Genomic DNA, 71362 nt, shown 5'->3' with positions numbered 1-71362 from the left:
TAGTTTATATTATTGCACGGAAGAAGTCAAAATTGATGAAAGAAATGAAAGAAAGAATTATTGAAGAAGAAAGGAAATAAAAAAAAGGGTTAATATCACGGTTCAGCCTAAAGTTTTCCGACAATTCGAGTTACAGCCCTATCTTTTTTTTCGCCGCGTCACAGCCCGAAACGCCCATTTGGTGCGCCGCCGCAGCCCGGGCGTGACGTGGACTCGACGTGGCTGCCAGGTGGAATTCTGGCGGCGTCCACGTAAGCGAAATCTACCTGGCAGACACGTGGAGTCCACGTCATAACGCGATTTGAAGAAAGTGAGAAATAGGAACGATTAGTCACCTAGGAGTGAGTCACCCGGGAGAGAGCGCAGAAGGGTGGTGAAGGAGAAGGAGACAGTGGAGAAGGAGGAAGAAAGGGCGTCGGGGAGAAGGGGCTTTCGCGCTGATCAAGGACTTTGGCCACAACGGCGACCACGCCCTTTCTTCCTCCTTCTCGCCGTCGCCCTCGCCCTCCTCAATCGGCTGAAGCAGCCACTCGACTCTGTCGCGCCAACGGTCCTCACCTGCAACACCGTCATCAACGCCTGCGCCCGGGCCACGGAGGTGCCTTGGGAGAAAGAGGAGATGGGCAAGCTAAACTCATGCTCTTTCATACCCATTTGCCCATTTGCGCTTGCTGTTCTAGGGTTCTTCGAACAGGAGGATGTGGGCAGAGAAGATGTTCTACGGACGTGCCTGGTTATGTTGGGAGCAGTTGTTCTTGCTGTGGCTTTCTTGACCTTCTCTGTCAAGAAGATGATCGCCACTTATATCTTCGGTATCCTTGGAATCTCTGGGATTATGCTTCCGGATTGGGTGTATTTCGATCGTGATTACTCTCAGTGGCTGACTCCCATGCCTGCTGATAGCCACAGTGGCACCGTCGGCGCATTCGACCAGAGCTCCAGGTTTGATTGATCTTCAATTTGGGAAGTATGATATCGCAATCTAAATAGCGCAATCTATCTCAATTTCAATCTATCTTAATTCTACTAAATTTAACTTCCCAAGTGGAATGTAAATTTTTAACTACCTTGAATTTTGTGATAAAAATCTGAGAAAGTATTCCTTCCCAGGTTGTTATCAATCAGATTGGAGAGGCCCTCTCATCTGCAACTGAGGTTCTTGAATCCTTAGCTTTCCGAGTCTTATGTCTATGCCAAAGGGTTTCTTTTTCACCAGATAAATCTCATCATTTACTGGGAAGCAGCAATTGGAAATTTAGTAGGCCCGTGTATAATTTTTCACCAGGTTGAAGGAATGTAGAGTGTTGATTCTGATCTTGCTGAGGTGGTCTGTGAAGAACGAGCACTTACTGAAGAGTGCGAAGAGCTCTTGGCTCTAACGCAGGCACTGCAGGTAAGTGAGTTATCCATTAGTCAATAATTTATTTTTTTGTAATATGAACGTTATTCTTAATAAGACATTTTTTTGTTCATTCATAAGTACCAATTTCTGTTAGAAAATAATTATATTTGCTTTTGTTAATCAGTTCAGCCGACTTCCCATTCCACGAGAATCTTGGCGTGGGAGATGATCTTCCACCTTAAATTTTTTTCATAATTTAATGTCAAATTTATAGAATTGTAGGTGTCTCTAAATATAAGAAATCTGTAAATTGTTAACTTTAAATTTTCTTTTGCAGATGCGTTCAAACAAATAGAATGTCTGAGAAAACTGATATTTACAGTTTTGGGGTCGTTCTGCTTGAGCTCGTTACTGGAAGGCCAGCAATTGATGTGGACAGAACCCACATTACTCAGAGAGCTCAAACAAAACTGGAACAGGGAGATGTATGCAGTATTGTGGACCCAAGAATATAAGGCGAATATGTATCCCCATGACAGGCCGTCCATAACTGATGTTGTTGTGCAACTGAAGGAATTTAAAATTGTATCCCCACTTTCACATGCTGACTTCTGGTTATTGCACTTAATGTTTAGTTTGGTTTATCATTTTGGTTAATGAATTAATTGAGCAGGCCTGAGGAAATTAAGAAAATTACATTATAATGCTGATCTAGTGCCTAATGAAATTGTCTTCTAAATGTTTGAAATTATGCCACCTGAGGAAGCAAACACATACAAATTTCATGACGTTTTTAACAGGAATTATTGATACACATCTATGTCGATAAAACCATTCACATTAAAAGCAACATCATAAACAGTGGTTTGAAATGTTTTGACAAATCATTACGACCACCTGGATCATACGTCTTCCGCCTGTATATGTACCTTCCATTTTCATCCTCATCATCGGTATCATTGGGGGTTAACATGTCACCCTCGGAATCATCATACTCGCTATGATATCCAGCAACAAATGTTTGTTGTTGGACATGTTCGTTTCTAAGCCTGTGGCCGTCTACCAATTCCTCATCCCATTCGTCACTCGAATATTCGTCGGGGGCACTTAAGTACACTTCACTTTCCTCCTCTTCCCTACCTATATCATATTCAGAGTCATCATCGCTATCATAACCAGAACCAAACACTTTACACTCGTCATCAGCCCTGTATAAGAGATAGATGGAAAACAGTAATTGATCATGCATGCAAAATACTTAAATTACCAAGGAGATCTTACATTTTTCTACGACAAACAGATATCTGAAATTACATTGGAAATAATAAAAAATACAATATTTAAGTACAAAGGGAAAAATAAAGATAATAAAAACTTACATTACTTAAAGCCAAGCGTCCACCGTCAAAGAATAGAAGAACGCCTAAAAACTCAAAAAAAAAAGGATGTTCGCATTGAGCCGAGGAGTTAAGTCAATTAGAATTCCAAAACGTATGGGTTAAAAAGGAATTTTGCATCAAGGTAGATATGTACAAAGATAGAGAGCTACGTAGCTAGACAGAAAGACTGTAGATATGTACATTGATAGGTAAGAAATCATGTAGAAAAAACACATTAATAAACTGACATAAAGAATGAGATATACAGTCCACAGATATCCTCTGCGGTTTAAAAAAACCAGCAGGTCACCACACGAGGAAACAGTCCACAGATAGAAAGATGGTTATATCTAACAAATTATAAGATCATTTAAAATCCACCTATCCCAACTAAAGATCATTTAAAATCGACCTATCACAAAATGAACACGCGGATGAATGACTCAAACCATTCAATGTTAATCCATCGTCATTAAATTTTCATAAAATCTCAGCAACATGGGCCAAAAATTGCTGGCAATAACAAGAAATAGACAGTAAGATAGCTTCTACAGCCCAGGCAATGAATGTTTAAGGCAACTTTCAAAAGCCAGTACTGTCAATCGACGCGCAATAAGATACATTCTTAGAAAATATACATGAAAAATCTGAGAAAAAACGAGGAGATGAACGATGACTCAGCAAATGAATATGCAGATGAATTAGTCGAACCATTCAATGCTTACTCATCATCATTAAATTTGCAAAACATTTCATCAATATGGGCCAGAAATTAGCGGTGATAAAAAAAAATAGCCAAGAGAATTTTAGGACAATTTTCACACGCAAGAACTGTCGACCGACACGCAGCAAAATACATTCGTCGAAAATAAACATGAAAAATCTGAGAAAAAACTAGGAGATGACCCATGATTAAGTGAATGAACACGCGGAAGAATGACTCAAACCATTCAATGCTAATCCATTGTCATTAAATTTTCATTAGATTTCACCAATTTGGCCCACAAATTGGCGGCGATATCAAGAAATAGACGATAGGATAGCTTCAAACTCTGTTGAATAGATGTTCGCTCTGGTTTTATACGACTTTCCTCAGATAAATATCACCTTGAGGAATTTCACATTACAGAGTTTGTGTTAAAAAAAAATCAATGTTACATAGGTATATCTTAGACCTCTAATTAGCAGATCAGTGGGCCTGAATGGCTACGAAAATTGTTTTAGTTGAAGTGGCCTCTGATACGAACCTAGGTGTTCTATTCGGGAGAGAAAGGAAGAAGAGAAAACTGGCTCAATGTATTTGGGAATAGGAATATGCAGGTGGAATGTGCATAAAATGGTAAGACTGAAATGTATTTCCTCAAACTAAATGCCCTATAGATCGCCCAAGTGACGCAGCAAAAAGGAACGATCTGCCTGATTAGAACCTTAGTAGGGACATAGAGCCAAGAACCCTACCTCGTGGAACGCCCGTAGACAAGAAGAAGCTCGCAACGAGCTCTCCTCTCCTCTCCAACGAAGCTCACGTAAAATGGAAGCCCCTTCTCCCCGACGCCCTTTCTTCCTCCTTCTCCACCGTCTCCTTCTCCTTCACCACCCTTCTGCGCTCTCTCCCGGGTGACTCATTCCCAGGCGACGAATCGTTCCTATTTCTCACTTTCTTCAAATCGCGTTATGACGTGGACTCCACGTGTCTGCCAGGTGGATTCTGCTTACGTGGACGCCGCCAAAATTCCACTTGGCAGCCACGTCGAGTCCACGTCACGCCCGGGCTGCGGCGGCTGACCAAATGGGCGTTTCGGGCTGTGACGCAGCGAAAAAAAAGATAGGGCTGTAACTCGAATTTTTGGAAAACTTTAGGCTGAACCGTGATATTAACCCTAAAAAAAATGGTTTTATTGGGCCAGTCGGGGCCAACCAGGCACACATCAGCTGCCCAAGCCAGCCGCAGGCTAGAAAGCACAAGGCTCAAGCCAGCCCACAGTCGGCAAGGGCAGCGCCCAGCAGGCAAGCCCAGTCGACCACAAGAAAACGAGGCCCATTAAGGCCTGTAGAGAGGAACGAGATCGTGCACGCAATGGGGGTAATTGATTTTATACAATATTTGATCAATGTTGAGCTTTATGTAGCATTGTTCTTTTTAAATAACTCCAATATGGAATTTAGAATTTGACTCTTTTTTTTACTCGCATCGGGTCAGGCCAATGAGCAAGATTGTGATTGCGGCCCGACGGGCCGCGATCTTAAGAAAACAAGATCAAATTGAGACTGGGCATCAAGCCAAATCAGCCCGAATCTATTTTTATTTGTTTTTCAAGTCCTCTGCTTTGGTGGCGAGGATGACGTGGATCATGGGTCCCTTGGCGAGCGAATCAGAAGAAAATAAAGGCTGACGTGGGCGGCTGATAGGCGCTGACGTTGGCGGCTGATAGGGAGCTGACGAGGCAGGAGTGGGGATACACTGAACTTATCCGGGCCCACGCCTGCGATTTAATCATAGCCATTGGACCTAGATGAGCCCCATCAAATGGTTAGAGACAGTTCAGTCCAACTCTGCCCCTGGCTGTCGCCGCCAATGGCTAGGCGGCGGTTCTTGGCTGGCGGGGGGGACCGTGAGGCCATCCAATGGCCTGGGAGGACCCCCAGGGGCCTCCGCCTCCATTTGATGGAGGACCATCCAGTCGATCACGGCCCAATCCGTCGTGATGTAACACGACATGCTCGGGACGTCGTGTCGCACCACGGGGGTAGCTACGATGAACGGAATGCGAAGTAAAAGAAGTGCAAGCTATCTCAAAGGGGAAATTGAACGAGAAAACATAACGGTCACCGAAACAGGACACGAGGCAGGGGGCGACACGGGGATATCGAACCTTGCACAGGCTCCCAATGACCTGAGGGACTAGCTTGAAAACGGACAACGTGGGAGACGCATCACCGTCTGGTGGCGTCTGTACCGTCAACGATAACTAACTAATCCTTTACCATCAAAGATTATTCTATCACGACATGGTGGCTATTCCTATGTAGTAGTCACATATTCTCACAAGGCGAACGAGCAGCTGTAGACCAGCACTGAGGGGAGTGATAATACTGAAATAATATAGGGGATACGAAACGGAAAGAAGTAACCTGTGTAGGGATGGCCAATTTCTAATGATAAGGTGGGGCCATTCGGTCGTTCGGGAAGAATGCATGTCCAGGAGTATCGGCGTCCACCGTCAAGATGGTTCTAGGATGACGGTCAAGACCACCCTGTTCTTCCACGCAGGAGAAGGATAGTGCGGCCCACCCCCAAAAACCTTTGAGTCACAAATAGAGGGGAATTCCGCTACTGTGGTGCGTTCACACCAGTTGACCACCAACAGGGTATGGCGGGAGGATAGTCTGTGTTACAGGTTGCATGTTGAAGGATCCACGTCCCGGGTCGCAGGCAGTAGGGTGAAGCCAGTAGAGTCATGGTCCCTAGAAGGTTGATCCCACGTCTCTGCGCCGTGGTATCCGGCCCCTCCATAACTCAGGAGGGGGGGAAGCTTCCGGGGTGGGGAGGGGGGGGGGGTTGCGCTGAAACGGCGACAAAACCCCGGAGTGAGGGACCAGTAAGTGTCCGTCTTCAACTGGTTATCCCGTAAACGGCAGGGTCATATCCGTTGGCACGATGTTGCCGGTGTCGGTGAAGAGTACCCACAGTTCAGCCGAGTTGGTAAGGCCGAACACAGCGGGTGAGGGTCTTGAATGGGTTGACATGGGAGAGGAACAAGGAACGAACCACTTGGGTGCAACAACACTCCGTAGCGGATTCAGTAGGGGGGTTGGGGAAGATGGTGAAGCGCGGGAAGCGGTCGCTCCACTTGTGTCAACCAGTCCTTTCCTCGACAAGAACTTGAACACTGGAAGAAGAAGGGAAGGGAAGCCAGACTAAACAAAAAAAAAAACATCACGATTCTTTCTTTCTTCAAAATAGCAGGTCTGACCAAAATGAAGCCCCCCCCCCCCTTTCCTTTTATAGTGAAAGAGGGAAACAGGGGGGGTGGTGTCAAGAGGGCCCTAATGGGCTCCTTTAGGGGAGAGAGCTTAGTGGGCTCCTCCCCCTCTAAAGGGACCTTCAAGGGGAAAGAAGTCCTGCTGGGCTTTTCCCTCCCTCAAAGGTGTACAAAAACTAGCTAAAAGGAAGGACACAAACTCCATGGGGGAAAGGCTGTACACACGCAGGTGTGGCCTTCCCCGCAGTCTAGGATGACAAAATACAATAAACGAAGTGAAATGGACCCTGTAAAACTGTGAGGGGTCTCCGTAAGGTAGTAAAACAACATGAGCGAGAGAAAACACCATGACACGGACGTGGTTTTCAAACCTGGTAGTGAAAGCTCTGGTTCTGCACATCGGCTCGGTCTTCGCAACGGGTTGCGTTTGACTTCATGGTCCTCCATTAACCTTCTTCTACTATTTCTAAGAGTGTCCGCCAGCTCATCATCGACCCAATATTGTCAGGAGTCAAGCTGGAATCCTGCCACCACCTGGCCAGTTCGTTTGATCGAAACTAACGATAAGAGGATCGTGCATCTTCTGCGCCTTCGCCTATTGGAAATCCGAAGGTCCCCTGGCCATATCCAAACTCTGGAGTATCAAACTAATTTTAGGTGTGGAGTCGGGAGTCTGATCAAACGAACCGATACCTGTGTTACGTCTACATTCCTCCGGGACACGTTGTGGATCATTAAAATTCTTACGACGTCAAACACAGGTTCATATGTTCCCCTTTGTTTCCATAATTATTTTCTTCAGTGCTCATATTAAGACTGCTACGCTGCCAAGAGGGAATCTTACGTGAATTTTAGGATTAGCCACCGTATCCGAAATAGGACTTTTCTTTGCCAGTATTGGGATTATTTGATTACGTTAAAGGTGTGGATGCTCTTGGACGAGTACGTCCCCACTCGTCATCTTTCGATCTGTTCACATCGGTTATTGGGAACTTGAAATTGTGAAAAAACCCATCTCGTGTTGTATAGCTGGTCTGCGTCACAAGTCATTCGACAATCTTCGTATTTCTCGTTAATATTTTCTCAAATCCTATTAATTCACGCCATTTCATTGCATTTAGAGTCTATCTTCCAAACGTAACACGAAGAGCCAATTCTGATTGCCGTGTTACACCACCATGGACGGCATGGGAGGTCCCTTCCAGGTCATTAAAGGGGGCCTGAAGGCCCCCATTTCAACCATTTTTTTACCATAATTCAGAGCAACGGCAGGGATCCCATTTGGCGGCGGCGAGAGCAGGAGGAGGGGCGTGACAACCCTCCGAGTTTTCTCGAAGCTCCAGAAGGTGCTGAAGAAGTCTAGAGCAGCTTGGTTCGCACCCCAATGGAGGAGAAGAACGAGGGAAATTCTAAACCGAAGCTCGGCGGCGGCGTTCGGAGCTGCCACTCTCGTCTTCGAATCAGGGCGATTCAGGTATGTTCATGGATATCCAAGGTTGATTTGTATATTTTATTTCATGTGGATACTTTGCTATTAAGTAAATAATGCACATCTCCCTTACTTTTTTATCTCCTTTCGGGTGTTTGGTGAAACACCTCTCGGGTATTCGACTTAATCACCCTTCACTTCATTAAATTGACTAGATAAAAAACATATAAAAAATATAAATCGTATAAAAACCTCTAAAACTACATATATCAATCCTGTGATAAATATCTTACCTATATAAGTAGTATTCTATAATTCTAGCCTATCCTATAGTTATATAAATACTTCTTAACTACTATTATTACCCCTTTAACCCATCTTAATATCTCTCTATATTTATCTGTACTCTTACTTAGTATGTTATAGTTAGATGATTATTTAATACTATCCCCTTATATATATTCTTAATATATATACAAATACTTCTCTAGCTTACTTAACTACCCTTAATTAAATATAGCTATACCTAGCTATCTAGCTTACCTTCATTCTTCTTCTCCCTACTTTTAATAAAGTAATTACTTATATTAGGTAACCCTCTACTTCTTCTTTACTCTTATCAAACTACTTACTCTTACTAAATATACATCTATCTTTCCACTAACTATATGCATATCGTCCTTAAATATAGAATCTAGTATCTTACTTCTTTATTATTATTGGTATTTATAAAATATAGATACCGATAATATCAGATATTCTCCCTTCTATAATTATCTCATTACACTAATATTTCCTCTGTTTACTAATTACTTATTCCTTCTTATATTTACTATCTCCATTATTTTTACTCCTTTTAACTAACAACTCCACTATCGAATTCATCCCTAAAGGCATATCCCTGTGGATACGACCTTACCCACACTATAGATTTGAGTAAGTTTATATATTTTATCAAATTTATTTGATTGTAGGCAAATTAAAAAAAACAACAACCAAGTATTACTACGCAAATTGCCTCCGTCAAGTAAGTCAACATTCATCTCCCCAGAGTCAAAGGGGGAGGGGGGGCCACTGGTTCCGGGTAGCTGACATGAACCTTCTGTGGGGGGAGGTTGTAGCAAATGGAGAGGTCTTCGAAGATGGTCTTGAGCTCGACGACAAGGTCGGAGCGGCGGAGGTTCTTCTCAGGAATGTTCTGGAAGTTCATGGTGTGGTTCACGTAAAGGGCGAGGTTCAGCCGGTTGACGTTCACTATTTCCTTCACCACCAGGCTGTGGTTTGACCGCCACTGCTGTGGCTTGCTCTCAATGTACCTGAAATAATCTCGCATTTTAATAAGATCATCGAAAAAAATTATGGATGATTCGTAGAAAAATGTTGGATGAATGTGAAGAATTATTTTGAGATGATTTAGCGGAAATGCCCGATGATAGTGGAGAAAATTCTCGAAGCTTGTGTAGAATTTTGATACGATGGCGGAGAATAGTTGTAGACTTGTGGATGATGATAGTAAAAACTGTAACTGATTCACGGCGAGATTTTTTTAGATGATACTGTGGAACGTTTCAAATGGAGAAAATTCAAAATGATTCCTAGAGAAATAATAGATGAAGATGGAGAAATTTATAAACAAAACGTGTGGAAATTTTAATACGATGAAAGTATAGCAAATTGTAGCAATGTTGAGAACTGTTAGACGATAATGGAAAAAATTGTAGAGCAATATAAGATGGTAAATTTTTTCCTGAAAGAATATCATTATTTGCCATACGATTTGTAGGGACATTATTTTATGATTCATCGTCAAAACTAAGTTCACGGGAAAATTCAATATGATTTGCAGACAAACTTTCGATGATTTTAAGAATTTGCTATAGACTTTAGACAATGACGAAAACACCCATCTAGGGCTTGGGAAATGCAAAAAAAGACGTTTGATGAAAATAGAGAAAATAAAAGGGTGTCGAGAAAATAATAGCAGGGTTATAGAGAAATCATATTATGATGCGTCGTGAAAACTAAGATCACGGGAAAATTCAATATTTGCAGATAAACTTTCGATGATTTTAAGAATTGGCTATAGATTTTAAACAAATGACGAAAACACCCATAAAGGGGTTGGGCATGGCAAAAAAGACGTTCGATGGAAATAGAGAAAATAGAAGGTTGTCGAGAAAATTATAGCAGGGTTGGATAAAAATGGAGAATTGTTTGAAGATTATTATAACAAGACCAATGACAAAAATACCCTCAACAGTATTGATGGAATATACTTATAAGATTAAGGAAAAAATTGCAGATGACTCGAATCTAAATTTTTAGAGATGATGAAGGTTTTCGGGGGGTTTTGGGAGAGCAGACTTACGATTTGATCCGGGATTTGAGGGCGGCGATGGTCTCGAGCGAGGTGGAGAAATCGATGGAAAACTCGACCGTGTCGGACATGTCCGGGCTGCGGAAGAAGTTGCTGATTGGCTTGGCGGCGAGCACCGAGTTGGGGTAGTAAATCTTCTCGTTGTCGTACCTCAAGAACACCGTCGTCAGGATGTTCATCTCCTCCACGATCATCTGCCCATCAGCGCACCAATCCAACGGCTCAGCGTCAACATCGACGAAATCTTACGATCAGGATCGGGCCACGATCGCCGACCTGGACGCCGTCGATCACGCAGCGGTCCCCGACGTCGAATGGGTGCATCACGAAGACGAAGATGATGGACTCGAAGGTGGTCTTGCAGGCGTTGCCGAAGACGAACACCACGAGCAGGAGCTGGGACGAGATGAACACGAAGATCTTGGTCGTGGCGAAGCCCATCAGCAGCAGAGAGATCATCACTATGATGACGAGAACGATGACGGAGATGAGCTTGTGGAGCTGCTTCACCGCCGTCTTCGTGTCGTTTAGGGAGTGCGCGAGCGATTTCCGATCGACGTACGCCTTCAACTGCAAGATCGACGATGGAGGTGAAGATCATCGCTGATAAATCCATTCCCCGAGCTCATGAATCCTACCACCCAATTTCTGAATGCCGATTTCTTGATCTTCCCCGTCTCATAGACGCCCTCGAACTGCGGAAGAACAAGCTCGGTCTCCTCCTTGGTCAAGAATCTGAGCAGATCCTCCTCTTCGATCACTCTGATAGAGATAGATTAGAGAAGAATTGAAGCGAGGAAGAAGACGAGGGGTCGATCGGAACCTGGCGCCGGGCTTGGCGACGTTGAAGAAGATCCTGCGAGCCGCGGACTTCGCCTCCCACTCGTCGGTTATCTCCTTCCCACCTCCAGCGAGCTCCTCGTTGGCCGTCTCGTCGATCAACTTGGACAAGGTGAGATAGCCCGACCCAGTGACAGCATTCACCAATCCCTTCATCGTCCATGGAGTCACCTTCTCCGGGCTAAGCTTGTGAAGCTTGGAAACGTCGATTGCCCCCTTCTCCTTGTTCTTCCCCTTCACCGCTTTCACAAACCTCAGCCACCTCGATTTCTTCTCCGCGACGCCGGCGTTGTTCAAATTCTCCGCCGGAGGGCCGGAGAGGGCCTGGAGAACGTACTGGTGGAAGATCGAGTCTTGAATCCGGTCGAAGAAGGTGTTGACGTGGAAGGAGGCGGCGAGGAGCTTCACCATCAGAGTCTTCACGAGCCAGATCACGGAGCCGACGAGAAGAGAGACGATAGCGCGGGAGACGAAGTCGAGGATCTTCACCGTGCTGCCTGATCTGCGAACGCTGCGGAAGACAAGGGACCAGGAGGCGAGGACCAGGGCCAGCCAGACACAGATCCTGAAGCTGTTCTTGATGCCGTAGACGAAGTAGAGGACCTTCTTCTTGAGGAGGAAGTTGCGCTCGACGAGGAAGACGATGACGAGGACGAGCCAGCCGGTGAGCAGCCGCCCGCAGCAGACCGCGATCACCATCACGCACCATTTCCAGATCTCCAGGCCCCAAAATCCAACGCCCTGGAGCTTGCGAATGCTCAAGCTCGTCGCTAGAAGCGCCGCTGCCGCCACAAGAACAAGCCACTCAAGAGGAACGCTGATCCCGCACCGCCGCTTCCTCTTCTTCCCTACTCTGTCGGATCTCTCAGCTCTGTAGATCTCCTCGTCCGTCTCTTCGTCGTCTTCATCGGAGGAGCTGGAGTGGGAAGGCGAACCAGCGGCTACCGGCTGGATCGATTCTTCGGGAGGAAGACGAGGGGGCGGGAGCTCCTCGAATCGCGATTTCGGCTTGGAGATTGTTGATCGATTCAAGGAACGGCGCCGGAGAAGAGAGGCCGCTGGGAGAGGCGGCTTGTCGGAGCGCTGGCTAGGGTTTGGGAGATCCGCCATTGAAGGCGAAGAGCGAGGAGAATCGCTGTTCTTCTGCTTCACCTTCTCGCCATTAATCACCAGCACGAGCTCCTCCTTGCCCTTTGCAGCCTCCATCTCCCTCTTCTTCTTCTTATTCAGTTTCTTCCAGTTTTGAGTAGAGATAGTGGCGAACAGTGAAGAGCTCCACTAAGGTTTATATAGGTTCAGAGGAGGTCTGGTCACCTCCCATATTCGCGAATCGCGCCAAATTGCCTTTTTTGAAAAAGTTACCGGCGCGGAAAGAATAACTACCGACTCTGTCATCGCCACGTGGCAAATATCGGAGTACTAGAAATTTCATATATGGAAGGGTAAAAACGTCAGATAATATTCGAAATTATAAAATATATATAGTGTAGAATAATCGTTGAATTCTGCATATTTCGTCTCATCTGGACCGTTCATTCCTTCTGATTGGCGCAGATGATCGGATGCAGATGATCCCCCTTTTTAAATCCTGTTCATCTTCCCGCCAAGCTCTTGTCATTTCGTTGTCTGTTTGTTGCAACCTGTAGTCTCCATGATCCTCTGAATCTTGAGGTGAGTCTGATTCTCGCGCAAGAACCGATTTGCATGTCTCTAAGGTATTCCGTCATGATCGTATCGGCTTGCTTCGTTTCTGACTTGTCTGCATGTTAAATCTTGATTTTGGTGTTCTTGCGGTCATGAACATTCAAATTGTCTGATGGAGTGCCACTTCTGATTAGAATTCTCTTGATGTGTGCTTATTTCTCTGTTTCAGGTGTAATGTACGCGGTGGAACTTTCGCGATGGAACAAAATTGGAGCGGGATTTTTAATCGAGATTTCCGTGCTGAATGGAATGCGTTGGAGAATGGCGATCACTGTTCCTCACCACTGAAACGGACTGGAGATTCTGTCGTCTACAAGCTTGTTCGAGTATGTTGCCTTTTCTTTATTGAACCGGTATTTTCAATTATTATTCGGTGGAAGATAATTATATTGTCTGTTGTTTCAAAATAACAGGGAATTTGTCTGACATAGAAGAACCGATAATCTGGAATATCTTTAAGATCTTTCTGTATGAAGGGGAAAAACTCAGTTAACTCGGTTCATCTGTTTTGCTTGATCTCTACGATTTTATACAAGATCTGTTGAAGAAAGTAGAGATCGTGAACTTTCTTGAGAACGCGGAATTTCAATGCTATAGTTGCTTTGTTATTGATTGATATTAATTCTTTTGATCTTTACATCCTCTGTACTGCTCGGAATACCGATTAGATTTCAACGAGGTAGTTTTCCAAAACTATCATCGGCCAAGATTTCCTCTAAAGGGAACACTAATTTTAACTAACTGCAGAAACATTACTCAAGATACATAGAGAGAACCTCTAGATCTACGTCGACGCTATCTAACTCATCATTCCTGTGAAACAAATCGTTTATCGTCCATTTTGTTATGTTTTGATTATCGTCCACTGTAGGTTGAGTCTGATGGTACGCTAGTTCCTGCGACCGATGATGACGTCATGGAAGTTGAGCATATGCTCCAAGACGCCGGAAAAGATGCGCCGTTCATAGAATGCAAGGCCAAAACCCAAGACTACATGGCCGACCCTGGTTTATTCTTCCCTGGGAAGTCAGACATTCATCGCTTAGATGGTAAATTTTCTGGCTCTTTAATACATTTTAATCACCATTAATCAAACTTGGACTGTCGTCTTAATTAAAATGCAGTCTCGTCGAAGACTCAGGAAAAGAAATGGTAATACTGATGCCGTACTTCGATTTCTGTCAGATTCGGCGTTTTAATGATTTGACTTTTGTATCCACCATCGGGACGTTTGGGTATTTCAATTGCAGTTAAGCCTATGCTTTTAAAAAATTAAAATCGGGCATAGTTCCACAATTTTCCACAAAATTCTGTTTCAAAAGAGTTTGAACTCTAAAAAAAACATCAAGATTTCGATTGGAAAATCAATTCAATGAATTTAAGATTCATAAAAATGTATCTAGCTACCCACCAAACGCTTTGGAATAATGGGGCTTACCGTATGCGCTCTTAATTTTTCATGAAGTTTATTCCTCAATCCACGATTTGTTCTCGTAACAGAATCACAATTGACGGGGAGCTCAACAGCCAGTTCACAGAAGCGCAATGCACGACTACAGGTCAGCAGTAAACCAATCTCATCAGACCATTCTTCAATAATTATATTTTATAACTTAATGGAAGATGTCGAGGAGAGGAATGGATCTGTCTAGTGATCGAAATGAACGATCGCAAACGAAGGAAATTGTTGAAGATTGAGGGTAGCAATCTACTCTAATTAGTACATGAGCAAGAAAACAGACGAAGATACCCTTGGGAAGTTATAGAATCATATCACTAGACCATTCCCAGAAGCAGGGCTCTGCAATCTGATCAGAGTGGCTAGATCAAGAGCAGACCAACGGTGCAGATACATTTAACGACCTTGATTATAGACTCCGTCCGACTGAGACCAGACCCAGTCTGCCGATCTAATGATGATCGATTAAAATCACAATCGACCAAATCGTTTGATTGATTTGGTCAAACTCATCAGATCGGGCTAAATTATCTCCTCGAATGCCATCTTTTTTCATCTGTACTAAGTTCCTCTGGGCCATTTGGTTGACATATTTCAAACTGTCTGATCGTCTCTTATTTCAAGTATATGAAGCATTTCCCATGTTGTACTCCTATCAGGAAAAGGAGAAACAAGAAGATCAGGCCAACTCAGAGAATTTGAACATCCCAGTAATTGCAAGTTCCTCAGCTAGGCTCCACACAGGAATGCCAGGCTTGGACCAACTAACAATCAGGCAACTCCAGGAAGCCTTCAGAGTGGTCTTTGGGCGGCCGACCTCGGTCAAAGACAAGCGGTGGCTGAGGCAGCGCCTCTCCATCATGGCCCAGAAGGGCAATTCAGGAGAGGCCAACTCGCCTCCGCCACCAGCTGGCCAATCAACACTGGCCTACGACACCAGAGCACGAAACCAAGCCAAGAGACAAAGGAAGCCCACCAGAAGGTTCATTGAGGAGTCAGACAACAAACCCCTGGGAAGAAAATTCCAGTTCTCACCTTGTGGTGGTGCTCTGGTCAGGCGCCGCTGGGCGCCATGGGAGGTCTCCAGGCTCATCGACGGCGTCTCCAAGTACGGGGCAGGGAGATGGTCCCAGATCCGACGGCTCTCCTTCCCCTCCTCCTGCCGCTCCTCCGTCGATCTCAAGGTTCATCCTCTTTGTTTAAGTCATTTTAGGAATTTGGCAACGGTCATATTGATGGATACCCTTTTTACCTTGCAGGACAAATGGCGGAACCTGCTGCGGGCCTCCTGTTTCCGAGAGCGGCCCGGAACCCGGGTGGGGAGATCGTAGACATGCCCATTGGCTATTTTATTTTCAATTCGTCTTCGCCATGACAAAACCAGCCCATTTTCTTTCCAGGCCGAGCCGCTCCCAGCGTGGGTCCTCACACGAGTCAGAGAACTTGCAAGAAGGTGAGTTCTTAAACATTTACCCAGAAATAAAGAAAACAGCTACTGAGTTGGGAGCCTCTGCACATCAACCAACTGGTAGAGATCTCCCCGTCTCTGCTCCCTCGTGGGAATGCTCGACCTGGACCACACATTTTCATTGAAAATTGGAAAATATTGAAGAATCATAATTGAGGATTGGGGGCTGAGATTTGACCTCCTCAGTTCTATCGCAGAGTAGTCGATCTCGGCGACCAGAGTGGTCTCTTCGTGCCCTGCGGTGGCGAGCACCTCACCAAACTGCGGGCCGGCCAAGAAATAATGAAGATTTTAATAGTTTCTTTCTCATTCGCGTTGGAAACAGGGAGAAGATTGGGAGTAGTACTCACGGGTCCGACCAGGGTGGAGTGGCCCCAGGCCACGTATCCACCAGCAGGGTCCCTGGCGGGGGAACATGTTGCCACATACAGCTGAACCAGAAACAAAAACCCGTTTAGTTTCTTTCGTTCAGGTAAGCCTGCCATTCTTTCTTGCTTCTTTTTCCATTCTGTCACAGAAGGGACAATGCACCTGATTATCCACTGCCCTGTGAACACATAAACAACTAAATAAGAAAATTGCTTTTTCCCCAGGATATTTTTTCAATTTAAGGACCTGACCTTGCTCTCTGCAGCAATTCCCAGTGCAACGGGCCTGTCGTCATGTTGAATGCTCCCGGATAGCATAGCAGATGAGCGCCTGACACAGTATAGTAAACTGAAATCAGATGCATGAAAAAGAAAATGAAAAAAATAACTGAAAAGGGAAACGAAGCAGACCTCGTGCTGCATACAGCATCGCTAGTTCTTGAAATCGGATGTCATAGCAGATGCCCAGACCAATCCGCCCAACATCTGCATTCATGGATTTAAGAACGCTACTCGAGGATACCGATTCCATTTAATTTCTGTCATGATTCAATTAGAGCCATCAATACTCCACATCGCAGTCTGAGTCAGCAGTAATGGTCAGATCTCCATCTAGCTTAAACCAGACTTTTCTCCGAAATTTTTTTGTTGCAATTTATTGCTAATATGTTTTCTAATCCATAGGTTTTCATAACTTTTCCTAGCCTATCACCAACCATGCTTCATGTTGAACTCTATCAGACTTTTCCCTGAAAATCAGTTTTCTAAGCCATTCTTGCACTTTTTTTTTACAACAACCATGTACCAGACTGCGGCACGATTCACAATTAATGGTTCCCTCATGAAAGTATTGGTACCCAAATATTTTCAGGGAGCATCTCCAACCTGTGTCAATAATTGTGGGAGTTTCACCGGCTGAAAGTGTCTTGGACTCCTTGAACGTGATCTGCCCCGGAATATCGATGTCAAACAGATGAATCTGGTGGTATGCAAAGACGAAGAAATGCGATCAGATTGGTGGTAGCAAATTAGTCAGACGGATCCGTGGTCAGTCCCGGGGAAATAACTTGAGGTGATAAGATTACCTCACCTTCCTATGCTTTCCTTTGAGCTCGCCATTCGGCCCGAGGACGCAGCAGGTGTTGTAAATCTGATTCCCGGATCGCTCCGGGATGGAGCCGCCGATGACAGTGATGCGCTTGCTTTGAGCGACCTCGGAGAGCATCGCCAATGAAGGAGATGCATCGCCTCCGGCCTCGATGTCCTCCGCATAGATTGGAAAACTTTCAGTTGCATAGGGGCTGTTCCAGATCTCCTGTCACCACCAGTTTTTTCGTAGCAAATGAGAGATTTACTTTTTTGATTATCACAAAATATCTTCTTATATCCACTAGATTTGAAGAAGAAATGGGCCAAGTCAAAGCTTTGGATCATCGATGAAATGAACACAACCAGAGAGTCATAGCTCTGGTTATCCACTGGCTCTCTTCGTTCAGTTCACCAGATCTGATAAATAACGGAACGAAGCTAATGGATTCAACGATAGAGTCATTCAACTCACTGGAAATTACTGGTTCTCTTTGTTTGATCCACCACATCTAAGAAAGATCAGACCGAAACTATGGATTATCGATACAATGGATTCAATCAGAGACTCATGCAAATCACTGATAATTACAAGCTCTGTTCATCGATCCACGGATCTGAGTAAGAATAGACTGAAGCCACGAATGATCAATATAATGGATTCAGTCAGATCTTCGAACAAACAGACCTAGAGAAGCAAAATGAACCAAGGAAGCTGCGGATGGTCGATGAAATAGATTCAATCAAAAGAAACAGATTTGTGATAATTTACTGGCTCTCGTCTAAGATCCACCAGATCCGGAAAATAAAAAGAACAGATCGAAGCTGTGGATGACCGACGCAATGAATTCACTTAGAGATTCAAGTATCTAATCATTTACTGGCTCTCTTCCCAATCGAATATTGGACGAAATATCTAACGAACTCAATCAGAAATTCAGATCTCCGACAATTACCGGCTCTCTTCGTTCGATTCACCACAACTGGAGAAGAAGAAGAACTAATCAAAGCAGAGAATCATCGTACCGGGAGTAGAACGAGACGAGCTCCGTTATCGGCAGCCTCTTCGATGGCCTTGCGAGCGCGCGCGATGTTCTTCTCCTTATCCGCGGTCACCGTCAGCTGGCAGAGCGCGATGCTGAACTGCGCGACTCCAGGGAAGCTCGAATTTTCAAAAATCAAGCAAAGAAATCCAAAAAAATCAACAGATCGGGAGATTATCACCTTGGACACGGGCGGCGGAGGCGTTTCGATCGCAGGAGGAACCCTAGCGAGCTCCGACTTGCGAGAAGCCGCCATTACAGAAGAGGAGATCGCTCGGGAGGAGTTTCGAGAGCGGAGAGAGCCGCGGGAAAGGCGAAGGAGTAGAAGAGATGATGCCGCGGGAGGGGAGAGGAAGGAGACGAGGCCGCTGCTCATCGTCTCGCGATGGCGATGGCGGATAGAGACAGAATATTATAAAATTTCTAATTTATACTATAAATTTCAGGGCGGGAAATCTCCAAAGCCTTTTTAGAGAGCACTAGATATCACCAGACTTCTTTTAAAAAATAACGGTTGTATACATTAAATTGTGAAATGAGATTCCCAATGATTTTTTAGCCTTGGATGTTATGAAAGTTCTGTTTTAATATTTATGTCTACAAAAATTATGTGAGGAAACTAGGACGATTTCAGGCACTGGCGTTTGGGCCTGATTTTGCCCACGATGTACAAATTATGGACATTTTTTGGGAGGAGAAGTCTCATGTCTAGTAAAATTAGGGTTGTAAAATTGTATTATAAACTAATTGATTATTATAATTTGACCATACCTAGTGGTGAGGGGTTCATTTGGTTCATTCAGAAGAATTTGCTGGAACTGAACAATCTGCCATTATAAAACTTGGCTACTATACGGGTTAATACTTGATAATTGTTTTGAGCAAAGTAACATCAATATTAAATTCATGGGTGCTGATTTATGAGAGAGATAAAGAAATACATCATAAAGGGAATCAGCTACTATTCTTGTTTATTTAAATATTTATTCGTTAATACTCTGCCATCTTTCGTACTAAAATTTAGCATTATTTACTACTCATCTCCCTTTCTCCTTCATTCTTTTGTATGAAAATTATAAAAGACAGTGAAAAGATAGAAGGGAGGTAGGGAACAAGAGAGTGCAAGATATATATATATATATCTTGATGGGTATCAATATGACTTGCAGGTCAGAATTATAGAGTTTTAGCTGATATTTTTAGGAATAATGATATCTTAATATTTAACGTCTTTCTAGACATTTTTTTATCCACTGTTTTACTTTTAGAGTCAACTACAAACTGAAAATAGGTCAAGATCTTACTGAAAGAGTGATTTGTTTAGTGAATTACTACATAGCACATAAGAAGACATTTCACTAAGCAAAAGACACTAAATTTCAGATATAAATGAAAATATGATTATTTCAGAAAGAAAAATTAAAATTATGTTCACTTATGTTCCTCGGAAACTGTGGCATTTATTTTTGATTAAATACAACTAAATAGGACGTCACAACGGAGTTCAATCTGTTACATGATTCTTAATCACATTAAATGAATTTTCTTGCCTCCTAGTGAAATCTTAGAAACTATGGCTATTGGATACTAAATTGACAGTTTAGGTGATACTGAATTGAGAAAATTAGGAATTTAAGGATCTTCTAAATACAAGATTTTAAAATTATATCCAATATTACTACAATTCAGCCAATATAATGTATTTATTATGGAACAAGTAGAGTATGCTTACTTGATGGATAGGCTCACTTAGTTGATGTCAAATGTGTATTTCAAATAAGAAGATTAGAAAGTCCTTTATTAAGTGTCCTTCCTCTTAGCTTAGTTGGTGATTAGTAGTTACTTTAATAATTACATAGCCCATTTCACATTGTATGAACTTATTAATTCCCAGCCCTTTCCGGTGAACTTATAAGCTATGTAAAATTCACAATTTATTTTATTGAAATAAGTAATACTCACTAGTAATTCAGTGTAGGAAAAACTGTGAAGAGTAAAAAATTTAATGTTAAATAATATTGTAATACATTCAACAACATTAGTAATTTGAAATACTTAATATCAGAGTTTTTAGATCAAATTAAGATACATATTAATATTTTGGAGTAATTTAGAGTTTAGTTAGTTTTTGTGAGAAACTATTGTCTATATTTTTTATACCTTTTGGAAAAATAAATAATACATTTGTATATTTGACCACTTCAAACCGGAGAAAATACTTAAAAGCCAGTCAATTAGGTCACTCTTAAACAAATATCAATAGAGGCAACACCTAGGTTACCATGCAGGTTATTCCCCTGAAAAAAATTTTGAAAAGAATTTTTAAGATGATCTAGCAGCGATGTTGTGGCTTAGGATAGCCCTAAGACATTACCCATAAATCCACTATTATACATTCACATCATCATTCAAGGCTAGTGCATGAGCCAACTAGGGTTTGTGGCCAACGTATTGTTTTAAATTGTTGTGGAAACCATAAAAAATATATCAAAATCCATTATTTTTAAAATATTCCAGTAATCCATCTCCAAGAAAGTATCAGTGGAACTTAAAATTTTCATTATATAATGATTATGATAACTTAGTTATCATCTTTGTACTATATTGACAAGCTTTAATGTCAGTGTTATGTAATCTTTCACATCAAAAATGGCTTTCCAATTTTTAATGATAGGTGCGACATTAGGAGCAGTGTGAAGAAGCAACTCTGAGTCTGAATCTGAGTTGACTTCGTAACATGACGATGAATAGTAAATTTTTAAAAAAAATTAAAAATTTTAATTCATCAATTTTTATGTGTATAAAAATGTTTAAGGTCGTTTTCATAATATACATTCACAAATCATTCATTATCATCTTACTTATTTAAATGATTTAAATAATTCATATAATCATCTATTTGACATATTTTAATATTCATGTATGAAAATGAAGATTTTAATGCTTTAAAGGAAATTCAAGAATAATATTGGGATTCATTTATAGGATAAAAGACGATCAATTTGATATGACAATTGAAAATCTATGATCAAAATTTTGTAGTGAACGGCACATATCAAATCAAACCTTTCAAACAAAACAAAAGAGATAGTGAAACAATAACCTTGGATGGGTTGAATCCTCCAAAGTTTGGTCCCAAGAATGAATGGTCTCAAGAAGCACAAATGTTTGTTTATTGACATATCCCCACAGTCCTTTGCATGTTATATCTTCTTAAAAACTGTTCTTCTTCTTGATCATTTTTGCTACAGAACTGAGGAGATCTTCTCATAGTGCCAATCACACTGAAAGATGAGGCAGTCGAGAAAAATAGAGAAGGGGGTCCGAAGGAGAAACTAGCATGAGTATTTCTCTGTTCAAAATTTTCATAAAATCCAATACATCTTAAGTATACCACCTAATGTCTAATAAAACATGTGTGTGACCTTCAAAAACCATGTACCGGTCTAGTTTATGAATTCATAATCCAACCAACTGTTTGATGTCTCACCTCATTATTTAATTTTATTTAACACATCTTTTAATTTTATCTAACACATATATCCATTAAACCAAGTTGATAGGTCAATTAACCAATACACGAGGTGTGGTTATCATAACTAACATGCTAATTTTAATAGTTATTCATATATTTTAAACATTTATTTTCATTAAAGTGGTCATAAGTGCGTGTTATTTTAGTTTAAAATAATTATTATGTTCTTAGAACAAACTTATAGTTCTTGTTGATTTTATTGTGTCATAACAAAATCTCATGACATTATTTAAGAAGGATAATAAGTCATTGAATATAATTTTAGATTTACTTAAATTTTATTTAATGGATTATTATATTTTATAATAATCATATAATTTAATCAATTTTATTGTAGTTTTATTGATTTTTACGACCTTAAATCCACAAATGATTAATCTAATAATTTTATAAATCACAATATATTAATAGAATGAATAAAATATTTTAATGCTTTAAAAATGGAATTTATTTGATTATATCTGCTCAGCTACATGTCACAACCCCATTTTGTTTGGATCGCAGTCAATCATTATCATCATTCTATCATCTCTTGTTGCAAAAAAAATATGGTTGGTGTCAACCAATCTTTAGATACAACAAGTAATTAAAATCCATGTTCGAAGGCATTTTTAAGTATTAGTTTATAGCTAAGAAGGTGTGGAACTGATGCCACACGTTGTCAGGGACGTCGTTTGGTTGATACTGAGGACGATGGCTCGGTACCTAGATAGTGATGTCGGATGTTGACGGTGTCATCGTCCGACGGATAGATAACCCTTATTGGGTTTATATAACTACGATGCACTATGAATGTGTCCTACGTGTTGTACGTGCATGCTCCACTCGAGGGAGATGCCGAGCTCTGTGCTCCGAAGGGGTCGCCGGTGACGACGACTGTGGCTTCTCGAACCTCGTCAGAGGGAAGAAGACGTCTACAGCTGAACAAAATCAATCTATAGGGCTCGCACGTAATGGATGGACTCGTCCGTACTGGTAAGACACTTACTTGCGTTCGTAGTTTACGCTCAACCTTCCTTTCTCACCTACCTAGCCCAAGCGCGGTGGATTCAACCAAAAATACAGTGGAATGAGTAAATTAACGAGCAGCGGAGAAACAACATACTTGGTCGGCACATACTTGTTGTGCAGTTTTGGCGGAGAGACGATGTATCTGGCGGTGGCTGAGACAAAAGAGTGCGGATGAGACGACTCGACAGCTGACGATAGTCCGATGCTGGAGCAATATACGAAGAGAGAAGCACGAGGAGGGGAAGGGGGAGTGGCCAAGAACAGTGGCCCACCCGAGCTAACGAGCTTGCCAAACTCACCTCTTGAGACGGGAGCGGTACGTAAGGCACCCAATCACAATGGTGGGTAGGGGTAGCGGCGGAGGACACAGTCACGTAGCCCTCGACAAGGCACCATATGTAGAGGTGGTCGTACAACTGGTGACTTGATCTCCACAAGTACTCCTGACCACCAATGAGGTGCTACGGTCAGTGATCAAATGTTAGCGGGAAGAAATAGGACTGCTGACGATTAACAAGCACCACGGGGTGCTGCCTCGTGGTTGCAGTTGTGAGCGGCCCTTTGGGATCACCCAGGACGATGGATGTGCTGACATGGTTGGGCGTCGGGCAAGTGTTTTTCCTAATGAATTTGTGCTTTAGTTATATATATTTTTTAATATTTTTAGAAGTAGGTTTACTACATATGAAGATAAATAACTAATTAAATAAAAATATAAAACAAAGAAAGTTAAAATATAATTATAATATGTATGATAATATTAGTAGGCAGAAAATACTTTTTTGGTATTTTTTGAAGAGTATTTTGAATCCAAAATAAAATAGGAAATGAAACAGCTGGCGCTCTGGACTTAGTCAAAATTTGGCTAAGTTCGGATGCTAAATGGGGAAAGTGGCTTGGTGGAGGAGAGAGAAAAAAATGGCATGCACTAACTTCACTCTAGAATGAGTTCTAGAATGAATTTTTGAGCATGGTTGGATGCATTGGAACCATCTGAATATTGGCTAGCTGATCCAATACTAAAAAGATAGACAAAAGATGAACAGGTAAGAGTGAAAAAGGAGAAATAAGAAGGTAACCTCTTTGTCACACCCTCCAAGGCCCAAGGGACTTCTTCTCCTTTCCACCAACTTCTTCAGCCCTGGATGCTTCCTACTCAGCCTGGCACTCACTAAGGTGAATGGATCTATGACTCAATTTCACTTAGGCCACCAAACATTACTTTGAATTAAATCACAAGATGAATATTACAATAGGGTGAAGGGGTTTATATAGGGAGAGAGAGCAAATGAGAGCCATTGGATTTTTAATACAATGGATGGCCAGATATTCTTTTCTAGGTCATGATCCACATCCATTATGGTCCTCCAATCAGCATTGAGACCTTTTAAATACCCCAGGGATGTTCAAGACTTCTTTATTTAATTAGCATTAAAGGTGCTATCTTTAAGTCTCCACCCTTGGATGTTTTATGGATTGAATGGCTGGATCTTCTTCTCTGGCTTGGATCCACGTCCAAGGTGTCCTCCAATCAGTATCCAAGCACCTGAAATGGTCATAAATAATCATGACTGGACCTTCCCCTTGCCCTCCTTTCTTTGGCCCGAAGATGCCTTTCATAGTGGGCTTAGTGGAGCTTCCCTAGTAGGCCTTTAGACTAGAGCCAGCTCTCTAGATTTGGGCCTCCTTTCTTGGCCCAGGTTGTGGCTGGGCCTGCTCCTTTGGGCCAAATAGCTTCTTCTTCATTTAATTATCCCCTTTATTCATGAAAGTTTCACCTAATTCCTGCATCTTCCACATAAACTAAGAAGAGAGTGAGATTCATTCCACTTAACTCATTGAGTTAAGTGGGGTTAGTCCCACAAATGACAATAATTAACTCCAAATTAGAAAAAGGTGATTTTATTTCATGATTTTTCACAACTTAACATAAATGTTGATAATATATCTAGATAAAGATAAAGAAGTACATAAATTAGCTAGAATTGCACATATATATTACTATCATTTTGGATTTATTAGTCGGGCGTCTGGGGTTGGTATGAAGGGACGATGCTTCTTGTTGACCGGGTCTGGTAAGCTTCCCGTTAGTGTTGAATTCGGGGAAATTCATGCACAACCGATCAATGTCAAGTAATCACCACCAGGACCTAGAATTTGGGCACCTAGAGATCTGGATCAGTCAGTTATCCACCAAGTTGTGATCCTGCGATTGCCGCAGGCGGAATCCTCCATGAAGTGCCAGAGTGTCGCACCGAAGGGGCAAAATGCCACGCTCCGGAGAGAAACAGCCTGAATCCCGTACGCGCCTTGGGCGACGGTCGTCGCCGTAGATCCCGGTTGTTGTACTGCCCAGAGGCCTTTGTTGACCAAGTTGGACAGCTCCCGACTACTGGCAACCAACGGTGGAGGAGTCCGCGTGCTGAGCGAACTCTGGGGCGTGCGATGTCACTGAGGGGAAAAGGAATTGGGGAGAATTGGATTCTCAACCCACCCGGGAGTGTACAATCTCACGATGGGGCACCCTTTCTTCCTTTCTTGATCTTCTTGCATTTCCCTTTCCTCCTCGTCTTCTCTTCTCCTTTCTTCCTGATCGAGGGTGAGACCAGAAAGGAACAAAAAAAATACTTCAAAAAATTCTTACTGGTCTGAAGTTTGTAGGCCGCCCCCTCTTCCCTTATAAGGGGAAGTCACTTGGGCCCCTAATGGGTCAACAAAGAGAGGGGGGGGGGTTGGTCCATTAAGGGGGAGGGGGCCCTTATATAATGGCTCCCCCATTACAACCAAACAAAATAACATAAAACGACTGACACAGACTCGACGAAATGACTGGATGGGACCGAGAAAAACGTAAACACGGATAGACGGAGGGGACGACAGAAATCAGAACACGATAAAAGTGAGCATAATTTCACCAGGCGGTCGACGAAGATGGTGGATGACGTGGACGACGTCTTTGACGAGTCAAGATGGCATGCGCCATCAATCCTCCTGGGGCCAAAAGAACTCGGCTTTGACGAGTTGGGGTAGCTAACAGCGACAGTTGGGGAAGACCTAGTCGTCATTGGCGTAGCTTGCTATATGTGGTATGCGGGTCGTCTACACCTACCTATAAGAACCTTCACGATACCTCGTCCCTGCATTGTTAATTACCCCATGCAGTATACAATCGAATGACTCGTGCCAATCGAGCGAAATCATCGGGGAAGTGGTCACAGCAAACTCGCTCACATTAAAGGGATTTAGAAAGGCCAGGTTGGAGGGGAGAGAAGGGGCTCAATACAGGGTCAGGCCCACCATGTTAAACGTGGAGCTGGTCCCCAACAAAGGAGGGACTTCGATGACGTAGGTGTGACCGCCTACTCGTTGGAGGGTCGAGAACAGGCCGGCACTACAAGCGTGTAGCGATGTGGCAGACCCGGGAGAATAACTCTCTGGCTGAATTCTCACCATCACTCGGTACCCCACATCGGACACTCGGATTTGGCAATGCAAGTCGGCAGCCTGCTTGTACTTTGCATGCAAATGCGTGGATCTAACATGGCGATGGTGATGCAATGGCAAAACATGCTGGGCAAATGCATGATGATGACTCACTATGGGTGCTAGGGTATGGGGTCTTGGAGGGACATGGCCGTTGGCGATCTCGGGTGGGCTCAACCTGGTGGCGTGGGCCTCCAGGGAGTCAGGCGCGTGCTCGGCGCATGGGGTACGGCAACGGCGGTTGGCCATTACCTCGTGGATGGCACGACGGTCGCAATGCATCTACCGCTGGTTATCCTTGCTTGGGAAGAGTGCGGGGTCCGCACTAGGTCGGGGAATCTCTCTGGTGAAGCTTATATATGGTAAGTTAAATGAATCGCGTTAAATAAGAAGGGAGAGATTGGTTCTTATAGGGATCAGTAGCAAGCGCGTTAAATGGATGTATGGTAAGTTAAATGAATCTTTGCATCTCTATGTTAAGTTGAAGATGATATATTAGGTTTAATCATGCTTTTAGATGGATCAATGGATGGTATTTATGTGCTTTAGGACATGAAGAGATGCATACTTGATAACAAAAATTATTGGGTTAATACCATGAAAGATATATTTTTCTGCATTGGGGTAATCTCATATGTTTGGTATCAACATGAAAATGATTAAATATACTTTTAAAGTGATAATTTGATTCTCATAAGTTTTTGGGCATTTTAAAGGATGTTCCAATACCATATTTTCAAATAAATTATTTTGTTACTTCAAATGTTTTCTTGAAGCCTACGTTCTTCAAGCATTGTAAAAGAGGCAGTACAAGAGAAATAGAAGTGTGATAACTAGTGTTGTGAAGGGCTAGATTATATTTAGGCATAATTCAAAAGGCGATATGAAATAGTACATAATTCAAATGTCTCATATTTTTTACAATCTTAAGGTTCCTCATTTGCAGACGAGTATATTGTGTATATGGCTCTTAACTCTCTTTATGCAAATTTCAATCAGTTAAACTTGTGATCTAACTGTCATATAGGTCCTTGGTCCCTCAATGAGCTCATTTATAATTGTGTACAAGAAGAGAAGATACAATATTAAAGCTCACATGGTTTGAAATTGCTCACCTATCCCATCCAAGATTAAGCTCAAAGACAAACCAAATCCTAATGTCAAGATTAAGATTAAAATTGGCCCGCCTAAAAAGTTGCAACATGAGGATTGAATAAACTTATTTTTGAAGGGTGTTGGAGACTTGGAAGAAATAACAGTATACACTTTTATTTTATTTATTTGAAGATTAACCTAGCTTGAGTTCCATGATACAGATCTTGGGTTGATTTAGGTGCTACTACTCACATAAGTATATCAATCGAGGACTGTGTCAACCTATTTGGTTCTCAGGCCATAATTGAAATTAAACATGATCAATTCATGTAAGGAAAGATTGCAAATGGAATGTTGACAACATCTACAAATTCTATGATAAAAGTGCACATATTATATCTGTGTTTTCTCGGTTCTTGTAACAAAACAGGTTGAAATGTTATTGTGTCTAGCCTCTGCATGTATCCACATAATCCATGGAATTTTAGATACCCTAATTCCCCTTGAAAAACCCCATCATTACTCCTCCATCATCATTACTCCACTGTTTTGATCACGTCGAGAGTGGTGAGGATATAAGGGGAGAAGGGAGAACAAGGGTGTGACACCTGAAAGTATTTGGCCTACGTAAATTTCATTTAGGGGATTTCCTTATTTATAATGTGATTTTTTCCTTAAAACTCCTAAAGTTTAAGCATATATTTGAAAGTATAAAATACTACTTGTGTTTGACCCTCTGTACCCATGTATTAGTCTCTTAAATGACTTCAATCGCCCAATAGCCTTTATATTGGCCTTCCAAATTAGTTATCTATATGATCATATAACTATATATATATATCAATTAGTCATGCACTGTTTGACCCAAATGAAATGTCAGATTTCTAGACCATGGAGGCCAAGCTTCACCTTGTGCTCTAGAATATACACACTAGTGTGTATTGGCTCACTCATGGAACATGTCTATATAGTCACTCATTCAAAAACTTCATGACATTGTGCTCCTTGAGCTGCCAGTTCTTATACCAAGAATAGAAAATCCCCACGTGACCACTAAATCATCTTCTCAAACTTCTTGATTCATCCCAGCCAAGACTGTTTGAAGTACCATGAGGTAGATCTCGTAGGTCATAGTTAAAACACAACCATCCATCTACAATACATATTTAGTTTCTCAGCTCTACACACCACTTGCATAATCATGACATGAATAAAACCAATTTACTATTTGTGATAATAATATTTAGGGATTCATAATAAAAAATTAAATGAACATTTTCTACTAAAGAACACCCATTATCTATGCTTAGTGTCTCCACACTAATGGTTACGAGATTAGCCATACTCATCATATGAGCGAGAATGTACAGCGCTAGTTTATTTCGGTATTTGGATGTCATTCTTGAGTATCCCTTGAATAGGAATACTTAGATCAAATGCATATAAGCTAGTGATCTATGTATTGTGATCTCATCATAATTCACTAAGTTGAATCATGTATTCCTGGAGTTAATGATAAGCATCACACATGCAATAAAATAAATATATTATATTATTCAACATTGAAAGAGATAGGAAATGTATAATTGGAATGTTGGCCACATCTATCTCGATTACAACTATCATAACTAAAATGAAGATAAGAGAGTAACTGATCAAGTGGGTGGTAAAGATATGGAGGTTGAAACTTTTGCTGTCATAAAATTAAATTAAAAATAGTTATAATTTGTAGTTGGATCAGAACTTTATTTTAAATTCCTTTAAATTCAAAAAATACATATTTTTTGATTTGGAGAAATCAAGTTATCAGTCTATATTTCAAGATAAATGTTAGTTTAGAAATTTATTATACATAAGATTTGGATGCTTTGTTTCCCATGATAACACAGATTTGTGTGAAACTGCATGTTCATCATATCGTTCTTTTCATTTAAGATCTTTTGGAAAAAAATAGAGCCAGGAGATGATAATTCATCATCTATATGGCACAAAAAGTTGGGTCACATCTCTCAGAAAGGCTCAAACGCTCATTTCATTAGAAATTATTGACCCGTTACTCCAAAGTCTTTGGCATGTTTTTTAGATGTATACTATGAAAACACAAAACACAAATAGACAAGATTCTTATAAAGATTTGGATGTTTTTGAATTGATACATGACCTAAAACATCTTGGGAAGGTTACAAATGGTTTTAATTTGGAATTATTTTTGATATGGACTCTTGTATCTTATATACTAGAAGTCTCAAGAACATAAGTGTTCTAAAGGATGAAACTGAAGTTGAGAATCAACATGTCAAAATAATTAAAACCATTTGATGCCGGACGTCATCAAGACGTCGTCCGGTCGGCACCGAGGGTAGCGGCTCGGTATCGAATCAGGATCTCAATCAAACGACGACAGGCAGCGTCGTCCGAGAATGCTGATGGGCAGGTATAAATGATGACGATGATGCGTGAAAGCCCTACTATGGTACGTGCGTGCGCCAAAATGCAGTGTTGCCGTTCCAGAGAATGACAGGATCACTTCTGGTGAGGTCAAACGGACCTCCCAAACCTCTCCCGAGAGGGTCGAGGGCGAGTACGTCGCCGAACGGGGATACCCCGCTGATATGCTCACACGCGTCGGGAGAACCCGACTCGTACCGGGCAGGTAAGACTCTCGTATAAATTCATCGTTTTCTCAACCTGTCCCGCTCACCTATATCTAACCCGAGCGCCGCAGGGCGTGGGGAGCGGCACTGGGCAGTGCGGATGGGTAACGCGGCTGCGCGAGGCAGGCCGTCGATGCGTCGGGGCGGATTCGGCTGACGGCGGCGGGTGGAGAGCTGCGGCGAGTCTGCCCGAGCAGGCGGGACCAGTCGACGGCAGAGGAGCTGAGGGGCAACGGCGACGGACGTCGGGGCGGCGGCGTGGCCGACCTGACTGCGGGACCGTCCGGCAGCGACGGGAATGAGCGGCGGCGGCGAGCGGACAGGTGGCGGTGGGAAAACACATCGGCTGTGCTACGGTCGACGGCGATGGAGCTGGACGGCGGGGCTCCGGCAAGGTGAGTCGGCGAGCTGCGGGCGGCCTCTTCTTTCCTCACCTTCTCTCTTTCCTCTTCTCCCTTCTTCTTCTTCTTCTTCTTTCTTCTTCTTCTTCTTTCTTTTTCTTCTTCCTCTTCTCACGAACATGAACAACTCTCTGAATTCTCAAACGTTATAAATTCCAAAGAAAAAATCAAGAGTGTCTTTGGGGGTGCCCTCCCCTCCCTTATATAGGAAGTGTGAAATGGGCCCCCCTTAAACAACAAAGGGAAGAAAGAAAAGAAAAGGGAAGAAAAGAAAGGGGCTTGTAAGGCCCACTAAGGTAGGTGGGAGGGGAAGATATCCTCATATGGGTTCTTCCCCTCGCTACAACGACAAAACGATAAGATGAAAAGCGATGACGAGAAAATAAGAGACAAGTAAAACGATCCAAAGGTGGCGCGTCATCACGCCGTATATCTGAACCCAGGGTTGCGCGTCGATGCTGCAGCTCATCGTGTCGGCTGGACACGTGTCAGTGGCGGGCTCGATGACGGTGCTGGCTCCTTGCGTGACGATTCTACGGTGTCGGACGGTGTTGCGCCATCAATCCTCCCGAGGTGGAAAGGACTCGACTCCGTAGAGTCAGGGTGGATGAACGGCAGCAGTGGAAGTAGATCTGGCCGAAGGCGCTGGAGCTCCTGCTCTGAAATCCAAGTGTCGTCCGCGCAAGTCCGTCCCGCCCAGCGCACCAGGAACCTCCTCAATATCCCCTCACCTGCATGGTCAATTACCTCCTGCAGTACACAATCGATTGCCTCGTGCCTATCGGGTGAAACAATCAGGGGAGTGGTTCTGGCAAACTCACTCACGCTGATGGGGTCTAGAGAGTCTGGGTCTGGGGGGGTGAGAAGGGGCCCGATACGGAGTTAGGTCCGCCACATTGAATGTAGAGCCTATTCCCCAAGTGGGGGGAATCTCGACGATATACGCGTTGTTGCCCACTCTTCGGAGGATCGGGAACGGGCCGACACTATGAGCATGCAGCTTCGTGGCCGTCCCGGGAGAGTACCTCTCCGGCCTAAGTCTAACCATCACTAAGTCTCCCACGTCGAATTCTCTGGGTCGACGATGCAAGTCGGCGGCTTGCTTGTACAATGCATTTTGCTGCGTGATCCTATCATGAATGTGATGATGTAATGCAGAAATATGCTGGGCAAATGCAAGACCGTCTTCGGAAACCCTAACATGCGGATCTATGGGAGCTAGGTCTAATGGTCGACGGGGTGCCTGGCCGCATGCGATCTCAAAGGGGCTCAACCCGGTGGTACGATTCACCGAGGAGTTTTATGCGAACTCGGTGCGCGGTATGATAAGATCACACGATGCGAGATGTTCGCCAACTAGGGAACGGAGGAGGTTGCCCAAACTTCTGTTGACTACCTCCGTCTAACCGTCGGTCTACGGATCGTAGGCAGTCGAAAATTTGAGCTTCGTGCCCAAGAGGCTCCACAATGTCTTCCAGAAGTAGCTTGTGAAGCGTACGTCACGATCGGACAAGATCGAGGATGGCAGGCCGTGGAGGCATACAATCTCCCTAAAGAAGAGCTGGGCGACCTTCACGGCGTCTGATGTCTTCGTGCAAGGCACGAAGTGGGCCATCTTTGAGAACCTATCCACGACTACCATGATGAAGTCGTGGTGCCTCGCGGTGCGAGGCAATCCTAGGACAAAATCCATGCTAACGTCGTCCTAGGGACGCTTGGGCGTCGGTAGCAGGGTATACAACCCGGTGCTCTTCTTGACCTGCATGGGCAACTATGTTGCCGACATCGCGCTTTAGCGAAGGCCAGTAGAACTGGTATTCTATGTCCACAATCATCTTGTCGCGGCCAAAATGGCCACTAAGTCCTCCGCCGTGACACTCCCAAGTGAAGAAGTCACGCTGCGACGTGCGAGGCATGCATAACCTGTTCTTATAGAACAAGTATCCATCCGTGATGACGTAGTCCCTATAATCTTGGGACAGGCCTCGTCGGACCTCGGCGATGATCGAGCTGAAATCGGGGCAGCTGTCGTACCCGTCTCGGACCGTCTCAAAACCTAGGACTGTCACCTTCATGACGTTTAGCACATGGGCTCTCCGGCTAAGGGCGTCGGCGACAACGTTGTCCTTGCCCTTCTTGTGCTTAATGACGAATGTGTAGTCCTGTAGGTACTCGACCCACCTGGTGTGTCGGTCGCTCAATTTCTGCTGCGAGTGCAGATACTTGAGCGCCTCGTGGTCCGAAAAGAGGACGAACTCCGAAGATAGGAGGTAGTGCCGCTAGTGTCGTAGGGCCTGTATGACGGCGTAAAACTCCTTGTCGTATATGGAGTAACGCAGCTTGGCATCATTCAGCTTCTCGCTGAAGAACTAGACGGGGCGACCCTCCTGGCTAAGGATGCCACCAATACCAATGCCCGAGGCATCACATGTGACCTCGAACACCTTCCCAAAATTGGGTAGGCGAAGTACCGGCGCTTGTGTCATCATGAGCTTTATCTACTAGAAAGCTCGCTCCGCTGCCGGTGTCCAAGTGAATGACTCCTCCTTGAGGCAGTCGGTGATGGGAGCCGTGACGGAACTAAAGTTCCGTATGAATTGTCTGTAAAAGGTTGCAAGACCTATGAAACTCCTAGCGTCGTGCATGTTGGCCAGTGTCGACCACGACGTGATGGCTCGGACCTTCTCTGGGTCTGCGACAACGCCTTGAGCGGAGATGATAAATCTGAGGAAGGCAACTTCCGAGTTGAGGAAGCTGCACTTCTTGGGGTGAGCGTATAACTGCTCATGCCGCAGGACAGTGCAAACCTGCCGGAGGTGGTCGAGGTGCTCATATGTCGATCGACTGTAGACGAGAATGTCGTCAAAGTAGACGACTACGAATTTCCCTATGAACGCGCGTAGTACCTCATTCATGAGACGCTGGAAAGTACTAGGCGCGTTGGAGAGGCCGAATGGCATTACTCTCCACTCATATAAACCGTCCTTTATCTTAAAGGCGGTCTTCCATTCATCACCGGGACGAATCCAAACCTGATGGTATCCGCTCCTCAAATCTATCTTGGAGAAGATAGTAGATCCTGCCATCATGTCGAATAAGTCCTGGACTCGGGGAATGGGAAAACGGTACTTGACCGTTATCTTGTTGATGGCACGACTATCGCAGCACATACGCCACGTGCCATCCTTCTTCGGAGCTAAGAGTGCCGAAATCGCACATGGGCTAAGGCTCTCCTGGATAAGGCCCTTCTCCAAGAGCTCCCTAACCTGTCGTAGTAACTCCTCGTACTTCGGCGGCTCCATGCGGTAATGCGGTAAGCTCGGTAGTGACGCGCCGGGTACTAGGTCGATTGCGTGATGTATGTTCCGCATCGGGGGCAATCCACCTGGTAGCTCATCTGGGAAGACATCTCTGAACTCTGATATGAGAGCCTCGACCTCTGGAGAACGAGGTGTAACTGGTGGAATGGTGGGGACGTCGAGGGTGACGGCGAGACACAAGGGCGTGTCGTCACCCTCGCGACCCAGGTCACGGGTAAACAAGGGCCCTCTGGCGACCATTAACCCTACGGGTTTGGTCGCGGCCGGCTTGTTCGCCGGCTTCATGGTATATGGGTACCATGTAACCCGTCATCCCTGGTACATGAACGAACAGGTGTTCGTTCGTCCGGCTAAGGTGACATCGTGGTCATACAACCAAGGACGGCCTAGGATGATGCTCCCCACTTTCATGGGGAGTACGTTGCAGAGGACGTCCTCGGCGTAGGCACTCACCTTCAACGGAACGCGGCATTGACGCTTCACGGGTCGTGAAGAAGCATCAATCCACGAGACGTCGTAGGGAGTGGGGTGCTCAATCGCAGCCAACCCTAGTCTGGTGACCATCGTGTCAGAGATGGCGTTGATGCAACTCCCACTGTCCACGATCAGCTTGCACGCCTTGCCATTGATCTTGACGTACGTATAGAAGATCGAGGTGCGGAGGGCCGCGTCAACGAAGGGTGTTGGCTGTGGTGCAGCCGGAGGGGTCCTAGCGGGGTTGGTAACCCGCGGTGATGGTCGTGCTCTGCTAGTGCCGGGTGTGTCGACAGCGATGTTGGCCAACGGCCGGTTGGACACACGTGGTGCCACAGAGGGGGTCTCTCGTGCCCCGATGATCTGTATGTACCTGATCTGTCCATCGGGCTCCTCATACTCGAGGGCGTACTCCTCGTCTCCGTGGTAGTGATCCTCCTGCGGTGTGTCCGCTCCATCGATGTGATCCGTGTCGACATCTCCGGTGTCGATCAGAAGTGCTGAAGAGGGACATTGATTGGCCTGGTGTCCTCTTCCTTGGCACTTGTAGCACGTCACGTGTGCTTGGCTAACGGCAGTGCTCCGGGTCGGTAAATCTCTAGTGGCAGCCTGAGCTAGTGGGGTGGACCCTACGAAGGTGACAGGGGCGGTTCCTTGCCCCCAGTGGTCGGAGTAACCCGGGTAGTCGCGGGTGGTGTTGTACGTGCGGGAATGGACTGGATGGGTGGGTTCGGGGGCGCGGTGTTCGCGCTAGGTGCCGGGTGTCGTCGGCAGGTGGATCCATATGCTCGACTAAGTGGTAAGCCTCGTCAACTTCGGCTGGTTGGCACTCGAGGACCTTGCTGCGCAAGGCAGGTCGGAGGCCATGGGTGAAGAGTCCAATGATGATCCGTGGGTCCTCCATGAAGCGGCAGCGCATCCGACATTCCTCAAAGGCTTCGATGTACTCCGTCACCACGAGTCGACCCTACTTGAGGTCGAGCCACGAGAGAAAGAGGGACATCTGGTACTGCCGAGGAACGTACTTGCTCCTTAGCTTCTACGCCATTTCCACCCAGGACGTGATGGGTTGTCCTCGTCGCTCGGCAGTGACTCGCTTGTTCTCCCAAAAGATCTTGGCCTGTCCACCAAGTCTCGTCTCCACGTACTTGACACAGAGGTCATCATCCATGCGATACCACCAGAAATACGAGTTCATGTTCGACTCCCAGTCGATGAACTCCTTGGGCTTCCAAGAGCCCTCAAAGACGGCAACGTCGGCGCGCACGCTCCTTTGGATGCGTGCACGGTGCTCCTCACGCCAACGTTCATCGCCGTCCAAGTGCCGCTCGGGCACGGGGTAGTCTCCACGTCGCGGCTCCATGTGGCGACGGGGCGGGATCGGTTCGTAACCGCGGTCATACCAAAGGTGGGGAGGACCATCCCGTGGTGCGCGGTCGATGTACATCGCGTGATGTGGGGGTAGGGGGACATCATCAACCCCATAGTGTCGTGGTGGGGGCAGCCGGAAGTAGTCGTCACGGCGCGTTGGAGGATCAATCATCAGCCTAGGATCGCATAGCTGGACAGGGTCGTGTCGGCAGACCGGATAGTCGTGGTCCACATCGCGATCATACCGACGGACGTAAGGGTTCGAGCGGACCGGTCAGTCCGCGTCATACCCGCGGGCGAGGTCGTCCCGCGGGTGCGGCATATCCCAAGCACGGATATCCTAGGGCTCTCGTGCTGGCTCCCTGATCAGGCACCTCTACGGAGGGACGCCGTCGGAACGGTGGTCAAAACCCTCGTAATCGTCATCGAGGTTGTGGATGAGTCTCCCTTGGGGTCCTTGTCGAGCAGCCCATGACGGGTTGCGAGGTCGCCCTTGGGCGGCCGGACCCACATCAGCCCCGTGCTCGGACGTCCGTTGGTTGGCGAACATGCATTCCATGCGTTCCATCCTAGCAGTCATGGCGCAGAAGTAGGCTCCCTGCTTGTCCGGGGGCTTCTCTCGAAGCGGATTCTGGCGTGGCGCTCCTCCCCGTCCTCGACCCCGTGTGGGGGTCACTCGAGGGGTGTACTTGTCAACGGGAGACTTCCCGTGGGGTCGTCGATCGACGGTCGCCCTATCCTCATAATCACTAGGCGAGGCGTCGTCGAGGAATCGCAGTGAGCCACGTGGAGAGTGTTGCGGCTCGTGGGACGCACTGGGAAGTTCCGGTTGGCCCGATGTACCGGGAGCACCCGTACCGTCGGGTGTGGTCCGCGTGGCCTCGACATGCGGTAGGACGGGGTCGGCTACCGGGGTCGCGGGTTTGGGTCCCGAGAGAGCAGTATCATTGCCTCTCTCGTCGTGCGACGGTTTGGATCGTCGCGGGGAGGTAGAACCTCCGCATTGTGCCATCCGTGAGGATTGCGTCTCTACGGCCATTCTTGGAATTCCTATATGAATGTTCAAAAAGACGATGTAATGCGGATGCAACTAGATGCGGATGCGAAGTCGGAAACGTGCTGTGGGCGACCACAGTCGGGCTCTGATACTAATTTGATGCTGGACGTCGTCAAGACGTCGTCCGGTCAGCACCGAGGGTAGCGGCTCGGTATCGAATCAGGATCTCAATCAAACGACGACAGGCAGCGTCGTCCGAGAATGCTGATGGGCAGGTATAAATGATGACGATGATGCGTGAAAGCCCTACTATGGTACGTGTGTGCACCAAAATGCGGTGTTGCCGTTCCAGAGAATGACGGGATCGCTTCTGGTGAGGTCAAACGGACCTCCCAAACCTCGCCCGAGAGGGTCGAGGGCGGGTACGTCGCCGAACGGGGATACCCCGCTGATATGCTCACACGCGTTGGGAGAACCCGACTCGTACCGGGCAGGTAAGACTCTCGTACAAATTCATCGTTTTCTCAACCTGTCCCGCTCACCTATATCTAACCCGAGCGCGGAGGAGGCAAGTCGAAAGTGCACTGAAGAAAGTAAGAGATGTAAAGAACGGAGGGTTGGGAATACCTTTGTCGCGTTGGCGACAGATATCTCGTATCAATGGAGATCCGGAGAAAATAGCAGGGTCGAGAGCGCCGGCGTGCGCCTGGTGCAGGAGTGGAAGGTGGAATGGTGCGGACGACAATCCGGGGAGGTGATGGGGTACTGGGCGCAGACAGGAACTCCGGCACAGTGCAGGGTGCCGAGGCGCGCGGGCGAGCGCAGCGCGGGGCGAGCACGGCGCGCAGATGGGCACGGCGCGCTGGCCGGCATGGCTCACAGGCAGGCGCCGTGTGCGGGCCGCATGGTGAGCGGGGGAGCTCGGAGTGCAGAGGCACAGCACGCGCGCGGACACGGCATACGGGCAGGCATTTTGTGCAGATGGGCGCGGCAGGCGGCCGCACGGCGCGGGGAACGGCGCTGGGCAGTGCAGATGGGTAACGCGGCTGCGCGAGGCAGGCCGTCGACGCGTCGGGGTGGATTCGGCTGACGGCGGCGGGAGGAGAGCTGCAGCGAGTCTGCCCGAGCAGGCGGGACTAGTCGACGACAGAGGAGCTGAGGGGCAACGGCGACGGACGTCGGGGCGGCGGCGTGGCCAACCTGACTGCGGGACCGTCCGGCGGCGACGGGAATGAGCGGCAGCGGCGAGCGGACAGGTGGCGGTGGGAAAACACATCGGCCGCGCTACGGTCGGTGGCGGTGGAGCTGGACGACGGGGCTCCGGCATGGCGAGTCGGCGAGCTGCGGGCGACCTCTTCTTTCCTCACCTTCTCTCTTTCCTCTTCTCCCTTCTTCTTCTTCTTCTTCTTCTTTCTTTTTCTTCTTCCTCTTCTCACGAACGTGAACAACTCTCTGAATTCTCAAACGTTATAAATTCCAAATAAAAAATCAAGAGTGTCTTTGGGGGTGCCCTCCCCTCCCTTATATAGGAAGTGTGAAATGGGCCCCCCTTAAACAACAAAGGGAAGAAAGAAAAGAAAAGGGAAGAAAAGAAAGGGGCTTGTAAGGCCCACTAAGGTAGGTGGGAGGGGAAGATATCCTCATATGGGTTCTTCCCCTCGCTACAACGACAAAACGATAAGATGAAAAGCGATGACGAGAAAATAAGAGACAAGTAAAACGATCCAAAGGTGGCGCGTCATCACGCCGTATATCTGAACCCAGGGTTGCGCGTCGATGCTGCAGCTCATCGTGTCGGCTGGACACGTGTCGGTGGACACCGTCGATGACGGTGCTGGCTCCTCGCGTGACGATTCTGCGGTGTCGGACGGTGCCGCGCCATCACCATTTAGTCTGAATGTGTATGTCAATCCTTTATCAAAATCATGGCTGAGGTGAACAACATCTAAGACATTTCGTAATATTTTTAGAGGTGCGTGGAATTATCTTTCATTACACTATGCCAGGATCTCCTAGAATGAATGATGTTGATGAAAAAAAATCAACTCTGAAACACATGATAAGAAGCATGATTAATATAATAAACATTACATGATCCTTTTGGGGAGTTTCTATAAGCAACAACTTATTTGTTAAATAGGGTTCGAACTAAAGCAACTCAAAATAACATCAAGATATTTGGATAATTATTAAACTAAGTCAAAATCATTTAGAAATTTGGGTTTTTAATGAAGAGGCAAGACCTTACATGCCTAAGTAAATGAAACTTGATCCTAGAATGGCTAGTTGTTAATTTGTTACATACTGTGAAACATCAAGGGATTCCAAGTCTTATGAGCTTACTTGTACGGAAATGTTTGAGATGGGTAATGAAATATTTTCATGGACCCTTTACGGAGTTTATATATGGAGATAATTTTTGAGATAATGCGTTTGAAGAGAATTATTATGTGCCAAAGCGATTTGTAAAGCAAAAGCTGAAACTGGTGGAAGTAAAGGGCATTACCTATCTGCTATCACATGAACTTGTGAAGAAATGATCAAAAGAGCTTAAAATCTCATATCATTTCTTGAAATAAATGAGATAAATTTGAAGCACTTCAAATTTCTTGAATAAAAATTCCAGTCCAAGTCAACACTTGTGTAGCTTCTTATATAGAAGGAAAAAATTGAACCCTCAAGAATCAATGCCAGTGAGTAGATGAACTGTAGAAAAGTAGATCTGAAATTCCAGATAAATCGTATGTTGATCTCTAACAATGGGAATTAACCATAGGCATTGACTAAGATGATCCAATCAATTTCCATCATGCCATGAAAGTTCAAACTATCAAAAGTGGTTTGAGGCCATGAATGAATAGATTAAGTGTATCAAGGAAAATGATGTTTGGTATCTTGTCCCATTACGTTAAGGTGAAAAGCCCATTGGTTGTGAAAAAATATTTTATACCAAACGAGATTCAAAGGGTAATATAGAGAGATAAAATTTATGCCTTTGGACCAAAGGATTTGCTCAAATAAAAGCATTGACTATACATAGAGTTTTCCTCCAGTTTCTTCATAAGTCTATTTAGAATTATAATGGCATTAGCTGCACATTTTCTTATTAAGCTCCATCAAATTGATGTAAAGACTATTATTCTCAATGGAGACACTGAGGAAACAATATGTACGATGAAAATGTATAAGTTTCTGTTATGCAAATCGAAGAAAAATAATTTTCCAATTAAATAAATCAATCCATGGGTTGAAGAATTAGTTTTGTCAGCGTTGCCCAATGTTTCATCAAGTCATCGTCTCTGGAGTTTTGAGATAAATAAATGTGATGAATGTTTATACCTCAAGCTTATCGGCAGTAAATACACATTCAGAGTTTTTTATATGGATGGGTTTTTGTTGATTCTAATTATTTAGCCCCATTGTGAAAAAGCAAATATTTTTTCCTCAAGGAATTTTGTGATGATCTCAGTGAAACCTGTTTCATTTTAGGAATATGGATAAATTGCCACCATACTCCTAATATTTTTAAGTTGTTACCAAAGGCGTACATTAATAAAATTTTCAAAAGGTTTGATGCAAAACCTAAAATATGAAATATGTAGTACTGGAGGACACAAGTTTTCTGTCTCTGTTAAGGTGTTAAAATAACTTTTAAGCGAAGGAAATAAACGACATTCATTTTGCATTGGCTGTTGAAAATGTGATGTTTGCCAAATTTTGTACATATCCAGATATTATGTTCATAGCTGGGATGCTTTTCAGATGCTTGAGAAATCTATGAGTGGATTATAGGATAACAGAGAAATGATGATGTGTAAATTTCAAAATAGTTAAGGACTACATTGTCATGTGCAAGAAGCCAAATAACTCACAGATTATCAGATATTCTGATTGGGAAATTGTTGGATGTAAGATATTAGGGGATCTACATCACACTATAATTTCCTTCTTGCTAGAGGATCCAAATCATGAATCAGTCCTAAAAAGTCACTAAAATCCTCCTCCATCAGGGCAGAATAATATACTAAAATGTATGAGGCATCCAATCAAGGATTCTGATTGAAGAATCTTTTCAATGGACTTTGCATTTTGAGTGGTATAGAAAAATATCTCAAGAAACATTGTGAAATGAAGTAAGGTTTGTTTTTCTCCAAGAACAATAGGTTCTTGAAAAAATCTAAGCATCTAAACATCATGTACGTACATGTTAAAAACAGTAATTCATAGTGGAGAGATATGTACAGTGAATATTGGGACAAGTTCATGATTTTGGATCCACTTGCCAAAGGCTTTCCAGATAACATGTTTTCAAATCAAACTTCTCATATGTGTGTTCATTCTTGGGAAGAACTATGAATTCAAGCGGGAGTTTGTTTTTGATGCTTCTAATTGCAGACATGCAAATATTTCTTCAGAAATAAATCGTGTACTCTTTTTATCCATGTTGAATGCTGATCTCTATGAAGTTGGACCGGAAATGTTCTCTTTGAATCTCAGTTAATGAAATTTTCATGCTACACATTCATACATGATCTATGTCATTCGTTATAAGAATAAAAGTGACTTTTTCTGGCATAGCTGCATAAAAATATAGAGAAAGCTATTGCACTCCACATTCAAATGATGAATGGCGAGATTTTTTAAGAACCAACTTTTACCTCATAAGGCTATGTACAGTTGTCTATGTGATCATAATTTTGTTTCCCAAGTGGAAGATTCATGTATATCATAAATTTGGCTAACAGACATTATTAATTTACACTTAGGGTTGTTATAATTTGAATACCCCAATTAGGGTGACTCTTTAAAATCTGCGATTAAGGTCAGTTACAAACTCGATAAGGATAAGTTTGTAATTTGTCAAACCCCATGCGCAACTTCTTTTCTAGGGTCCTGGTCGCTAGACCAGATATTGTGTGACCCTCAAGAACTAATCTGCATGGAAAAATCAGTCTCAATTGTGAAGGTCCAGAAGATCCACTTCCCGTCCAATTCACTTGATGGATTCAGGAACTCTTCTGGTTGGAGAGAATTCTATTATCCCTGACTCGCTTCCAGTCTCTCTTCCATCTCTCGCTCTCTTTCAGTCTATCTCAGCTACTCCTCCCTCCCAGTCTGTCTCCTGTCCTTATCTCTCATCTGTCTCTTACTCAGAGACATGTGACGCCGTCACAGTTTTCCAATCTCTATCGTACTTCATATCTTTCCTACTCTCTCTCTCTCTCTCTCTCTCTCTCTCTCTCTCTCTCTCTCTCTCTCTCTCTCTCTCTCTCTCTCTCGCTCGCTCTCTCTTTTATCTCTTTATCCCTCTCTCTCTGTCTTGCTCTCTCTCTCTCTATCTCTCCATCTCTCTCAGTCTTGATCTCTCTCTCTCTCTCTCTTTATCTCTCCATCTCTCTCAGTCTTGCTCTCCCTCTCTCTCTCTTTATCTCTCTATCTCTCTCTGTCTCTGTCTTGCTCTCTCTCTCTCTCTCTCTCTCCCTCTCTCTCAGTCTTGATCTCTCTCTCTCTCTCTCTCTCTCTCTCTTTATCTCTCCATCTCTCTCAGTCTTGCTCTCCCTCTCTCTCTCTTTATCTCTCTATCTCTCTCTGTCTCTGTCTTGCTCTCTCTCTCTCTCTTTATCTCTCCATCTCTCTCAGTCTAGCTCTCTCTCTCTCTCTGGCTTGCTCTCTCTATCTTTATCTCTCTATCTCTCTCTCTCTGGCTTGCTCTCTCTATCTTTATCTCTCTATCTCTCTCTCTGTCTTGCTCTCTCTCTCTCACCCTCTCTTACGCGTCCACCTTATGGGGGTACTCTGCGGACGAAGCTGTTTTATCTTTTATCGATTTGCTTCCTTCTTATCACCAAGGGTTCATGCCTCTCTAAGCCACCACCCATCTCACAACGTCAACGTGGAATCATTAATTCATGCTCTTGTCTTATCGCTATTTCCATTACTCTCGATCTCTAACTCTTCTTTTATTTACGATAAAATAAAATATCGACCGATCATCCGCAAGCAAAAACCCGGCGCAGTGCACGTCAAGAACAACAACAAGAACCACCTCATACAAAGAGAAACAACAAACCGCAGAGGACTTGAAAAGAAAAACTTCCGCACCCAAGTTTAGAGCTACAGAGCCCGAATCCACAAACAACGAGAAGAGAATTAAGAAAACAAGATAGAGCTAGATAGATAGATAGATAGCCAGAGAGTGAGAGGAGAGTGAGAGATAGCCGATCAGTTGGTGCCACCGAGGACGGCCTTGAGCCTCTGCACTTCGGCGGGAGACAGGAAGGTGGTGCCGGAGACGAGCTTGGACGGGAAGCTGCTTCCGAACAGAGCGATGGAAGTGATCTGAAGACCCGGGTTAGAGCTGCTGAAGGTGACGATGGCCTCTGCTGGCGCGCACCCGTCGTTAAGCTGGAAATGGAGAAGTCCTTGCGGGAACACCATCGCGTCGCCCTCGTTCAAAGTCTTGTAGTAAACGCTGTTGCCGGAACTGATGAAGCCCGCAACGATAGACCCCGCGGTCACCACAAGAAGCTCGTTCCCGTTGGGGTGAACGTGGAGAGGGATGACCCCTCCAATGGCTAAGTCCAGGCGCGCCACGGAGATGCCGAGGCCATTGACGGCGGGGTACTGCGCGTCGAACCCCGGCGTTACGGCGGCCTTGATGATGTTCGTCGTGTTGCCGGCCGTGCTCAGACCGCTGAAGACGAAGTCGTCCACCGTCAGGGCAGACTCCTTCTTGCACGGGTAGCCTGAAGGAGTCTTCGCCGCGGCTAAGTCTGCCACGCAGAAGTCTGTCACTCCTGCCATGGCCGACGGCGCGGCCAACAACACAAGGAACAACGCCGCCAACGCCGCCATCGTCTTCTCTATGTTCTTCTTTTGCTTAGGGTGCTGGTTGGGAGATGGGTTTTATAGGGCGGGGTGGATAACAGAGGCCCAGCCTGGAGAGTCAAGCGATGATTCAAATCTGAGGTCCCTTCCCGGGTGGCTGTGCTGCGGCAATGATGGATTGATAGGATGGAGTCACGGGTTAGTGGTTTGCTTCGAGAAATGACAAGTGAGACGTCGGCTGGGCCAGCCATCGTCCGTTTGGAAGAGCCGGCCTTGCCTTCGGGCCCAAGAGGTGGCCTGAAACCGAGAGAGGGAGAGAGAAAGATAGACAAATAGGTAGCTATATAGATAGATTGAGAGGGAGAAAGAGAGATAGAGATAGTGAGAAAGAGGGAGAGAAGAGAGAAAGAGATAGAGATAGTGAGATAGATAGGTAGAGAGATAGAGAGAGAGTAAGAGAGGTAGAGATAGTGAGATAGATATTATATATTATCTATAGAGAGAGTGTGTGCGTGTGCGTGCGTGCGTGTGACAGAGAGAAAGAGAAGGAGACTGAGAGAGAGAGAGAGAGAGAGAGGCGATACCGTGGCCTGAGCTGGAGTCTGGCCCACGCAGTCTTCTCTCATGGGTCTGTCAAGTACATTGAGGGAGCTGTGATTAGATTTGGTATGGTTAGGGCTAGGGTTTCCGAGATGACACCGGTAAAATAAAGGAACTGGTCCAGGCACGTCTCTATTGGGAAAAGTTTTCTTCTAACGTTTTTTAGACAACCTGTAGATAGATAATACGGAGACATTTCATTTCAAAGTAAATGAATGTGAATCCTACCTATGATTGAACCTTAATCAGCATGCGACTCATATTTGTATAATATGCCTCCAAATACAACAATAGAATAGATACTTTTGAAATTTGAAATCGTGCGGAAATCTTTTTATTATATTGATGAATTCGATAAATATTCGCTGATGCATACTGAATGTCGAAATGGCAGTAGCCTTTGTCTTCACGTAGTCTTTCTGGGAATCCACTTCATTGTAATGTTAGATTTCCCCCCATAATGGTCATGCTGCTTTTTCCAAGGATTGAAATATTCCTCTGGTTTTGATAATTCTACAAAAACAAAACATTCTTTTTATAATCTGAAATGGGCAAAACCAGTGCAAACCTTCAGAAAATCCTGCTAACGAATAGCCACCCTTCCAAATTTGTCTTAAGTCCAAAGAATCCAACCATCTACTAGTAAGCCAATTTTTTTAGCCATTCCATTTGCTATTATGCCAAACCCTTAGGGCAGAGTGATTATTCTCTTAGAATGATGAAGCAAATAATGTTTCAAATGATGTACCAATACTAGCATCCCCTGATTCCTACATGTACCATTTATCATGCAAAAATATCATAGTGATGACCTTTTAATAAATTCCTTTAATAGAATTAATATCACGGTACAGCCCAAACCAGGTCGAAAGTCTGCGATCTAACCTTAGGCTTTTTTTTGGTACGGTATATCCCAAACTCACTAAGTCGTCTGCGATATATCCTGGTGATGACGTGGAGTCCATCATGGCTGCTAGGTGGATCTCCGGCCAGATTTTGACCTGGCGGAACCCACCTGGCAACCACGCTGGATTCCACGTCATCACCGGGATATGTCGACCTGCCAAGGGTTTTCCGATAAGAGAGAGAGGGGCATTCTATAGAGAGAGAGAGAGAAGCAGCCTAGAGAGAGAGAAGGAGAGAGAGGTTCTAGAGAGAGAAAGAGAGGTGTTCTAGAGAGAGAGGCATTTTGTAGAGAGAGAAAGGGAGAGAGACCCGACTGAAGTCCGGCAGAACGCCTCTCTCTAGAACACCTCTCTTTCTAGAGAGAGAGAGGTCGGGTCTCTCTAGAGCGCCTCTCTCTCCCTTTCTCTCTCTAAAAAATGCCTCTCTCTAAAACACCTCTCTTTCTAGAGAGAGAAAGAGGTCGGGTCTCTCTAGAGCACCTGTCTCTCCCTTTCTCTCTCTAGAACACCTCTCTTTCTCTCTCTAGAACCTCTCTCTCCTCTCTCTCTAGGCCGTTTCTCTCTCTCTCTCTCTAGAATGCCCCTCTCTCTCTTATCGGAAAACCCTTGGCAGGTCGACATATCCCGGTGATGACGTGGAATCCAGCGTGGCTGCCAGGTGGGTTCCGCCAGGTCAAAATCTGGCCGGAGATCCACCTGGCAGCCACGATGGACTCCACGTCATCACTAGGATATATCGCAAACGACTTAGTGAGTTTGGGGTATACCGTACCAAAAAAAAGCTAAGGTTAGATCGGAGACTTTCGACCTAGTTTGGGCTGTACCGTGATATTAACCCTAGAATTAATTAATGTTACCATTAAAATTTTATAATTACACTATTATGTTATTTATTATTGTTAACGCAATAAATTATATTTGGAATGCACTAACAAATATCTATGGTTATTTATGGGTCTTCATCTTATTATATTATTAATTTTCATTCATTTGATAAATAAGCAAAAGAGATAAAAGGAAAAAGGGGGATGAAAGAAAAGGTGGGAGCCAGCTTGTTGAGACGTGGGCCATAATAAAGTCACTAGGCCTTTAGGGATGAAAACCCACTAGGTGAACAAGTAGAACCCAAAGACAAATTTTGGGGTTCAGAGCTAGAATCAAATTAGTCCCCCACTCAAATAGGTTAGTGGATCACACACACAAGTTTACTAAGACATCACATGTACAGATGTACCATGTGCCAAGCAGATGGATTTTGTGTATATCGTAGACTGTAACTGTTTATGTGAGTATTTTGTGATATAAAACTAACTGAGTCTTATTTAGATTATTTGGTGCATGATATGCTACCAGAGCAAGTCTCACCAACTACTGATTGCACCACAATAGCAACTCATCCGCAATGTTAGTTTCAAATAGTCCCTTGGAGAAAAGCAGAGTTGACCTAATTACTACAAGTGGGTATGTGAGTCAAGGAGACTAGATTATGGAGAGTCACTTGCACAAGAACTATAATGACCTTCATTTTCCAACATTGATGAAGCATGCTACCCTACATAGAGCAAGTCTTACCAACTACTTGATGCACCACAGTAACAACTCATCAGTAATGTTAGTTGCAAACAGGCCTTTGGAGAGAATCAAGTTGATGCTGATTTATCTAATTACTACAAGAGTGTATGTGGTTCAAGGAGATTGGATTATGCAGAAGAACTATAATGACCTTAGTTTTCCAATATTTATGAAATGTCTTTGCTAAGTGTTTGTTTTTCGTTAAAGTTTAATTTGATTTTTTTGGCATTGAAAACTGACTTATAAAAAACTCAACTGGGTGAAATGACACAAACTGGATCCGAAATTGGGAGAAAACCTCATCAGGAATCAAAGGATCTTATGGTTTAGACATTTTAAATAAACCCTTTTATCTAGGGAAAATTAAACCATACTTCTGTAATTTTGGTTAGTGCCTTATTTCTATGTTTAAAAATATAAAATTTGGTAGTTTCACTCATATGCTAGCAGAGAAATAATTTTCAGTTAATCTTTTTTTTCCTGATGAAAACCCTTAACTATGTGTATGTTCATCAAATTTTGACCTTTCATGGCATTATTTTGTTTTATAGAAATATTGATTTAGTTGATCTTAAATGAATAATGACCCATTCGAAAAATTAAATAGATAATAATTAAATATCACATAAATTAAGAAAACCATAATCTCATAATATTGAAACATAAGGTCCACACTAATCCATACCTAATACTGTGTTGAAAGTTTCTGACCAAGACCTATTAGAATCGAGAAGTACTAATATTCATATGAATACTCTTAATCTAAATATGAAGCATATAGTTACAGTAAAAAGTGTATAATTTATCATAAATATGAAGCTTTCAAAGAAATAGCCCCAAGTTAAAAAAAGAAGACAAAAAATGGAATAAAAAGAGAGTTCAAGGATAAAATGTTAGCGGCACTAGGGAAAAACCCATGGGAGGAATAAAACCAAGTCAAAGGGAAGATAAGATGACTGTATTTTGAATAGTCATTTCCAGAAATATAATATGAAGTGCATTTTTCTACGTCCTTTATATATTAAAGTAAGCCAATACCTTTTTGATATAAAAATAATCAGAAGCCTATGTGCACAGGTGGTTTCATATATTCCAAGCCATCATAAGAATAAAAATAGAAAGACCTTTAATTATTATTTTATCCCCAAGAGATCCTAAATCATTGTTGTATTGGCCATTTGATCTTTTAATTTCTATCTGCACTATTTATTTTTGGATTTATATGATTCATGATGACATGTATTTTCAAGTTATATTTTGATATATAAACTTCAAATTGATCCTATAGACATGATCTTAAATAAATCTAACTCCAGAATATAATAGTTATCCATTCCTCATTGTCTTTTTATTACCTAAATATATGGAAAAATATAAAGTCATTGTTAAAATAAATAAGGTTTCTGTGTGTGTATTAATAATCTTTTTTAAAAAAAATTATAGACTCCTTTTGAAAATTACATTACAAATATTATGCATAATCCGAATTAAATATCATTATTTGTTTCTTATCACGTTTTAAAATTAGTAAAATAGACTTTGGTATGATTTTATGATTTTAATGGATTTTACATGTTTTTACAGATTTTTCTGATTTCTACTTCGCTAATAAATTAATTTGAGAATTTAAAGAATATTTGTTTTGTATATTTTTTCATTAACGAATTTTCCCATATTTGTTCTAGAATTTGTTTATTTCAGATTCACTAAGAAATTGATTTTACGAGGTGGAAATAATAATTTTAGATTTATTAAAACCCATTTTACTTTTTTTTCTGGAATTAAGTCCGATCTTATGTGACATTTCACCACTCATCAGTGACTGATTTCATTAATGATTTTACCACCACTCAATTTCCGAAGGCCACATCGTCTTGACTTCACGGTTTTGGAGGTCCAAATGATCTAATGATTTGTCCTTTTTAAGTCTCATAGGGACATGTGCAAGAGAGAGAAAAAGAGGCTTATTACATGCACAAAAAGCAAGAGAGCCGGTGACAAATGGAGGAAACATAAGAACAGGAGAAATCAGATGGCCAGGATGCACAGATTTTGAAACCTTGATGTCCTGAGATCCAACAGTTGGATCGATCTGAACTTTTCAAGGCAGTCTTGTCTTGCTCTTTTTATTCATATGGCTGGATTGCTAAAACAAGGCCAAAAGGGGGAAAACCTTTGAAGTTTCCCCAAACCTAGTTGGCCAGGAAGGACAGAGCATGCTGTTGAAGTCAAATTTTTGTTGTGTTTCTCAGGTTAATATGGTGAGTTTCTTCTTCCCTTATTAATCTTCTTCTTGCTTGTTGCCAATACACTGAGGGTGGGTGATATATTCATGCTCTAAGATGAGTTTTTGATGGGAGATAATCACTGTGATTCGAGAGCGCATCTTAAAAATTTTATAAAATTTAGATGGTTGTTTCCTCTAGAATAAAATCTTCTCTTGGCAACTTGTCAGTTCCCTTTTTCTCCAAGTTTTGTTTGATTTCCCTTCCTTGTCTTGCCATGCTCAAGTGAGGATCAATGTCTAGAAGTAGTGAATATCTCTATCCTTCTATCTCTTTATCTAGGACTTGATTCTGCAAGCAGGATCAAGCCCTAATTCATTTGATCCACAACTAAGTTATATGAATCTTCAAGAGAAGATTCATATAACTTGGGTTTGCCTTTTTATCTCTCTTTCGCCCATTACCTCTCTTCCCCTTCATTCTTCTCTCTCACAACTAAAATTTATGTTTCAGATATAATTAATTTTAAAATAAAGTAAAAATTAACACTTATTCGAATGGCATAGTAACTGTGAAATATCATAAAATAATGATAGTATGCATTATAACCATGAAACTTAGGCATTAAATGTAGTGAAGGATGATACAAATGAATATACACATTGGATGTTATGATCTGTGACCCTTGTTCTTTTCCGTTCTCATCAAAATTCAATGTTTTTATCTTATTAGAAACTTAATATGGATAAATTTCTTCTTGAACTGAACTTGATTAATTTGAATATTGGAGGTTCATATAGAATATTATGTTGAAAATTGTATTTAAAATCAATCACTTATTGTGAATGCAATTCATAAATATTACTAAACACCAATGAATGGTCAAGATATAGTTAAAAAGTGTTTGGTAACTGAAATAGTCATGTTGTATAGAATATTTTACCGGAGCAGATAAATATCCACAAATTAATTAAAATTCTAAGCGAGTTACAGATTTAGGTTCCGGGTAAGGTTTTCGCTAATAGCTGAATCTTGGCTGAGACTATAATTCCATAACTCTCTTCATGTATCCTATTCCTATCTCTTTTATAGCTGAATTTCTCTTTGAACTTAGTAGAATACGGTGCACCTCTGGTGACGAGTAATTGATCCGAGCAAAATGAAAGCGATAAAAGAGGCATGCTAAGTTCCTAGGATGAGCACAGGTCACTGGACCCATGGTTTGCTTTTGCCTCCCGTTAGGGGCGACCTCTGGTCCCCTTTTCCATGTCCCCATGCACTCATGTCACATGATTTTTCTGTCTTTCTCTCTCTATCTCACTCCTATCTTAACCGTCTATTTCTAAGTCGCTCATTCCCTCTTCCACCTCTCTCATCTATCTCCCACTCTCGCCCTGTCTCATATGTAACATGCACCTATCTTTCTGTCTCTCATAGTGCTTCTGATTTATTCGTAAATTTCTCTAACCTCTGTCTCAACTATCTCTCTCTTCTCGCGTCTCTCATGTGTACCTCGCCTCTTTCTCTGGACTTCTAATCTATTCCTTTTTAAGTATTAATCCCTTTCCATTAATCTCATCACTCACGTCTACTCCCCGCTCTCTTCGTGCCCAGTCTATGTCTCTCATCTATCACTCAATCCGTGACGCCTTCACAGTCATCCACTCCCTATCGTCTTTCACATCTCTTCCTCTCAAGCGTTTCCATCACACATTTTCGGGTACACTGTTCTCTCCTCCCTCTCCCTCTCTCCCTCTCTCTCTCTCTCTGTCCCTCTCTCTCTCTCTGTCCTTCTCTCTTTCTCTCTCTCTCTCTCTGTCCCTCTCTCTTTCTCTCTCTCTCCCTCTCTCATTCTCTCTCTCTCTCTCTATCTCTCTCTCTGTCCCTCTCTCATTCTCCCTCTCTCTCTCTATCTCTCTCTCTGTCCCTCTCTCTGTCCCTCTCTCTTTCTCTCTCTCTGTCTCTGTCCCTCTCTCTTTCTCTCTATCTCCCTCTCTCATTCTCTCTCTCTCTCTATATCTCTCTCTCTGTCCCTCTCTCTGTCCCTCTCTCTTTTTCTCTCTCTCTGTCCCTCTCTCTTTCTCTCTCTCTTTCTGTCCCTCTCTCTCTCTCTCGCGCGCGCGCGTCCAGTCTCACGTTCTAAACGTCAACCTAGAATTATCAGTTCACAGTCTCGTTTCTCGCTACTTCCACATTTCACTACCTCTAAGCCCTTGTTTCAAATAGGAAATTTCTCTAAGAAATAACAGGCGCAGGGCAAGTCCAGAACAACAGCAATAAGACCACCTTATACAAAGTGAAACAACACAACGCCGAGGAATGGATTCTCTTCTTCCCCCGGCAACCCGAAAAGCAGAAACGCTTCTCTCGAGAGGAACTTACCCACACCCCATGAGCCCAGACCCACAGAAAGAGAACAGAATTAAAGAGAACAACATAGAGCAAGAGACAGAGAGATAGCCGATCAGTTGGTGCCACCGAGGACGGCCTTGAGCCTCTGCACTTCGGCGGGAGACAGGAAGGTGGTGCCGGAGACGAGCTTGGACGGGAAGCTGCTTCCGAACAGCGCAATGGAAGTGATCTGAAGACCCGGGTTAGAGCTGCTGAAGGTGACAATGGCGACCGCGGGCGTTCCTCCGCCGTTGATCTGGAAATGGAGCAATCCCTGGGGGAACACCATCGCGTCGCCCTTGTTCAATGTCTTGTAGTAAACGCTGTTTCCGGAGCTGATGAAGCCCGCCACGATACGTCCCTGAGTCACCACAAGAAGCTCGTTCCCGTTGGGGTGAACGTGGAGAGGGATGACTCCTCCAGCGGCTAAGTCCAACCGCGCCACGGAGATGCCGAGGCCGTTGACGGCGGGGTACTGCGCGTCGAACGCCGGCGTAACAGCGGCCTTGATGATGTTGGTCGTGTTGGCAGCCTTGCCCAAGCCGCTGAATACGAAGTCGTCCACCGTCAGCGCAGACTCCTTCTTGCACGGGTAGCCGGACGGCGTCTTCGCCGCGGCTAAGTCCGCCACGCAGAAGTCGACCACTCCGGCCATGGCCACCGGCGCTGCCAACAACACAAGGAAAAACGCCGCCAACGCCGCCATCTTCTTCTTCTCTTGCTTCTTGCGTACCTCGCTTGGGGTGGGAAGTGGGTTTTATAGGGCCGGATGGATAACGGAGCCCAGCCTGGACAGTCAAGCGATGGTCCACGTCTTCCTTGTCTTCCCTGCGATAAGACAAGCCCTGGCTTTCCCCTTTTCCCTCTTCAATTATGAAATACATGTGGGTCGGGGATTCGCTCGCTTGAATAATTATCTTTTTTTTTCCCTGTCGCTGGTGAATTGGCGAGCTGGGATGCGGCGACGCTTGTCTTTTAGGAGCATGTCACGGGTTCTCCTTGCATTCCAAAAATCGCAAAGTGGGTCCAGGAAATATTGGCTCTACGAGTAGGGAAGAGCCTGTCCAGAACGAGGAATACTATACAAAATAACAAATTTACGTATTGATCTAACTGAAAGACAACTAGCTCATTGGGGAAATAGAGGTACTGTGAGTACAGACGCTTGCTAAATTTATTCATGTATATTCATTGAGAGAACACACATAGGGGGTGCGAGGGAGAGAGAGAAGACAGAAGAAAGAGAAAGAGAAATAGAGAGTGAGAGAGAGATAGAAAGACTACAAGTCACTGTGCAGAGGGACCCATTGAGTGCAGAGGGTGAGCTGTGCTTTGATGGCGGAGAGAAGAGAGAGTAGCATTCCCTTGAGGTTAGGTTTGTGTGGTAACGTGAGTGGAGAAGAAGAACTGGTCCCGGAACGTCGCTGGGTGGAAGCACAAGAATTGGGCGACAAGCACGTCGACGCCACTGCCAGCGAGAAAGAATGGGCTCATCTTCCTTGACGGAGATTGCTATCCTCCATGAAAGGTACTCTTGTGGCCCGTGTTGCTCTTCTCCTGCCAAGAAGATGACCGTCAGTTTACCAGAAAACTGACGGTCTATTCTCTGACCACACAGACTCATAATCTCTTTCTATCTCTCTATCCTGAAATTATTCATTCTTTGTCCCTGCACAGTCAATTCTGAATGTAGCATGGACTTACTCCGTTTGCAGGTGTGAACATCGTCCTCTGCATGTCTGTCAATGTTTGTCAGTAGCAGCTGTTCGTATCTTCCAATCTCTACCTCATTTCTGCCCGAATCCTTTGCAGCCTGTCATTCTCCCTCTACATATCTTTAGATATTTATAAAACATTGTTGCCACTTGGCAGACAGCATATGCCATGACGCGGGGCACAAGGAACCCCAAGAAGGAATATACTAATTGTAAATATATAATAAATTATTAATCCTCAAGAACTTTGGCCAACGCAATCCAATGAAAACCTAAGGAGCACCTTTAACCCATAAGCTCGATGCTCCCGGAGTCTATTTCATAGTCAGTATCAGTAAAATTATTAGATTTCGTTATTTTTATATTGGGGGTCTGGAAGACCTTTCTCTATGAAAGATATAACTGTAGATAATGAACGTTTCGATAGTGGATTAACAATACGTTTTTCTCTCTTCAAGGTATGTGGCAAAAATTGGGATTGCCCTGCCCAATCATTCGATTTCCGCCATCTAATAACGCTTCATTACTTGCACGTTAACTCTCGCCGAATGAAGTGGTCTAAAATAGAAAAAAAATAACGAATCATTAGCCCCTTATCTAAAGATAAACTGTAGCAAGTGAGTTATCATGTAAGTTTCTGACTCTCATGCAGCCTAGCTAACGGTCATTAAAAATCGACATCTTCAGTGACGGTTACAAATTTATTTTTTTATTTGTAGATCCGTGCATGTTGAAAATGCATTGATGATAAAAATAAACACTGGGCAAACGTGGTGGCAACCTTTTTGAAGTGGCATTGTGACCTTAAAAATATGATTTGCGAACCTACACAACGTGAGCTATGAGAACTGCATGATGGAAATTTATTTGTCCGTGTTGTGATTTTTTTTGCAACCATCATTTTCAAGTTTTACTCAATCACTTTCTGCACTCAACTCTATGAGGGATCATCTTACATATTTATTTTTATGCACCTTACCAGAGGCTATGTTTGACGTCATATTGATGGGAGGCCGAAAGAGTTTATTATACTGCTTTGGTCGAAGATGCTGCTTCAAAAAATACTAAATTATAGCTCTTTTAAGCATTGATATCAACTTAATGCAGCTACTTCATTATCATATGGTAGATGATTTGATGATAACGAATCCATTAGACAACACATACTCTTCATCCAGGAACAAATATCTCTCATTGAAATGCGACATTTTTGCTCCAATGTTTATCACTACATTCAAAGACATCAAATTGAAGCATGACACTATTGTCGACATTGTCTGATTGGTAAATGTTTTCAGGTCCACAAAAATTTCATGCCCTTATTTAAAAAGAACTAACAAATAATGATGTAGCTATTTAGATGATAAAGCAAGATAAAAAATACACAGTAAATGAACTGTTTTTAGGAGGAAAGGCCGGGGTCTAGGCATTAAATAGCTTGTTAAAAATGATTTGTAGCTTTTCTATGTATCTAGGGGTTCTAACTAATAATTTCCTGAATTTAATTTTCCACTTATATTTCACTATGTTTCTATCTTTTTTAGGTAGAGTTTTTTTGTTATTTTCAATGTTATTAACTATGCTTCAGTCTTTATATCTACTGGTGATCGCTTAAGTCATGTGATTTATATTAGATCTAACAATCTCATGGAAAACCAATCAGATAACATCAAAGAAGCTCAATACAAAAATATTGATGGTGAAAACTCAATCCATGTGGATTGTCACCCATGCCAAGGTGGAACAAAAAAAAGTTAACTTTAGAGTTCTACACATAATATACCTGTAAATAGCCTCATACATAATTTAGAATATTGAGATAGAATCTTTGAAATCGAATGGCTTGGAAACTAGTGGCATATGCTTCAATCTCCATCTTAATGTTCTCATTCTTCAGTTATCATACACACATTTTTCTCAATTAAACTATTTCTACACTAAATATATCCAAATAATCACATTCACTTTTCACATCAAAATTAAATCTTCAATGATATATTATGGATTCATTAAGGAGTCTATTTTATGTGAGTCTAAATATTCTTATAATTTGGCTTATATATATTATGTGTTTAAATTTAATCCTTGGAAGGGAAATTTGAAACTAATGTTTAGCTATATTTTCTTACAATTTAGCTTATTTTTTGAGATAGTATCAAGAAATTCAAGTCTATCAGGTTCTTATGATGGAAATATATGTAGGTGGAAAGCCAATCACACATTCCACATTTTCTTCGATATTTATTCATATATTAATATGAGACAATCATCTATTATGTTCATATAATGTGCATGTGGTGCTTATAATGAAGTTCGTCACTACATGATATGACAAAGTGAATTATGATGAGAGCATAACACAAAGATTAACAGCATTTCAACATATGTTTTTACTATTCATATTCAATTGATACTCAAGAAGAACACCAAATTATTGGAATAGTTTAGGGCTTTCTAGTCCCAATCATATGATTATGGGCGATCATGTAGCCATTAGTGGTGGTTATTTAGGGGAAGAGATTATTAATACTATCCGTATGAGTCCCGAAATGGCATAATACCAAATTTTCAATCAGGTTGATTATGGTTGTGTTAGTTGTCCTTTGACCTAATATACAGAAGACATCTTCTGGATGGAAAGTTGTCTTTTGACTAAGATCTAAAAGTTCCTAATCGTAGGATTCAGAACCATCATGGATCGTAGCCCAAAAAATCCATGGAGATTATTTATTGGTCAAGGTGGAAGTCTTCAACCTGAGTATTAGAGGATACAACTAGAGGCAAGTGATGCAATGAAGTCCTTGGCCAAGGTAGTGGACTATTAGAGAAGAGTTTCATGATTTTCCGATACATCAGTACTAACTAGTAAAGCTGATTAGGGTTTGAAAGTTGACCATACCCAAAGCGCCAACGCATGAGCAATTGTATCTAAACAAGAACTAATAATAGAAAGATTCATTTTGAGAGTTGATGTACTCATTAATATATTCTAGAACAGAAGGTCTATGTAGGTTACCAAATCACAAGATGGCACCTCAGTCTATCAATTAGGTTAAGTCAATCATTTATTAATGAATTTATTTTTTGATATACTTAATAAATAAGGCTGGCGAATAAATAATACTTTGATGTTAGAATTATAACCTACATTGATATATTGGCGTAGAGGGTCAGACAGAAATGTTTTATTGAATGTGAAAACATATATTTTTATGAAAAATCCGTGTTAGTTATAATAAAGAAAGCCATTAAAAACAAATTCACACAGCCAATATTTCTTCAGGTGCTCATTCTACTTATCCCTTATCTACATGGCCCCTCCCTGTAAATATCATATTAGTATTGAAAGGCGGGGGAATCAATAGTCACACTCATATAGATGAAGAGGAGAAATTTTATTTCAATGATTGTGTGTATACATGCAGAGACTTCATGTTTGAACAGCTCAACATGAATCGCTTGAGAAACCAATAAATCATGGACCCAATATGTAAAAAATTGATTTGATCATTGGGTTCTCAATTATTTTCAAGGTCTGTTACAAGTTTTTTCTACCACTAGGAAATTGTCTCAAGATTACATTAATCATGGCGACATAGCATAATCTCATGTACTTAGTTATTTTTCTATAGATCACCTCCAGAATTTGACGCCTAATAGAAGAAGTGTAACAATTAGGATTAATCATTTAAATAACATCATAAAATTTTCTAACAGACTAAATGAAATCCCAAGGAGGTAAAAACATATAATGTAAATTATTTAATGGATTACTTGAATTCATATTCACAGTATTCCTTCAATTTTTTAACGTGGAATGATTCGATAAACATATGCTGATTTAAAATTTATTTAAATTACTTTGAAAATTATTTATACTATTATATTCTATAGCTGATTTAAAATTTATTTAAATTACCCTAAAATGATATTTTAAATTGCCTAAGAAAATTCAATTAATGGTTGCTTCAAAATTCAATTTGATCAGATAATATCCTTAGATATGATATTTTGAATACTTTTAAATACATTTTGACTGAAATAGCTAACATTGGCCACTCCTAGTTAGTGGATGATAAATCAGAATTTGGATTAAATAAGTCGTTTTAAGGATCTGATTCATACAATAATATAAATAAAATTTTCCTTACTTAGAATAGGATAAGTAACGGTCGAATCCACTTGGAGAAGGTAATAAGAGAATAAATTGCATTTCATATATATTTTAAAATAATTATTTTAGGTGATTCATATTTTTCCAGATTTTAATTATTTTCTAAATAGGAAAATCAATGAAATAAATGAAAAATAGTCAAAATTATTTCTAGTAAATGAAATGCATATTTATTTAGTTTTAGAAAAGTTCTAATAATAAAATTTGATATTTCGAAGGAGTTTTTGGAGAATCTTTAGGGTGAGAAATAAGATTTAATGTTGAAGAAAACCTTCGGCTGCAATTTGTGGTTGGCAGCGCTCTATTAGGCAAGTAGAAGGCTGAAAACTCTGTAACTTTTTATACATGAGGAATTTTTCCGTGCTGTTTGATGCATTGGAAAGCTTGAAGTCTAGGCTAGAAAATGGAATTTTAGAAAAAGGGTAAGAAAATTCAAATCAAACATTATGGAGATCACATGAACCTTGTTGTCACTTCCGCCCAGGTGCAAGTGGTGCTCTGAATCCAAGAATCTTGATTACCCTTGAACTCTCTCTCCAACACTCTTGTTGAAAAAGAATGGATCAAATAAATATGATGCAAAAGGCCTCCAAAAACAAATTGGGAGTAGAAATCCAAGATGAGATACAAAGAGAGTGGAGAAGAGAATAAATAGAAGTGGCCTAACTCTCCCAGACATTAGATTTAATTCCAAGGGATTTGAGGGCTGGGATTTCTTGATTTTTAGCCTGGACCCACATGCCCTCCTCAGATTGAAAATAGAGCTTTCAAATTCAAATTGTGGGTTAGTACCAAAGTTCTTGGCTTTAGTTGACTCGGTGTTTAAGGAGGTTTGAATGGGCTTCTAGAATCGATTTCTTGTATATTGGGCCTCCTCTTATTATCTATTAGATTTCTACTTTCCTCCCATTTGTATCTCAAATTTACCATTGTATTTACCTATGTCCTGATTATCAAATAAAACTCCAAGAAGATGTGATAAATCCACTTGACTCTAAAGAGTCAAGGTGGATTAGTCTCAAAAATCAATAAAATATATAAAATAGAACTTAGGAAAATAAATCATAAATTTCTCATTTTATCCTTAAATGACAAATAATACCATAGAAAATATAAAAATATGTGGTAAAAAATAAGTATATAAGCACAATACACGGATCTAGTTTGGCATTATCAGTGGAAAATGTTCAAACCTCCAAAAGATAAATTTTCATGTGGGAGAACTACTACACCAGCTATATTATATCAAACCCAGATTGGAGCCCTCTCACACAAGAACCAACCCCAAAATTCGCACATAAGTCATAAAAGAGCCACAAGTCAAGCCATTATTCAAATATTTTAATTTATTTTTAAAATTTAAAGATTAAGCTTTAATGGTATTTCAGTAAAATGCTTTAATATGTGATTTGATGAATATTTAAAGTAACATAAGCCTTAATAGAGATTGTGATAAAGAACTACAATCCTCAGACAACAAGTTGATTGGTTGTAAGTCAAGAACAAATAGCATCGTTCTATGTATTAACAGGCTACTTAGTTTCATCATATGGTTGAAGAAGTCAAATGACTGATTTCAAACTTGATTTTTTATGACATGAAGCTAACCATATCCTCTAGAACTTTTCATATTTGTGTGGATATGACCTTATTTCATTTGTTTAATGACTTTATCAAATTCCTCATCACTAGCTTCAGGTCTTCGAGGTTGAATTTATTGATGATTTAATTTTAATTAAATAATAAAAGATATTACAATCCAAATGTAATATATTGAGTAAAATAATGTAGTAAACCTAACTGAAATTTCCATATTTTTAAAAGGTGAGGTTGTTGGCATAACAGCTAGTTTTTACGTTTCACACTTGAGAGGTGATTTTAACTTATGGAAAAATAGTGAATATTAAAAATTGAAATGAAGAGTATTACTCTTTCATATTGTGTAATTATAATCAATACAAATAACAGTTGGGATCTAGATAAATTTCCATTAAACCATTTGGATTTCTAAGTCCATATATACAGTTTTGAGTCCTAATTACAAATTCCCCTTTTCCTTGCTCTCTGAAAATTAAAGCCCAAAAGCTAGAGAGATATTTCACTCTCTGAAGAAATTTTCAAGCACTTTTCAACATTCATTCAAGAGGAAATTTTTGCAAACCTCAATCTGAGTCTGAAGGATTTAGAATAGCGTTTTTGGTGCAAGGTAATTCATGATTCAAAGGCAAAAAAGTTGGCCTCCAACTCTCTCACGTCCTCGACCTTTGTGATGAGTTTGATATCTTTAATGTACGTTTTGGGTTGATTTCGAGATGGTGTTCAATTTTAAGAGAAATAATAAAAATCCATACAATATGGAATCACGTCTTTTTTTATTGTGTTTTGAAGAGCTACAGGGGTTTGAACTTGGACATAAAGGAATTGGGTACTTGACTAACAACTTGGAAATATTGACCTCTGGAAGTCGATTTAATTTGATATTGAATATTTTCTGATAAAAAAGTTGTTGCTAATTGTGTTAAAAGTCCTTACAAGTTGGAATTATGTCATTTAGTGTACGAATCAAGAAGATTTTTTATTTTTAAGCAGCAAAGATCAAAGATAAATCAATAAAGTTCATCCAACGAGAAATGTGGAGGAGTAGAGGACTAGGGGAAAGCGTGACCACAAACAAGGAATACTCCTATTGAAATGTATGAAATTCTGGCTTGTCTTGAATACTACTTAATGATACTGATTATATACCCAGTTTTGTTTAGGAGAAGTAATTATTGTTCAGAAATATATTGGTATGGTTAGATATTTGTGGTTAGTCAGGTTAACACTTTGGGGCGATAAGAAGGGGGAAAAACTAGAGAAAGCTTCAAGGGCCAAGTTGAAGTAGGTCAAACAGAATCGCTCCAAGGAAGACTTTGACGGTTGACGATGAAAGAGGTTCCTAACTTTTTATCTGTTTGGTATTCTTTTTCAGCCCTATTTCCACGTGATTTTCTTGGGAGCATTCATACAAACATGTTTAGGGCATATCATCACCTCAGGAAAGATACCCCTTATCATCATTAAGGTTTAGTCCAAGATGTCTAAAAAAGTAATTGTGTCTCCCATTTTCCATACCTCATTTCCTAATTAGAAAAATCCTAGGTTCCTTTGAATATAAAAATAATAATACAGCTTGAAAACCTAGTTCACCATTGTTGAAGGTTATTCCTTAGCCACTTAAACTAAGAGGAGTTATATTGACTTATATATTTACTTTACTCAAATTTACTCACATATATAACACAATGTATATTTGAATATTACAAAGATAAAATCACATAAGAGATACCTCATATTGTCTTTTTAGGTCTAAATTCATTGTTTCAGGTCTAAATCATCATGATTTTTATAAAACTCAAACATGATGATGCACAGAAATGGAGGACACTCCAAATTTTGGTTGATTTCCTTCTCATATGTTTTAGAAGTCTCCATATTTAGTTTTTAAAATTTATGAGCTTAAATTATAAACCAGCCCAAAGAATTAGAAGTCTCTCCAACAATTAGTACACTCCAACTGAAACTCCTCTGTGACATATAAAGGAATGAAATAAATGACAAAAAATATTTAAATGAGAAAGGATATATTTGATTTTATATAAAGAAGATAGTGTTTGAAGGTAGTGGAGATCTTTTGGATGTATTGCCACAACAGTTTTGGCCAATGAAATGGAGGAAGCTTGATTTTCGAAAACTATGGACTGGAGACGTGATTCAAAACCAATCAAGCATAAAATTTTCAATTATTTGCCCTCAAAAATAAATTTAAGCAGTTATATAAAAAGGATAGGATGAACTATGCAATACTACTAGTAATACTTTATTACATCATTTTAATAACATTAATAATAAGATAAATATGGCTCACTAAATTTTGAATTAATTTTTTCTGTTAGATCACTGATTATGGTTATCTTATTATACCGACAATCCAATAAAAATATAACCATAAATTTCAAGATTCGGTAATTTTAAAATGTTGAAAGTTTATAAAATCGATAAGATTTTACTCTTTTACCTTAAATTTGTCATTTCATTAGATAAAAGTTCATATAATTCATTTGATCTTGATTTAACACAATAACTTTCAGCAAAACATCTCAGAATCATTGATTTTGGCAGTAATTTTTATTAAATTTTTTATGTAAGGAAACAATAATTTTCTAAGCTAGAAGTTTTGAAGTTCATTTTTTCTCATTTATCCCTTAAATTTTATGTGAATCTAACTAGCCACAATTTTATATATACTTTAATGTATCTTTTAAAACACATTTTTTTATTAATTTTCCTTTAACTTGTATTTTCTTCCATATTGGAGTAGATATATTTAAAAAGAAAGGTCTTGATATTTGATAAGCCTAAAAAATAATGTGTAAATACGTCGTTGATTGTGTTTTTAGAATTATGCAATAAAATTTATAAAATACCCTTAATCACTAAATACAGTGTATAGAGCAAGCAAGGGGTCGAACCACAGGGAGGCAGCAAGCAAGAATTTTTATCCAATTTTTAATAGATTAATTCAAGAATGAATCAATTTTGCAAAAAATGAAGCTTAATTATACTTAATGATGTTTTTAATTAATCAAAATTAAGTAAAACCTTAATTTTGATTTTAAATATTTTTTGTCAAAAAGCTCAATATTGGATAATTTTAATTATAAGATCAAATTAATTCGGATTATTAATTTCCCAAATATTATGAAATTTTAAGACAATTTTTATGAATTAAAATTGGGAATTTAATAATCAAGAAAGGGGTTTTGAAATTGGACTTCAAGATGGACAAATTTTTGGATGAAATTTTATATTTAGGTTTTTTATATATTGAATTAAATTTCCAAAAAATCAATTTTAAAATCTAGAGAGATAAAATAGACGAATTAACCTAGAGAGAGAAAGTGAAAATTTTGGGGAATAGGTGAAATCTAACTTTAATTTAAAATTCTAAAAATGTATAATTTTTCCAAATCTATTTAAAACTAAAGATTAAAAAGAAGATCTTGAATCAGACTCAAATTTAAATGCTAATTTCATTCAAAACAACTTCTAGGGCATGTACATTTCGCCCATGTCAAGGCATTTTAGAATCTCTCAAGAAGAAGTTCAAAATACAAATTAGAAACAACATTGAATGAAGAATCAAGATCTATCAACTTCCCAAGCAAGTCTTGTGTCCTTCCTGGCCAAATCCTTGGGGAGAGCTTCAAAAAGTAAATTTCGCCTTTTTCCAGTCCTCTATTTAAAGATCCAACCGAATGGATCATAGAGGGGTAAAAGACAAACATGCCCTCAAAATTTTAGCTCAATCGGACCGCTCGATCTCAAGATATCGTAGTTTTTATTGAGTATTACTCCTAGCCGTTAAATTAATTTATCTCTCCTCCAAGAAGCTAGGAAATGGCATTTTCTGAATGGTTGCCACATTTTTTTCTCATTTTCCCCCTTCTCAGATCGCATTCTAACACGTTGTTGTGTGCGTCTGCAGCGCGCAATCATTGGAAAATTATGTCTTCATTTAAATGGCTAGCACGGCACCACACCACCTTGTATAAATTAAAAAAGACAAAATAAAAAATCACTTTTGTTAGCATTTATAACCCGTTGAGTTGATTTCCGCGTGCATTTAATGCACGCAGAAAATTGACTGCGGCTTTCATTATTAAAAATGCGACGTCTTATATATATATATAATATTTAATGCACGTGTGTCGGTTTCCATGTGCAATCAATGCATGCGGCTAACAGACTGCATGCACGAGGAAAGACGTCATAAATGCACGCAGAGATTGATTCTCCACGTGCATATATTGCACGAAAGCTTAAATGCAACATAAAATAAAAAATGTACCTTTTCTCGCCAACCGTGCCGCTTTTGAGCTAATGATTTGCTCATTATGGCATTGCGATTTGCGATGCCATAATGAGCCAATAATGCTCTTTCTCTCTTAATATTATCTTAATAATATGCATCCACTTATTCACCCGAATTACGGGTGAATGACGTGGATGCCACTTGATATATATATATATATATATATATATATATATATATATATATATATATATATATATACTAAAAAATGCTTTCTAAAATGCCAAATAAATAATATATGTATTCTTTAAATTTGTAAAAATATTTCTTGGCTAAATATTAGTCAGAAAATTATATAAAAATATGGAAAATTTCCAGAAAAATTAGGAAATCCCTTACCAACCTTTAGCCAAGTATTTAAGGCCCTGTAAAAAATATTTCTTCAATGAAATGAGGTTAAATACCATGTAAAAAAAATAAAAAATTAGAAACAATAATAAAATCAATGTGCAAGTCATTTATCTTCATTTATATATGATAACATGCAAATATGGTCATTAAAACACATAAATATAATGTAAAATTCATCAATTGAACATGTTAATTTGCAAGTTATCAATATTCGATAAGGGTTGAACAAAGGTTTTATCCCTAGTATTCATAAGAATAAACAATATGGAAGACTTTTAATGTTTTATCAGATCATTTAGGTTAGGTTTTAGACATTAATTGAATAATCTAATTGATTTTAAAGGATATAACACTTGTTGTAACAGACTTAAGATATACAAATCCACACTTACATAAATTAAGAATCACATAGGTAGTTGAAAGACATAGAGGACACTCTAAAGTGTGAATGTAAACTGTAAACGTTAGTAAGAGGATGACAACCCTTAAAGGAATATTTTAAGTAATTTAATGATAGGAATGAGAATTGTTTTTTATTATAACAGGTTCTCTGAGTTCTTAATCATAATCAACCCTTTGGGTAGGGCTATATGGGGAGGTCCAAAATGAGAGTATTATAAACTTCAAAGTTATAAAATTTTGAACCACGAACATTATTAGGATATCAGTTGATTGGATAATATATCTTTAGAGTATAAGTATAGTACATGTATATATTAAGTTCTATAACAATTATCACGTCAGCTTGGTATGATAATACTCTAAAAAACTGGGTTTCATTACATACATAGCATCTAATTGTGAAACAAATAATTAGTAATAGTAATATCTGTTGGAAATAACTATTTGATGCTCATAATACAAAAACACTGATATTTAAAAATTGTATGGTATAATTATTGAAACAAATTTACATTTAATTTATATTAAAATTCATATTTCTAACTACTAACTTCTGTCTCTAACTCTGATCCTTTCTTTTCATAACACAAAAAACTTGGCAGTACCACTCGTTACAGAATCCATATAAGTTTTCCATTTATCTCAAAATGTTATAAGAGATCATAATTTGTTTCTAACAAAACACATGGAAATTTTCCTCTTATATTTAAAATAGTAATTATTTATCAGTTCATATGCCAATAAATTCCTGGAATGCGTTTGTCTTCTCTTTGAGGTTATTCCTGGTTGAATCCATTAAATTCAAATCACTAGAATTCGATTATTTGTTATTTATTTTTCATTTCGTGTGGATTTTTTTGTATCCTATGCCATCTTTACGTAGTACTTTTTTGCTCTGAAAACTAAAAACTTTGAAAGGGAATTTATGCTCATATATTTGACAAATTTTTTTCTAATGTTAATGTTAGTCACAATTAATATTTTACAAGTGAAGACGATAAAAAAATTTATCATTTGTTCAATGTTTTATGGATCCATTAAACAAAATTTGAATATATAAGTAATTAAATATTAAGTCCGTGTTAATCTTAGCTTTATATACTGAGCCCTCATTACTTGTAGTCATTCCTGTTGCATCATTGGAATTATCTTACTATAAAAATATTTATTCACTGGGTGATCAATAACCTAACTAAAATTCTATTAAATATGATACCTAATGCACTTTCCTATCTTGATGTAAATCAGGTTTCTTGTCCTTGGAAGGTTCCAACACTCTTCATTTTTTATCGTCATACATATTTGTATGTCAACTCTATCTTTGTCCTTTACTTCAATTTTGGATCACTGAAAATAATTCTTGCAAATAAATTCATAAAAGATCACTAAAAATAATTCAATATTAATATTTATAAAATTAAGAAAAAATTTTGATTTTTAAAAAAGTATGTACCTCCATTTAAGTATTATTCATGCAGATTATTAATAGAATTATATTTCTAAATTGATTACGAAAGATCCATTGGAGTATCACAGTAAAAATAGCACTTTAATAAAGCTCAAAGCCTGCAATCAGTTCCGTTCTTGTAAAATATTTCATATCAGTTTACTCCGTTTTTAAATCAAGAATACAGAGGTTGATTTCACATAAAAATTAATCATCAACTTAGTTCTTTGGTCTATAAAATAAAAATATATGCATTGAGGCATCCAAACAATAAAATATTGTAATTACACTATAAAAATATTTGTATAGCTTCTCAAAGAGATACATTAATAATATAACTTAGCAATGAAAAATCAGTAATTTCGGATGATCTTCTTAAATTATTTATAAAAAAATATTAGTTTGGATTTTTTATACTTTGAAAATATAAAAAATATATATGAAGTCTATTTTAACTGATATGGATATATCACATGATACTTATCGTCTTTGACAGGTAATATTAGGTATAACAGGATAGATTCATTTTTACGTACATGGATTCCATATAGTTGGACCCTTTCAAACTGTTGGTAATCGAATACCTAAATTTTTTGTCTTAATTCATTAGTGAAATAAGAGTTAACTAATAACATATAAAAGATGTTGACTCACAAAATAATATGACTAGCTCGCCGGGAGGAAGGGGAATCACCACATGGAATGGACAGGAGGGGTTAAATATCATTTTCAATGTTCATTAGGGGATGAGAACTGATATTTTACAAAATAAGAAATATGGTGAGATTATAAGTATGACAAGTATATATAAATGCACTACTAGTTAATATAAATGATTTTCAGTGAATAATGGCTAGGTTACGCCTATGAGCCGGGATGAATTAAGCCTCTTCAAAGTTTCTAATTTAAGTTATGCCTAAATTTATGATTTTATATGTATCTATTGCAGGATAGTTGGAGGAGCAAAACACATTTTTTACATACAGGATAGGGGTAGTCCTTCACTCCTTTCCAAGGGATATACAATTGGGAGTTTCTTGAAATCCCTAATCCATATTTCATGGCCCCCAAGTAAACACACTTGTTAAAATGGAATACACTGAATATTAAAAAATAAAATAAAATTCATCAGATTTGTGAGACATCCACCTTCCCACAAATCACACAAGTTGCTCTTCCCTTGGCCCACTTAGCCTAGTTTAGATGTCCAAAATTCTCTATACTTTCTTGCAAGTTCAAGTCATGATCAAACAAACTGAAAATTAGATATCAATAAGTTGAAAGTGTTAAGTAAAATTGTTTGATAGTAGTTTGTGTTTGAGATAATATGTACGCAAGAAAAATTGTATTCAAGAAACCATATACTTGAGAAGATATGCATTCGAGATCAAATGGAATATAGCTCACTGGATTTCAACTTTATCTATAACTGTTATTCAATACCCTTTCTTTCAATTTTCTTTTCAATCTTCAACTTGTTCTATATTTCTTCTGAATATTCCTCACCTCATTGCTTCTAAATCTCATATATATTTTCTCAATTTAATGCTACCTATATCTCTATCTATATCCAAGAATTTTCCACTTCCTCTAAGGCCTAGCACACATAAGAATGAAAATGTGCATCTTTTGATAATTCAAACCTCAGATCTTTGCCTCTTCACTTTTTTCTATTAAATTCAAAATTACTCTGGATCCATCTGATATCAGTACATAAAAATAAAAGAAACCAAGACATACCAGGAATGGAAAATCAATCCTTGATTCTTCCTCTTCCTTTTGTTGCCTTGTGGGAGATGATCACAATGGGAGCCAAAGCTGGAAGGTCTTCTATTTCTTTCTTGGGAGATCTGCTTGCAGAGAGAGTTATTGAGGAGAGACCTTTCAACTTAAAAACTAGGGCTAAAAGTTAGAGGACTTTCTTCTCCTTCCAGAGAGAGCAGGTGGCAGCATTAAATGCACACAAATTTTGAGTTAAAGTGAGAAGTCTTACTTTTCTTGCCTTTTTCTTTCTCTTACCAATAAAACTTTGTGGAATAAATTTTTGGAGCTTCTAGAGAACCTCTAAATTCCATAAAATGACATCACATGGTCCAGTTAAGAAAAGAAAAACATATATTATAAAATAAAGACAAGGTAGCATGGTGAAACATCAACATGTAGGTGTCTATGTGATGTACAAAAAATGCATTATTCAATACTTGTTTGGAAAATACAAAAACCTATTTATACAAAGAACTATTTTAATTTTCACAACTTCCATGAATTCAAATTTTATCAAAGAAGAAAAAATCATACAGATATTTCATGTATGATTCACTTAAAAACAAGATGCCGAAATTGATTTATGTTTGATCTGCTTCATTCTGCTACATATCTGTTCAAATAATTATATAATTAAATTCTTTGGATTTTTTAAGTCCTATTAGAAAAAATTATATTATATAATGAAATATTGATTCACTGTATTTTTCCTGTAGAAAATATTTAATTAAATGACTCAAGGTTACCGGTAAACATAAGACATATCTTGGCTTACGTTTTTGACTAACCATGTTAATTCCAACTGACCGAGAAATTTGGGCTGACCCTTTGACCTTGTCAACTAATTTTGGAATGTCAGGGCATTCCATGAGCATAACTGGCTAATCTTACTGACTATTTTTTCAATTGACAACTCATCCAAAAACTCTCTGAACATTATTTTACTTGTTTTTATTATAGAATGATAAATTATTGACCAAGTATTATGAGTTGCCCAAGTTCCATGTAGACTTCAGAAGGTAAATTCATCAAAATATATACATTGTCTTGAAATGAATGGCCTTCAATCTTCAATCTCAATAAAAATGGAATGAGGGAATAATAGGTAATGATAAAAAAAAATTTAGATATGTATGGATGATGTTTATGGATGATATGAATAGATGTGGATGGATAAATATGGATAGATAAATGTGGATTGATGGATGGATTTAGAGAAGAAGATAAAATTAGCGCAAGAGTCTCACCATAAATCAATATATTGTACCGAAGGGGATCCGCTCCACTAGGGATCGCCCATCCCAATACTGGTATCAGATTATGGTATCGGGACGAATGTTGTATCGGATACCAGAGAGAAAATTTCTGGTATCCATTTTTTCCGATATTCGGATACCAGATATCGATATCAGATATCGGTTGCTACAGTAACGATATCAGATATTGATGTTGGATATCGAATTTTGATATCCAATATCTATAACCTAATTATAACTTATCTTTGTTTTGAATATTTTGGCTCCTTGGCAGACGGTGCTGCATCGGCAGACGGCAGATGGCGGCATCAGCGGACAGCGTGACCAGTGGTCAGTTCTCCTTTTCCTCCTTCATCCTCTTCGTCTTCTTGTTCTTCACGTTCTTCTCCATATTCCCCTTCTTCCCCCTCTTCGTCTTCTTCCCATTCTTCCCATTCTTCCCTTTCTTCCCCTTCTTCTTCATGGAATTCTCTCTTCTTCTTCTTCTTCCGCTAATTCTCATCTTCTTCTTCTTCTTCTTCTTCTTCTTGTTCTTCTTCTTTGTTATAATTCACGTGGGTTCAGTTCTTTCTAAGTAAAATGTTGAAATTTCCATCCTGATTGCATGTTTTTTTAAAATGCCATTTCAAATAACAGCATTTGTAATGATAATTTATTTATATTCCTCAAGGGACTTTGCTTTTGTGTGCTTGTCTTGTAAGTTTAAATTTTTCTTTTTAATTTGATCTTTTGACCCATTATATATTTAATTCTGTGCTGATTATTTATTTATTGTTTTTCAATGCATTTGGGATTCAGTAAATTTCTATAACTCAGGTAACACACTATATAACTCATACGATTCATGTAACACATATCTATGAAGAAGTTTTATGTTGCATTTTAATTCATCGAATTATATGAATTTTAATGTTCAATTTGACTGTTCAGATGTTCAATTGGACTTCTCATCTCCTCTTCTCCTCTTTTCCCCTCCTCTCCATTCCTCATTCTTTTATCTTCTTCTCTTCTCTTCTTCCTCTTTCTTCGTCTCTTCTCTTTTCGCTTTTTCTTCTTCTCTTCTCTTCTTACTTTCTCTTCTTCTCTTATCTTCTCCTTTTTTCCCTCCTCTCCACTCATTATTTTATCCTCTCATCTTCCCTTCTTTCTCTTTCTTCTTCTCTTCTCTTCTTATTTTTTCTTCTTCTCTTCTCTTCTTACCTTTTCTTCTGCTATTGTTTTTTCTGTCTTTCTTTTTTGTCTTCTCTTCTCCTTTTTGTTCCTCTTCTATTCTCCAACTCTTTCTTACTCTCTTCTCTTCTTTCATTTTTTTCTTCTCCTCTACTCTTTTCCTTCTTCTCTTCATATTTTTTTATCTTCTCCTCTTCTCTTTCGTTTTTTACTTCTCTTCTCCTCCTCTTCCTCTTCTCTTCTCCTCCTCCCCTTTCTTCTTCTCTTCTCATATTTCTTTCTCTTCTCATCTTCTCCTCTTTTTCCCTGCTCTCCACTCCTCATTCTTTTATCCTCTTCTCTTCTCGCCTTCCTCTTTCTTCGTCTCTTTGCTTGTTACTTTTTCTTCTTGTGTTATCCTCTCCTCTTTTTCTTCTTCTCTTAACTTCTTTCTTTTTCTGCTTCTCATCTCCTCCTTATCCTCTAATGTTTACTGTGTTATTGGTTACTGTTTTGTTATTTGTCCTCTCATTTTGCTTAGTTGTTTTACTATTCTAGCTTATTTTTGTGTTTATCTTTGTTTGTCTGTGTATGAAGTTGCAATATTCTATTCCTTGTTTAGATTTTTAAGCATATTGTATCATAATGTGTTCCTGTAATCTAGAAGAACCAATCGTTGATAACTGACTTATGCTTCTCAGAAGAATGAACCCACCTAGAGGTAATGCCCTGCCACAAGATTGTTGTAAGGCAGGAGCCAATGATCATGAAGATACGAACACGATAACATCTTGTGCCGTACAAAGTTACCCTCGATCAAACCAATCAGTCATCATAGACGACTTAGAACATATTGGTGACAGGGACTATGCATGCTTACTATGTCATGAGAAGAATCCGAACTGTAAGAGAAAAGCGATCAAGCGGCAAGCTGACAAGAACATCAATGTATTTTGGTGACATTTCAAATATTGTCATCCTGCTGGTCATGTGGAGCTACAGGGCATGGTGGTGGTCGACAAGGATCAGCTGCTTATAACCGAGGCAATGGATGGCCAACCACAAGGAGGGCCAAGCCAATGAGGACCTATAAAAGGGCATAACCCTGATGAGATGAAGAATGTCAGCGCCCATTTCATATGCTTAACGAATTTGCCGTGGAGCATCATTCAGAATGCCTCATTCAAGGAGTTGCGGCACTACGCGACACAATTGGACTTGGACCCCCCAAGTGCAAAGGTCATGAAGAAGTGGACAATCCAAATGCATGGACACATGAAGAAAGACTTGAAGAAGCTATGGGAGAGCGCACTGTAGATGCATGGACTCCGGAGAATGGTACTGGTCTTCTAGGCATCATCGTTCATTGGGTGGACGAGAAATGGCTGTACCGGGAGTGAGTACTTGCCATTAGATAGATCTTCATCAAGCATGATGGGGACACCATGGTGGCCATCGTTATCTAGGTCCTAGAAGAATTCTGCCTGTGACCAAAGGTCATCATTCAACATTGAACTTATCTTTGAAATTAAACATGTGATTATATACATGACCTGTGTTTATGCAGGTTTACGTTGTGACTACTAATAATGCATTTGTGAATAAGAGGTTGTTTTCAGTGACTGTAAAGAAGATAAAGAGCGTCAAATCAACATTTAGCCCTAGAAGACACATCCCATGTGTTCCACACATATTAAACATTGTCGTCCAAGCGGCAATTAAATGCCTTGGCTTTCCTTCGGCCCAAGTATTAGAGCCTGATGAAGGCGATGTGGGCAGGGCAGCTGAACAGTTTGACACCAATGAGGATAACTTGCATGGAGATATATTCTCAAAGGCTGAAGACAACG

At 40.8% G+C, this 71362-nt stretch overlaps 6 protein-coding genes across 6 annotated transcripts; 1 reads left to right on the top strand and 5 right to left on the bottom strand.

Annotated features, from left to right (window-relative positions):
* Nucleotides 1–9112: 9112 nt before the first annotated feature.
* MSL10 (mechanosensitive channel of small conductance-like 10) lies at nucleotides 9113–12622 on the bottom strand. Its single transcript, XM_078577294.1, has 5 exons — nucleotides 11334–12622; nucleotides 11149–11272; nucleotides 10787–11080; nucleotides 10502–10704; nucleotides 9113–9449 (listed from the first exon to the last, which is right to left on the bottom strand). Exons 1-5 carry the CDS (start codon nucleotides 12554–12556, stop codon nucleotides 9173–9175), a joined length of 2121 nt encoding a protein of 706 aa, XP_078433420.1. The 5' UTR covers nucleotides 12557–12622; the 3' UTR covers nucleotides 9113–9172.
* A 453-nt stretch (nucleotides 12623–13075) lies between these two features.
* On the top strand, nucleotides 13076–15844 carry LOC144704419 (uncharacterized). Its single transcript, XM_078576835.1, has 6 exons — nucleotides 13076–13107; nucleotides 13224–13380; nucleotides 13926–14103; nucleotides 14555–14613; nucleotides 15173–15697; nucleotides 15773–15844. The coding sequence occupies exons 1-6, from the start codon at nucleotides 13076–13078 to the stop codon at nucleotides 15842–15844; spliced, it is 1023 nt and encodes a 340-aa protein (XP_078432961.1).
* On the bottom strand, nucleotides 15841–18892 carry LOC144704625 (Nitrilase/cyanide hydratase and apolipoprotein N-acyltransferase family protein). Its single transcript, XM_078577103.1, has 10 exons — nucleotides 18660–18892; nucleotides 18462–18578; nucleotides 17440–17664; nucleotides 17235–17328; nucleotides 16761–16835; nucleotides 16602–16680; nucleotides 16513–16528; nucleotides 16332–16412; nucleotides 16160–16242; nucleotides 15841–16084 (listed from the first exon to the last, which is right to left on the bottom strand). The coding sequence occupies exons 1-10, from the start codon at nucleotides 18852–18854 to the stop codon at nucleotides 16006–16008; spliced, it is 1044 nt and encodes a 347-aa protein (XP_078433229.1). The 5' UTR covers nucleotides 18855–18892; the 3' UTR covers nucleotides 15841–16005.
* A 13557-nt stretch (nucleotides 18893–32449) lies between these two features.
* LOC144704417 (uncharacterized) lies at nucleotides 32450–34217 on the bottom strand. The gene is made up of 4 exons (XM_078576834.1): nucleotides 33839–34217; nucleotides 33339–33544; nucleotides 32581–32864; nucleotides 32450–32468 (listed from the first exon to the last, which is right to left on the bottom strand). The coding sequence occupies exons 1-4, from the start codon at nucleotides 34215–34217 to the stop codon at nucleotides 32450–32452; spliced, it is 888 nt and encodes a 295-aa protein (XP_078432960.1).
* An 8682-nt stretch (nucleotides 34218–42899) lies between these two features.
* Nucleotides 42900–43711, bottom strand: LOC144704355 (germin-like protein subfamily 3 member 3). Its single transcript, XM_078576765.1, has one exon. The coding sequence runs from the start codon at nucleotides 43672–43674 to the stop codon at nucleotides 43042–43044; it is 633 nt and encodes a 210-aa protein (XP_078432891.1). The 5' UTR covers nucleotides 43675–43711; the 3' UTR covers nucleotides 42900–43041.
* Nucleotides 43712–51210: 7499 nt separating this feature from the next.
* Nucleotides 51211–52080, bottom strand: LOC144704106 (germin-like protein subfamily 3 member 3). The gene has a single exon (XM_078576347.1). The coding sequence runs from the start codon at nucleotides 52044–52046 to the stop codon at nucleotides 51414–51416; it is 633 nt and encodes a 210-aa protein (XP_078432473.1). The 5' UTR covers nucleotides 52047–52080; the 3' UTR covers nucleotides 51211–51413.
* Nucleotides 52081–71362: the final 19282 nt, after the last annotated feature.

The sequence above is a fragment of the Wolffia australiana genome, chromosome 6 (genome assembly GCF_029677425.1).
Source record: "Wolffia australiana isolate 7733 chromosome 6, ASM2967742v1".
NCBI classification, from domain to species: Eukaryota; Viridiplantae; Streptophyta; class Magnoliopsida; order Alismatales; family Araceae; genus Wolffia; species Wolffia australiana.
This window is presented reverse-complemented; position numbering and strand designations above follow the sequence as displayed.

Excerpts from the sequence above, each read along its gene's own strand:
- MSL10 (XM_078577294.1), bottom strand. The coding sequence starts at position 12,556 with ATGGAGGCTGCAAAGGGCAAGGAGGAGCTCGTGCTGGTGATTAATGGC. Across the intron at positions 11,081-11,148 it reads CGGCATTCAGAAATTGGGTG|TTGAAGGCGTACGTCGATCG; the intron begins GTAGGATTCATG and ends TCGATCTTGCAG. Across the intron at positions 10,705-10,786 it reads GCGTGATCGACGGCGTCCAG|ATGATCGTGGAGGAGATGAA; the intron begins GTCGGCGATCGT and ends GCTGATGGGCAG.
- LOC144704419 (XM_078576835.1), top strand. The coding sequence starts at position 13,076 with ATGATCGTATCGGCTTGCTTCGTTTCTGACTT. Across the intron at positions 13,381-13,925 it reads TCGTCTACAAGCTTGTTCGA|GTTGAGTCTGATGGTACGCT; the intron begins GTATGTTGCCTT and ends CGTCCACTGTAG. Across the intron at positions 14,104-14,554 it reads AGACATTCATCGCTTAGATG|AATCACAATTGACGGGGAGC; the intron begins GTAAATTTTCTG and ends TTCTCGTAACAG.
- LOC144704625 (XM_078577103.1), bottom strand. The coding sequence starts at position 18,854 with ATGAGCAGCGGCCTCGTCTCCTTCCTCTCCCCTCCCGCGGCATCATCT. Across the intron at positions 18,579-18,659 it reads CTCCGCCGCCCGTGTCCAAG|TTCAGCATCGCGCTCTGCCA; the intron begins GTGATAATCTCC and ends GGAGTCGCGCAG. Across the intron at positions 16,836-17,234 it reads TCCCACAATTATTGACACAG|ATGTTGGGCGGATTGGTCTG; the intron begins GTTGGAGATGCT and ends CCATGAATGCAG.
- LOC144704417 (XM_078576834.1), bottom strand. The coding sequence starts at position 34,217 with ATGGTCGCCAGAGGGCCCTTGTTTACCCGTGACCTGGGTCGCGAGGGT. Across the intron at positions 33,545-33,838 it reads CTTAGCTCCGAAGAAGGATG|GGAAATTCGTAGTCGTCTAC; the intron begins GCACGTGGCGTA and ends GCGCGTTCATAG. Across the intron at positions 32,865-33,338 it reads TTGTCGCAGACCCAGAGAAG|CAGAAATTGAGCGACCGACA; the intron begins GTCCGAGCCATC and ends CTGCACTCGCAG.
- LOC144704355 (XM_078576765.1), bottom strand. The coding sequence starts at position 43,674 with ATGGCGGCGTTGGCGGCGTTGTTCCTTGTGTTGTTGGCCGCGCCGTCG.
- LOC144704106 (XM_078576347.1), bottom strand. The coding sequence starts at position 52,046 with ATGGCGGCGTTGGCGGCGTTTTTCCTTGTGTTGTTGGCAGCGCCGGTG.